This window comes from Triticum dicoccoides, chromosome 5B, assembly GCF_002162155.2.
Source record: "Triticum dicoccoides isolate Atlit2015 ecotype Zavitan chromosome 5B, WEW_v2.0, whole genome shotgun sequence".
NCBI lineage: Eukaryota > Viridiplantae > Streptophyta > Magnoliopsida > Poales > Poaceae > Triticum > Triticum dicoccoides.
The window spans coordinates 223,121,305-223,193,393 of NC_041389.1; the positions used below are offsets into that span (position 1 = coordinate 223,121,305).

The window sequence follows — 72,089 nt, forward strand, 5'->3', positions numbered from 1 at the left end:
TGGTATTCTCCCTCTTTATAATGGGACCAAGGCTCGTTTCTTTTCTTCAATCCTCAACGGAATCTACCCCTCGCCCCGAGTTCCAACACCCACAGCCCCAGATTCGAGCGCTTCGGACCTTCAACAATGTCCGGCTCCGACCTACAGGGCCGGTGGATGCCCTCCTCCGTCACGGAAGAGGACGTGCTAAAGCTGCGAGAAGCCAAGTACCTGACTTACGAGATTTCGCATAGGTTGCCCGCCAAAGGGAAAGTCATTCCCACCCCCGAGCCCGGTGAAAACGTCGTGTTTGTGTCCCACCTCCGTCGGGGTTTAGGCTTCCCGATGGATCCTTTTGTGAGAGGGCTCATGTTTTACTATGGGTTGGAATTCCACGACTTGGCTCCGGAGTCCATCCTCCATATCTCATCATTCATTGTCGTCTGCGAAGCCTTCCTCCGCACTACCCCTCACTTCGGCTTGTGGCTTAAGACCTTCGACATGGAGCCGAAGATGATCGAGGGGCGTCAAGCAGAGTGCGGCGGGGCGGTTGTAAGCAGAAGGGCTGACGCTCCATGGCCCGAGGGCTCTTTCCAGGAGGAGCTCGGCTTATGGCAACAGGAGTGGTTCTACATAACCGCTCCCAAGGGCAGCATGCAGAAGCCGCCGCCCACCTTCCGCTCGGGCCCTCCACAGCGGCTGATGTCATGGGTCAGCCAAGGGCTCAACTGGGGGCCATCAAAGGATGTACCCCTATTGCAGGGCCGGATTCGAGACCTCCAGGAGAGGGAGATCAATCTGTTCGTAGTGATGCAGGTTATGCTGATTCGGCGCCTCTTGCCCTGCAAGCGTCGCCCCCTCCGTCTGTGGGAGTTCAATCCCGAGGGGCCGCGAGCTCTCCAACACTTCATGGGTGCGACACCCGTGGAGATGTATAAATTGTTCTTCGGATCACAAGAGATGTGTCCGGAATTGACCGAGGATTCCAACCTAAGCTGCAATCGCACGGATGCTCAGGTAAGTGGCCCTGCGTCCGGACACACCGTTTGTTTGCGCCTTCTTGAATTTGCCTTTTAACCCATAGTCTCTTGAATAGGAGTGGATAGCGCAAGCGAAACTGATACGGTGTTCGGCCCCCCTCCCGGAGACCGTGCCGGATCCCGTGCTGGTCAGGATGCTGAAGGTTGCGCCTTCAGAGGAAGGCGATTGGGAAAACAGGGACACTACCGCCTCTACCAAGGAGGCTTTGGAGAAAGGGGGAACCGAGAATCCCTCCTTCCAAGGGGAGAAGAGGATCGCTTCCGAAAACCAGGAGGTCAAGGCCTCGAAGCGGGGGAAGAGATCTTCACTAGAGGGTCCTGCGTCCGGGGAGGCCCCGGCCGCACTATCTACCCTAAGGAATCAGCCCTCCAGCGAGCCGTAAGTAGACAAAGGGGGGTTCTATTATAAGAGACATCCCTATGTTTGCTTCTGAGGATAACCGAAGTTTTTACCTTGTAGTTCGGATCTCCGTCCTTCTCAGATGAGCTCGTCTTCAGGGGACCTTCGTCCGGAGATGGTGGAGAGCGAGACGCCTCCGTCCGCCGCACCATCAGGCAGGGCGGACGAACCTGAGGTGTCATCGCGGAGGGTATCCCCGAGTCCGGCAGCGCCGGAGAGTTTGGCACCGGCTGGTGTGCGGCCGGGGGAGCTGAAGGATCTGCTTGAGAGGGCGTCTGTCTCAGAAGGTCACCGTACATTGATGAGTATGGTGATTGGAAGAATTTCGTCCGCCGAAGGCGGGTTGCATGATGCCGTTAGAAGCTTGCTGGCGGGGTTTGAGGTACGTAAAAATGACATACCTTTTGACAGTTTTACACATAAAGTGCGCCTTGTATAGATAGTTGCCCCTGGGACTCGGTAGGTTGTCGAGAGCGACAGCATGCCGAGGATCAAAATCGCAGGTATTGATTTTCGCCTTTCCTATGCATGTGGTGGATAGTCCGGTGGCTAGCCGGACTGATGGAGTTGCCGAACTAAAGCGGCAACTCGACGTTGCGGATGCGGACATCGCGCTGGTCAATAAGCGACTTGACGAGTCACAAGGTAGGTTTTTCTCCGTGGTCACCTAGTAAGGGAGCCGAAGCCCACTCCTTACAACATGTGTGCTCAATGCAGATGGTGCCGCTGCTGTGGAGAGCCTTCGGGCAGAACTTGCTCGAGCCAAGGAGCAGGCCAGAAGGAGTGATGCGGCTGCCTCGAGGGCGGCCGAAGAGCTAGAGGCCGAAAGGGCTGCTCACTGCCGAAGCAGGGAGGAGATGGCCGAAATGGCCATGAAGTTGAAATATGTTACCGACCGCAGCGAGGTTCTTGAAAAAGAACGCCGAGCGGAGCAAGAAGGCCTGAGGAAGGTCACCGCCGAAGCCAAGGATGCCCGTTCTGCAATGAGGGCTATAAAGGAGGAGTTGCGCCAGGCCGGAGATATTGTGGCTGGCAAGCCCTTTCTGCTGCGCAGGAGGTTTACAGATCCGAAGTACGCTCAGCTTGGCCAGCTGTGGGGTCCGGAGGATCCTTATATGGACTTAGCGGCGAGTGCGGCAGATACTTTTGTGCACTTCCGAAGTCAAAAGGATCACGAGACGGAAGAGCTTTTTTGGTCTCAATTCCATAGTCCGGAGCGTTCACTTCTGCTGACTGATCGGTTGGCTGAGTGGGTTGAGCTGAATAGATTGTCCGGACTTGCCATGACGGATATCGTGGCTCATGTCTGGCCGGATAGGCCCAAGCCGAAGAGTTATTTTGGCTTATTGCAGCAATTCCTTGGGGCGGTGCCGCATATCAAGGCGATGAAGCGGTCGGCCTGCATAGAGGGTGCACGGATGGCCCTCGCCCATGTGAAGACATACTGGACGGAGATGGATGCCACCGCTGTTGCGACCCAGGGTTCGGACGGGAGCCGGTTACCCGCCGAGCACTATTTTGGGGAAGTCCTGCGTGGTGCTCGTGTAATAGAGTCGCAGTGCTCAAAAAATGTCATGTTCAAATGAACTTTATGGTTTGTAAAACAATGTTTATAATATAAGCGCTTTTTGTACTTGTGCGTTCAAGTATTGAAATATCTCCTGTGCGGCCGTTAATGTATACTTGTGTATAACCTGAAAGATGGCAGTCTTCGGCTTCAGCCCCCACGCACATAGTGCGGGGGTGTTTGCGAAATAGCGCATTTTCACACTTAATCCAACATCTTGGTCCTATGAAGGAGGTGTAGCGTAGCAAACTAGGCAACCGGACTATAATGCTTTATCACTTTCACTTAGCCATAGGAGTTCGAAGGTGGGGCTACGATATAGCCCCTAGGGGCACCGCGCTCTCCGGATTTGGGGCGAGTGTGTGCCTGATCGGGAAGCGGTCCTTCGTCAAAGCGGAGGAATTCTAAACATTCCGAAGGTCAATCAAGTGGTTGACCAGTCTCTCGCTACATCATGACAGTCAGTTTTCGGCTTTCTCTACTGAGGTGCTCACTCGGCCGAACCGGGGCACAATCGCAGTAGTTCTCCTGGTGTCGCGTTAGCCGATGATACGGAACATAAGGCAGCAAAACACAGGAGTCGGGCAAACCTAACATTTGACCAAAGACATGATTCGGAGCTGATGCATATAAGGCCTAACTCGAGACGCCGAACACTCCCTGAGGTGTTCGGTCTTTATGATGACGGGCAGATCAATGCCCTAAGCCCCTAGTGTCCAGGTACACACAAGGTCCTCTGACGCGGCCGATGCCAAAACGCCAGCCTCCTCTCTGGTTATGATGAGCAACCAGGGGATGTGTAGCAACAAGAGACAGTAAAAAAGGTTTACGCAGGGTCTTAATCTGAAAATAATCCTTGTAACGGGTCCCTACTGCATGTCTGCGCCTGTGTCTCCATTGTGTTGTATCCTGGACGGGTGTAGCACGTTGTTCATCTGTAAAAGAGAGGAACTTAGTTTGAAAAGAAATCGTGTGAAAAATGTATTTGAAACAGAGCATAAATGAATAAAGTTGAGCTTTTATTGGCTCCTTATTGCTCATACGCACAGCCCCTTGTGAAGGGGTGTGCGGCTAGGGAGCCCCTAGTTTATTTATGCCGGACTCGTCTAGCCATGTCTGGGGTCTTGAACGACCTTTTAATGAGATGATGCCGCGTGGACTGGGCATTTTAAGTGTCGGAGACGCGTAGTGTGGTATTGCGTTAAAGCGGACAAAAGCTTCACGTCCCAATAGTGCTTGATGGCTACTTTTGAATGGGGCGACATGAAAGATTAGCTTTTCGCGTCAGAAGTTGCCGGGTGACCCGAACACAACTTCTAGTAGTAAGGAGCCCGTGCACTTGGCATAAGGGCCTTGCGTCACTCCTTTGAAGGAAGTGCGGCTATGGCGAATTTTAGTAAGGTCTATCCCCAACTTGCGGATTGTGTCCGGATATAGCAGGTTTAAATCGCTGCCGCCATCCATTAGGACTTGTGTAAATTGTAGTCCGTCGATTATAGGATCCAATATTAGAGCAGTCCATGCAGCATTTCGAATACTTCTGGAATAGTCCAGGTGGTCGAAAGTAATTGGTTTTGACATCCAATCTGGAGGTTCCGCTGGGGTGGACCGTGTGACACCTACTTTGGCAGGTGCCACACTGTTGTTCCGTATTATCACATGAAGTGAGTTTACTGTTTTGACTTCTTGTGGGAAAGTCTTTTGTTTTCCGGCGCTCTGCTGGTGGGGTTCGTTGTCATCCTCGCTTTGCACGTCGAGCCCCTTGTGTTCGGCGTTGAGTCGGCCGGACTGTTTGAAGACCCAACAATCCTGGTGGGTGTGGTTTGCAGGCTTCCCGGAGGTACTGTGGATTTGACATATCCGATCCAAAATTTTGTTTAGGTTGGATAGCTCGTCACTGTTGTCCTTAAGAGGCAGTGTTTTATTGTTAGGCCGCGAGCTTTTGAATCCGGTGTTGACCGCCGTGTTCTTTGGGCTTTTTTCTTTATTTCGGTGCTGGTCCTTTCTGCGCCATGATTTTCCGTTTTCATCTCTGATCTCGGATGTACTCGGGTCGCTGGTGCTGCATCTTGCTAGCCAGCTGTCTTCCCCCGCGCAAAAGCGGGTCATGAGGCTTGTTAGCACGGCCATTGTTCTCGGCTTCTCTTGGCCGAGGTATCTGGCGAGCCATTCGTCTTGGACATTATGTTTAAAAGCTGCTAAGGCTTCGGCGTCCGGACAGTCGACTATTTGGTTCTTTTTTGTAAGGAACCTGTTCCAGAATTTGCACGCTGACGGGTTGTTGAGTTATGTGACTTAAATCGTCTGCATCCGGAGGGCGGACATAAGTCCCCTGAAAATTTGCTCTAAACGCGTCCTCGAGCTCTTCCCAACTTCCAATGGTATTTTCTGGGAGGCTTTTGCGCCAATGCCGAGCTGGCCCTTTGAGCTTGAGGGGTAGATATTTTATGGCGTCGAGATCATCTCCTCTAGCCATGTGATGTGCAGGATGTAATCCTCAATCCAGACTCCGGGGTCTGTTGTTCCGTCGTATGCCTCTATGTTTACGGGCTTGAACCCCGCTGGGAATTCATGATCCAGCACCTCATTGGTGAAACATAGTGGGTGTGCGGCGCCCCTGTATTTAGGTGTGCCGTTATCTTCGAACACTCGGCGTGTTGTGTTCCTTCCTGGGGCCCACTTCTTTGGCCCATAAATGGACCTGACCGGGCCATCCGTTTTGCGAGGATCTTTATGTGTGTCATGTGCCGGCTTATGTGCGGCGCCGCTTGCTGCTCTTGGCCTGTCATCTGGTCGCCTATCCAGCCAGGCGGCCTCTTTGCTTTTTGATTGTGGGGGCTCTACGGCCTCCTCGTCGAATTCTGGCAGCAGCTTGCGCTTCGGGTAGCTCTTTGTTTGGTGGCTATTTCCATATTTGTCTGCGGTCTTGAGTACTTTGCTCCACCTCATTCTGAGTATGTCTTCCGCTGTTTTGAGCTTCCGTGTCTCCTTCTTCAAACTTCTTGCAGTGGCGACAAGCCTTTTTCGAAGGTTCTTATGCTCCGGTGGTGTGTCCGTTGTGAGATCGTCTGGACTGTTGTTTTCGCTGAGGATGAGTTGATTATCCGATTCATCCTATTCGGATGGTTTCTTGGTTGCATGTTCGTCGCCCACTGGTTTGCCCTGCTCTATGGCTGGGTCATTATGGGTGCTGTTGTTATCGAGGCGGGACTTCGGGCGGCGCTTGCATCGCCGTTTTGGTTGTTTTTCGGGGGAATTATCCTTCGCCGCGTCCCGTTGTTCCTCGTTATCGTTCCCTTTTGGGGTGTCCACCATATATACATCATGAGTTGAGGTGGGCTTCCAGTGCTCGGTAGGCGCTGGTTCTTGATCGTCTCCGGCATCGTCGTCCATACCGTCGATGTCTTCGGAGTCGTAGTCTAGCATGTCGGTTAGATCGTCGACAGTGGCTATAAAGTGGGTGGTGGGTGGGCTTTGAATTTCTTCGTCGTTCGCATCCCAACCATCCTGACCGCAGTCCGGCCAGGGCTCTCCTGATAACGAGAGATACTTTAGCGAATTCAGGATGTCGCCAAAGGGTGAGTGCTGAAAGATGTCCGCAGCGGTGAACTCCATGATCGGCGCCCAATCGGATTCGATTGGCAGGGGCGCAGGAGGTTCGGAGTCCGGCAAGGAGTCCGGCACCTCGGAGTCACGAGCTTTGCAGGGGACAAGGTCAGTATTCGGCTCCATCACCGTAGAAGTTGCAGCCCCCGAGGCGGTGTCCAGCCACCTGTCCTCGATCTGCGCGGTCGGCTCCGAACTATGGGTCAGAGCGGATTCATGTGCGGCCTCCAGGGTACTGTCCGGCGGCAGAGCTAAATCATGCCCATCGTGACAGTGTGGCACGCTCGGCTGTGGCTCGAATCCATCGAAGATCATGTCTCCGCGGATGTCAGCCGTGAAGTTTAGGCTTCCAAATCTGACCTGATGGCCAGGGGCATAGCTTTCGATCTGCTCCAGATGGCCAAGTGGATTGGCCCGCAGTGCAAAGCCGCCGAACACGAAGATCTGTCCGGGGAGAAAAGTCTCACCCTGGACTGGGTTGTTGTTGATTGAAGAAGCCATCAAGCCTAACGGTGATGACACAGAGGAACTCTCAATGAAAGCACCAATGTCGGTGTCAAAACCGGCGGATCTCGGGTAGGGGGTCCCGAACTGTGCGTCTAGGCGGATGGTAACAGGAGACAAGGGACACGATGTTTTTACCCAGGTTCGGGCCCTCTCGATGGAGGTAAAACCCTACTCCTACTTGATTGATATTGATGATATGGGTAGTACAAGAGTAGATTTACCACGAGATCAAGGAGGCTAAACCCTAGAAGCTAGCCTATGGTATGATTGTTGTAATGGTTGTTCGTCCTACGGACTAAAACCCTCCGGTTTATATAGACACCGGAGAGGGCTAGGGTTACACAGAGTCGGTTACAATGGTAGGAGATCTACATATCCGTATCGCCAAGCTTGCCTTCCACGCCAAGGAAAGTCCCATCCGGACACGAGACGAAGTCTTCAATCTTGTATCTTCATAGTCTTGGAGTCCGACCGATGATGATAGTCCGGCTATCCGGACACCCCCTAGTCCAGGACTTCCTCAATCGTGACATCTCAAGATCACGAGAGACAGAGAGAGATTAAAGACATAGCTCCCAGTACAAACCCTCAGCCCCGAGGGTGGACTACTCCCTCCTCATCGTGGTGGCCACCGGGATGATGAAGATGGCCACCGGTGATGATCCCCCCCTCCGGCAGGGTGTCGGAACAAGGTCTGGATTGGATCTCGTGAATACAAAGGCCTTGCGGCAGCGGAACTTCCGATCTAGGGCTACCTTGAAGGGTTTTGGAATATTTGGGAATTTATAGGGTAAAGATGGGGTGCGGGACACCACCGAGGTGGGCACAACCCACCTGGGCGTGCTTGGGCCCCCAGGCGCGCCCTGGTGGGTTGTGCCCCCTCGGGGAACCCCCCAGGTGCTTCTTTGGCCCACTGGTGCTCTTTTGGTCCATAAAAAATCTCCAAAAAATTTACGCGGTGTTTGGACTCCGTTTGATATTGATTTCCTGCGATGTAAAAAACAAGCAAAAAACAGCAACTGGCACTAGGCACTGGGTCAATAGGTTAGTCCCAAAAATGATATAAAGTTTGCTATAAAATGATTGTAAAACATCCAAGAATGATAATATATTAGCATGAATAATTCATAAATTATAGATACGTTGCAGATGTATCAGCATCCCCAAGCTTAATTCCTACTCGTCCTCGAGTAGGTAAATGATAAAAGAAATAATTTATGAAGTGTGAATGATAGCAAAGTGCACAAGTTTGATCAATGACAATTTCAATCACTTTTCCTAGCATCATAACATCAATTCTTTCTTATAAAACTTCTCATGTTATAGTAGCAACCAATTCACATGTTACGGTTCAAACAATGAATTCTCTTGAAACTTGACAACCTATGTAAGAGCTCCACATACTGTAGCGACCCGACCTCAGACGGTCAAGTCTATGTGCTTAAGTGTCATCCCTGGATCGGTATGCTGACACACACAGTACTCGAGGATTTATAACAGAGGTAAATCACATGGTGTTTGAGAAACGGATGACTGAGACACAATTTTTCAGAAACATTAACTCTCTAATTTGGGTAGACAGTACCACCTACAACCCACTACATCTGCTTGTCTACCTCTTCAAGAGCTTCACACAACTTACTCAACTATGCCAGAGCCCATATTGCCTTGTGGCTGCACACCGAAGTTTCTAGCATGAATGATCTTATGATCCCTTTGAGCCTGGGTGGTGGACCGTAGGATAATCACACGGGTACTCCGGGATATCCTAGGACAACACTGGATTCTCCAGGTTCCCTGACAACCACTAGGTACTCCAGGGTGCCTCAAGCAATCCACCGAGATGTGTATTTAAGTAGCCACCTTAAGTTAACCATTAATTAACAATACTCACATCTATCATGGATACACTCACCCAAACCACGTCTACAAGCATAATATAGCAATATAAGCATCACGTAAAAGTAACTCCCAAAGGTTGGATAATAAGCAAGGAAATAGGTTCTACCTCATCATCTACTTCCCAAAACCCACATGTTATTCAGATCCTAACCATGCAATGTTTGAGGATTGATCTAATGCAATAAAACTGGGTAGTAAAAAGGTATGATCAAAGTGTTACTTGCCTATACTGTTGATGAAGATCCTTCACACTCAGAATTCCTGATAGTTCTACTCGTCACACTCCGTTCAATCTATCGTAAGCAAGCAATAGTAACCACACATAAGCAGTCACTCAAAAGATCGGAAAGAATGAAGAAAACAATTCAGAAAACTTCAAAACCAAGCAAATAACTCTTGCAACAGAAAACAATTTCTAACAGTACCAAAATTAAGTGAATTTGGCCTTATCATAAAGTTTAGGTCAAGAGCTTCGATTTGCAAAAAGAATCAACTAAATCGGAGTTACGGAACTCAAATTACGATTAAACGAAGTTCAAATACAAATCTGTTTGAATTCAAATTTTAAACTTTCAAAAATATGATTAAGTTGGTTATCTGGATAGAGGGGATCATAACAAAGAAGTAGGCGTTGGTTTTGTTGGATTTGTACAAACGGTGTAAAAGTTGTGAGAGTTATAAGAACAGGGACTAATCTGTGAAGAAAAAAACTTCAAATAGCTCCCTGGACACGTGGCAGATTTATACAGGCGGAAACCGTTCGTTACAGAGCATATCGAGCGGACATTCATAAATTAGAATAAAACAGTTGGAGAAAAAACAACAAACCTAGATCTAATCTGAGTCGTTGATCTTCGATCTAACGGACAAGGGGAGAGGCGGCGGTTACCGCGGCATGCAGGTCGCCGACGATGAGAAAGACGGTGGCGGAGGCTCGACTCTGGTTGGGGTGGCGGCTCCGGTCGTCGAGGAGAGAGGCGAAGGGCTCAGTGAGGAGCGGCTCGACGAGGCAAGGACGATGGCGGCGTCGGCGGGGGTCGAGGGCGACAGCAGCGGAGCGGGCGACGGCAGCAGATCTCGTCGGAGTTTGCAACTCCGACGAGGGTGTGTTGTGCTTCGGCGGCTGCGGCTTGAGGGGAAAACGGGGCCGAGGCCTCGGTATTTAAAGGAGGGGGTTGGCGAGGCTTGCGGGAGGGGCAAGGCGAGGCGGTGGAGGAGTCCGCGACGGCTACGGCGGCGTCCGACGACGTGTGGCAGTCGAACTCCGGCTCGGGGAGGGAGACGACCGCGAGGTGGGTGGGGCCGCGGCCTTCTACGGGCGCGCGTGGGGTGGAAGTGGGCTGCGGGGAGGCGCGACTGGCTGGGCCGGCTCGGGTGGCGGGGGAAACTCTTTTCTTAAAACACAACGAAAAAAATAAAATAAAGCGAAATAAAATAAAATAGAACCTAGGCATATAATATATCAAAATTTTCAGAAAAAGATTTTCACAACTTGAACATTTTTCTAACGTCAAATAAAATCCACAAAAATTCAAACAAAGCAAAGAGTGCTACTGTTGCACTGAAATCCAATAAAAATCATTTTAAAAATACCAAAATGATTTCAAATTTATTTGTCTCCATTTTTCTGTAGGGAATCATTTTACCCTAATTTCCAAACATTTTATTTTTGGAGAAAAATAATTTGAATAAAACCCAAATAAGTCCAAATTGAAAATAATTTTCAAAGGGACTTTAAATTGGATTTCTTTTAAACCCCCAACTCATATTTCATATGTTTTGAAGAAGTCATTTTATCTTCTCTCATGAAAATCATTGAGTTGCTTAAAGTTTCTAAATTTAAAAATATTTCCAAATGAAATTCAAATCTTTTCAAAACCCTTTTCATTTATTTAAATGGAAGAAGTCATGTCATCTTCTCTCTAAAGTTTTGTGATGAAAAGAATTTGAATTCATGGAGATCATAAATGCAAGGTGAAAGTTTGGGAAAGCCATTTCATTCCCTCTCATTTAACTTTCAAAAAGTTTCAAATTTCACTCAGTTTCACACAGCACATCACACAAGCAATCAAAACTATCTATTTAATATAACATTCCAAAATTTATAATTTTGGGATGTTACAAACCTACCACCCTTAAAATGAATCTCGTCCTCGAGATTCGGAGAGGCTAGAATGAATTAGGTTAGGTTTGGGGTCTTCTCAAAATCCATCGATCGTCACAGGGGGTCTGGGGTGCTACCACCCTTAGAAACATTGTTACGTTCCATAAAAACTCATATACTCCATCCTTATTGTTGGCAGTGTCGATCTTCTTAAATCTTCAGGATAATTCCTCCTCTGGGCTCTTCCGATAGTGGCATAACCTTTTTCCTTATGTCCTTTTATCTTGGTAAGGTTCCTCCGAGACTGGATCTTCTTTGCTGACAGGTCTGGCACCAATACTAAACAACTATCGATATCTCATGGCGGTCAACAATTTATGGTTTTCCTGCAGAAAACGGGTCTGGGTTGAACCTCACCGTATGTCCTACGATTGGCAACAGCTGCCTTTTACAAGGGAAAAACTGTCATACCATTCTAAGGTTTAAACAAGGTTTTGATCGTCGTCTCTCTACTATAGGTAAGTCACTCAGATTTACCATCCCACATAGCAAGATGAATAATAAGAGTAAGTCGGCATGGTGATCAATCCATCCCGCACCCAAATCATTACCTTGTATATGGTTTAGCGAATCTCGCATTCTTACACTCAGTCATCCTCACAAGCATTGCAGAATTTCTCTTGTCAACAAACAAAGTTCGGATAAATCCATTTATTCTGCAAGCCAAACAAAATATCTATCATTTCTACACAACTCTCAGGTTTTGCGTTACTCCTATAAGATCGTCTATTGACAAAGTCGTATCCTCTTCCAGGGTTTTTCCTTCAGCAAGAGTGTGCTTGCTTCTCGGCAGGTCCTGGGGCCTGTGGGTTATGGGCTCACCTCATCACTTGTAAACCTTGAACTCATCATTGGGGCAACTGATCATTATTCCAACATCCAACTTCCTAGCATTCTTAAATCCATCCAATGGTATTGTCTCCCTTCCTTCTATTTGTACCAAACTAAGACGAGATAACACAAACTCATCATGGAGTTATAGTTTCTCCATATTACCAACATTATACCTCCTTTATATCAAATAGTACTTCATCCCTTCATACTCTTGGGGTATTCCCACTTACTGAGATAAAACACATACTTATTTTGTACGAAGTCCACTTCATGGAATATCATTATCTTTTTCAGGGGTCAAGGGTCCTCACAGGGTACTACCACCCTTAAAATGCACAAACTCATCCATAGACCATATTTCTCATATCCTCGGAAATGGTCAAAATCTTTCTTCATAGAGTAACAACTCATACAATCCAATTTAGTACCAATGCTGCTAACTTTATTGATTCTCAAATTATTACAATCTCCTGCATTTCCATTACATGGCTCAACTCAACACCTCAATATAAAAGAATTGTTCCCACTACTACTACTATATCTCTTTTGTTGCAAACTCAACTATTTAGCACAAGCCTCCTTCTCCTTGGAACAACCTCTTGTAAAGTGCCCTGCTTCATTATAGAAGAAACATATTACTTCTGACAGGTCTCGAGGTTTCCTCATGATTACATAGCCTCCTTGGGTCCTTGACTTCCTTTTTGGGCAACTGCAGAAGTAGTGCCCTGACTCCTTGCACCTGAAACAGGTGATATGGCTCAGGTCCTTCCTGGAATCCAATCTACTTCTCTTCCTAGACTTTTCAGTTCCAATCAGGGCTTCTATTTCCTGTGGGTCATAATCTACTTCCTCTATCAGGAATTCTACTAGATCCCCATTCAGACAATTTTGGGAGATGTGTCCTTCTTCTCCACATGAATAGCATGACTTAGTGCATGGTTTAATTGGGTCTTCTTCGGGTGTGTCCTCCACCTCTTCCTTCATCACAGGTTCTTCTAAAATTTCCATGAGGAATCCTTTCATTGCTTATTTCTTCTGCTGGATGGTTCTTTGTACCATGGGGTAAATGTGACACTGAGCAGGGTAGTGGGTAGTTCCTTCACACAAGAGACAAGTAATCTGCCTAGTTGGGCATTCTTCAGCTGGGTGACTTCCTTCACAATTAGGGAATTCATCCTTGTGTTCTTTATGGTTGTGTCCTATTTCTCCATAGAGCTTGCAGGCACAAGATTTCTTCATATCATTTCCATAAGGCTCCAATCTCTGGGACACAAACCGAGACTTTGGCAAAGTCAACTTAAATTCTTCCCAAGTGGTTACTCTAGGCCATTCCTTGATGGTTTGGTACATCCTCCACCAAGTAGCACCTCTTTCAAAGCACTGAAGTGCATGCTGGGCCATATCCTTTTCGGCTATAGGGTTATTCTCCATATGATCTTCCATGTTCTGAATCCATCGGTCCGTGTCCAATTGAGTCATCGGTCCAGATAATATGAGCTCATCTCCATTCATCCTCTATTGGGTCTAGGGTTTTTTGGGGTGAGATAAGAGAGATAGAGAGGGATACACACAATACAAACAATAGTTTTGAAAAGGGCATTTTATTTTGTGGCTGTCGGAAAAACATCAAACAAATGACAGCTCACAAACGTCGCATCTAACGTAAGTATATAACAGGGGTTTGGTCTTCTAAAGGTCAATAAGTCTTCAAAGTCATCAAACTCTTTAGGTCTTGTGCATGTCTCCGATGGCTTCTTCCGATCATGCTTGTCTTTCTCAAGTTCTTTTGCCAGATCCTCTCTGTTGACGCAAAGGCTCTCATGACGTCCTTTAATATTCTGGAGTTGCGCTCCAAACTTCTGGGTTTCAACATCCTTGACATGAACCATGGTACTACTGTCCTTCAGTTCCTGACAAATCTCCGGTATGTCGGGCTTTTAGCTCCTCCAGCTTGGCTACTTTCAGCTTCTGGTTCCTAAGTTCTTCACGAATTGCCTCCTTATCAAATATACTTCCAAAAGGTCCCTCTAAAACTCTTCATGTAATACTCTAGATCCCGGCGATGCACCAGCTAAGGTTAAAACTGCATCTTTTGCTGACAGGTGCTCCATCAGCCTTCTACCATCCAATTCTTCTGAAGAATGCATGCTTAACTCCTCACGGTGACAATAACATGAGCAAGCGATAGCATCATGGATATCCGCGTTTCTGCCCTGGTCATTGACATGAACTATCATTCCTTAGTTGATATCTCTTGCCTTAGGGTTTTCTTGACAAAACTTTGATGTTTTAACGCTCCATGTTCCGGTCTTTCTTCGACACACTGTGATCTCGGGTATCGACAACTTCAATAGTCTGAAAAATTCCATAAGGGTAGCCTTCCTAGGTCATACTAATCTGGAAATTCTTCAGAGCCTTCATACTCCTAGTCTTCGAAGTCTTCAACCATTGTAGTTTCCATTATTATAATGCATAGTAAAATCCTCTTCATTCCGAAGTGATCTTAGTTGTCCGATATCTTGTACTTCTTGGAGTGGTCTCATCAGTCGAATCTTCGTGTGGTCAGAAGGGGAAAGGGATATGGTCTAACTAAAAGGAAATATTTGAATAAGCTCAGAAAAGAAGAGAGGTAAAAGATCTTTTTGAAAATAATTTTTTTAGAGAAAATCGTTCCTATGGGCTTGCTAGTCTCTAGGGTCACGTCCTACAGTCAACATGTGCTCTGATACCATCTTGTAGCGACCCGACCTCAGACGGTAAAGTCTCTGTGCTTAAGTGTCATCCCTGGATCGGTATGCTGACACACACAGTACTCGAGGATTTATTCAGAGGTAAATCACATGTATAAAGTAACGTAAAAGCTATTACCTCAATCCAAATAGCGGAAGTAACAACAAGGTTGTGGATTCCCATCAACACCAATGGCAAAGTTGAGTGTAGAAATCATAACCCTAACGTATCACTTACTCGTCGTAGGATTCCTGCAACATAAGACGTTGCAGCCATGTATAGACTGAATGTATTGGCAAATTCACATAGGATAAATGATGAATAATAGCTATCACTACAAGCATATTTGGCTGGTGGAAAGCTCTAAGTTTATTTTTGCATAAAGCCAATTTTCCCTACAACAAAGGAATATATTTTATTTAACTACAAAGTTTGTTGAAAATATTGAGAAGGTTCCTCCAACTCAATCCCAAATTAATAATCATCAACCCAACAAATTAATTAATTAGAGTGGTGAGATCAACATGATAATCCAAGAACCAGATACTCAAGATGTCCATAACTGGGGACACGGCTAACCATGATTATTTTGTACACTCTGCAGAGGTTTGCGCACTTTTCCCCACAAGACTCGATCTCCTCCGTTGGATTTCTCGCACTACATGGTGTTTGAGAAATGGATGACCGAGACACGGTTTTTTAGAAACATTAACTCTATACTCTAGGTAGACAGTACCACCTACAACCCACTACATCTGCTAGTCTACCTCTTCAAGAGCTTCACGCAACTTACTCAACTATGCCAAAGCCCATATTGGCTTGTGGCTACACACGGAAGTTTCTAGCATGAGTAATCTTATGATCCCTTTGAGCCTAGGTGGAGGAACGTAGGATAATCACACGGGTACTCTAGGATATCCTAGGACAACACTGAATTCTCCAGGTGCCCTGACAACCACTGGGTACTCCAGGGTGCCTCAAGCAATCCACCCAGATGTGTATTTAAGTAGCCACCTTAAGGTTACCATTAATTAACAATACTCACATCTGTCATGGATACACTCACCCAAACCACGTCTACGGGCATAGCATAGCAATATAAGCATCACGTAAAAGTAACTCCCAAAGGTTTGATAATAAACAAGGCAATAGATTCTACCTCATCATCTACTTCCCAAAACCCACATGTTATTCAGATCCTAACCATGCAATGTTTGAGGATTGATCTAATGCAATAAAACTGGGTAGTAAAAAGGTATGTTCAAAGTGTTACTTGCCTGTACTATTGATGAAGATCCTTCACACTCAGAATTCCTGATAGTTCTACTCGTCACACTCTGTTCAATCTATCGTAAGCAATCAATAGTAACCACACATAAGCAGTCACTCAAAAGATCGAAAAGAACGAAGAAAACAATTCAGAAAACTTCGAAACCAAGCAAATAACTCTTGCAACATAAAACAATTTCTAACAGTACCCAAATTAAGTGAATTTGGCCTTATCATAAAGTTTAGGTCAAGAGCTTCGATTTGCAAAAAGAATCAACTAAATCGGAGTTACGGAACTCAAATTACGATCAAACGAAGTTCAAATACAAATCTGTTTGAATTCAAATTTTAAACTATCAAAAATATGTTTAAGTTGGTTATCTAGATAGAGGGGATCATAACAAAGAAGTAGACATTGGTTTCGTTGGATTTGGACAAACGGTGTCAAAGTTGTGAGAGTTATAAGAACAGGGACTAATCTGTGAAGAAAAAACTGCAAATAGGTCCCTGGACACGTGGCAGATTTATACAGGCCGAAACCGTTCGTTACAGAGCTTATCGAGCGGACGTTCATACATTAGAAGAAAACGGTTGGAGAAAAAACAACAAACCTAGATCTAATCTGAGTTGTTGATCTTCGATCTAACGGACGAGGGGAGAGGCGGCGGTTACCGCGGCATGGAGGTCGCCGGCGACGAGAAAGACGGCGGCGGCAGCTCGGCTCCGGTCGGAGTAGTGGCTCCGGTCATCGAGGAGGGCGGCGAAGGGCTCGGTGAGGAGCGGCTCGACGAGGCAAGGACGATGGCGGCGGCGGCGGGGGTGAAGGGCGACGACAACGGATCTCGTCGGAGTTTGCAACTCCGGCGAGGTTGTGCGGTGCGTCGGAGGCTGCTGCTTGTGGGAAAACGGGGCCGAGGCCTCAATATTTAAAGGAGGGGGATGGTGAGGCTTGCGGGAGGGGCAAGGCGAGGCGGTGGAGGAGTCCGCGGCGGCTACGGCGGCGTCCGGCGACGTGCGGGAGTCCGGCTCGGGGAGGGAGACGACCGTGAGGTGGGCTGGGCCGCGTCCTGCTGCGGGCGCGCTCAGGGTGGAAGTGGGCTGCGGGGAGGCGTGGATGCCTGGGCCGGCTCGGGCGGCGGGGGAACTCTTTTTTTTAAACACAACGAAAAAATAAAATAAAGCAAAATAAAATAAAATAGAACCTAGGCATATAATATATCAAAATTTTCAGAAAATGATTTTCTACAACTTGAAGATTTTTCTAACGTCAAATAAAATCCACAAAAATTCAAATCAAGGAAAAAGTGCTACTGTTGCACTATAATCCAATAAAAATCATTTTAAAAATACCAAAACGATTTCAAGTTTATTTCTCTCCATTTTTCTACTGTAGGGAATCATTTTACCCTAATTTCCATATATTTTATTTTTGGAGAAAAATAATTTGAATAAAACCCAAATAAGTCCAAATTGAAAATAATTTTCAAAGGGATTTTAAATTGTATTCTTTTAAACCCCCAACTCATATTTCATATAATTTGAAGAAGTCATTTTATCTTCTCTCAATGAAAATCATTGAGTTGCTTAAAGTTTCTAAATTTAAAAATATTTCCAAATGAAATTCAAATCTTTTCAAAACCCTTTTCATTTATTTAAATGGAAGAAGTCATGTCATCTTCTCTCTAGAGTTTTGTGATGAAAAGAATTTGAATTCCTGGAGATCATAAATGCAAGGTGAAAGTTTGGGAAAGTCATTTCATTCCCTCTCATTTAACTTTCAAAAAGTTGCGAATTCACTCAGTTTCACACAACACATCACACAAGCAATCAAAACTATCTATTTAATATAACATTCCAAAATTTAGAATTTTGGGATGTTACACATACTCAACCATCATATAGTCTTCTATGATTGCTAACACTCACCGCGTTTCAACCGGACACATAGAAAGATAGGGGCTTATAATTTCGCCTCCCAACGTATTCACCTTTGGGTGATGTCAACAATAATAACTCATGCTACCAATATTCAACTGGATATATGTGCCTAGATCTTTCCTCACCACATGATGCTTGCCCAAGGAGAAAAATAAAAAGGAATAGAAGAAAAACTTTGACTCTTGCATAAAAGTAAATACATAAAGTAAAAGATAGGCCCTTCGCAGAGGGAAGCAGAGGTTGCCATGCGCTTATTTGTTTGTATGCTCAACCCCTTAGTGCAAAAGAACGTCATGTTATATTGCCCCTTATGATAGCAACCTTTATTATGTAGTCTGTCGGTTTTATTCTTTGTCATCACAAGTTCGTACACCGCTCAATTTTCTCTTACACTAAATGATATAACATTTTTAGAAGCAATTTTTATTGCCTTATTGCATCGATGGCAACTGACTTGAAGGATCTTGCTCAATCCATAGGTAGGCATGGTGGACTCTCAAAACAAGATTCGGGTTTAAGGGTTTTTGGATGCACAAGTAGTATCTCTACTTGGTGCGGATTTTTTGGCTAGCAAAGATAGGGGGCAAGCACCACATGTTGAAGGATCTATGACAATATAACTTCTATGTGAATATGAACAAACATAGATCATTACGTTGTCTTCCTTGTCCAACATCAACAATTTTGGCATATAATATTTTGCTGGGGGCTCACAATCATAAAAGATTTCCAAGATAGTGTATTTGCATGTGAAAGTTCTCTTCCTTATACTAATTATTCATGAATTGCTTGTATGACCAATATTGTGATTGTCAAGCCTCAAAAGCTTTCACTTTCTAAACCCAATGTGAAGCCACTACTAGGAATGATATGATTTCAACTTCATGACATTCAATTTATTCAACAATTCATGCATAGGAAGTAAGTGAAGCACTAGAGAAAATGACATAGAAAAGAGCTTTGTTGACGGGATGTGAATGCCGCTTACCTAGCCTCCCTGGCAACTATTTGAGGACTCTATTTTATTTAAAAACTTTCAGGTCTAAGTATTTTATTAAAACAGCAAGCAAAATGAAAATAAAATGACATTATAAGAATAGCACAACTCATGTGAAGAAGCAAAACCTTAAGCTCAACCGATACTAAACCATAATTGTTGATGAAGAAAGGTGGGATGCCTACCGGGGAATCCCCAAGCTTAGATGTTGAGACTTCTTGAAATATTATCTTGGGTTGCCTTGGCCATCCCCAAGCTTGAGCTTTTGTATCTCCTTAATTCTTCCATATCACGGTTTCCCTAAATCTCAAAAACTTCATCCACACAAAACTCAACAAGAACTCGTGAGATAAGTTAGTATAAACCAATGCAAAAACCTTATCATTCTCTACTGTAGCAAATCACTAAATTTTCTATTAAACATTGCATACTAAATGCCTCCGCATATTTAATACTCCTATCCTCAAATATAATCATTAAACAAGCAACCATATGCAAACATAACAGCAATCTGCCAAAACAGTACAGTCTGTAAAGAATGCAAGATTCATTACTTCCCTAACTCCAAAAATTATGAGAAAAATACCACTTAGAAATTTTATAAGATCTTATTTTGCAAAAAGTTTCAACAATTTATCATATTCTGACTTTTCTAGGGAAATTTTGCAACATCGATAAACTTTCTGTTTTGAAACAACAACAAGTATACTTGCAAAATAAGCATGGCAAAGGCTATACTTGACATCTTTATTTAAATAAAAATGCAAAACATTATTCTAAATAACAGCAAATAAATCCTAACAAATTAAATTGCCACTCCAAGTAAAATACATATCATGTGACGATTAAAAACATAGCTCTGAGTGAGGTTACCCATAATGTTGGAGACGAAAGAGGGGATGCCTTCCGGGGCATCCCCAAGCTTAGTTGCTTGGATCTTCCTTGAATATTACCTTGGGGTGCCTTGGGCATCCCCAAGCTTAGGGTCTTGTCACTCCTTATTCTCCTCATATCGACATCTCATCCAAAACTTGAAAACTTCAATCACACAAAACTTAACGGAACTTTGTGAGATAGGTTAGTATGATAAAGAGCAAACCATTTCTCTTTGGTACTATCACATATAAGATTAATAATTATTTCCACACAATTCCTACTGTATCATATCATTTGTACAATTTATATTGAGCAATATAAGCCATAGAAACTAGGAAACAAGCAAACTATGCATTGAAAATAGAATCTGTCAAAAACAGAACAGTCTGTAGTAATCTGTACTCAAACCATACCTCTGCTACTCTATAAATTATGAAAAAAATATGAACACGTGAGAAATTTGTATTAATATTCTGCAAAACGAATCAACTCAAAAGCACTCTTCTATTAAAAAAAGAGAGTTATTTTCGTGAGCGCAAAAGTTTCTGTTTTTCAGCAAGATCAAATCAACTATCACCCAACATGATCCCAAAGGTTTTACTTGGCACTTTATTGAAACAAAAACAATAAAACATGATTACTAAAGTAGCATAATCATGTGAACACACAAAAATAGTATATGAAAGTGTTGGGTTTTCTCCCAACAAGCGCTTTTCTTTAATGCCTTTTAGCTAGGCATGACGATTTCAATGATGCTCGCATAAAAGATAAGAATTAAAACACAAAGAGAGCATCATGAAGCATATGACTAGAACATTTAATTCTAACCCACTTACTACGCATAGGGATTTTGTAAGCAAACAACTTATGGGAACAAGAATCAACTAGCATAGGAAGGCAAAACAAGCACAACTTCAAGATTTTGAACACATAGAGAGGAAACTTGATATTATTGCAATTCCACAAGCATAAGTTCCTCCCCCATAATAATTTTCAGTAGCATCATGAATGAATTCAACAATATAGCCATCACATAAAGCATTCGTTTCATTATACAAAAGCATAGAAATTTTGTTACTCTCCACATAAGCAAATTCATTCTCATGAATAGTAGTGGGAGCAAACTCAACAAAATAACTATCATGTGGTTGAAAATTAAAATCATGATGACAAGTTTCATGGTTATCATTATTGAATATAGCATACATGTCATCACCATAATCATCAAAGATAGGAGGCATGCTTTCATCATAACAAACTTGCACATCAAAACTTGGGGGACTAAAAATATCATCTTCATCAAACATACACTACAAAAAAGACACATCCGTGACATTTGGGGCCGAACGAATTTTTTTTCTGTCATACATATGACACTTTTATGACGATAATTGTGACAAAACCCAGTATCATCATAGATGTGGTGGGCTCCTACTTCTATGACAAAAAATCATGACAAAAAATGGGCTTTTCGTCCTGGGCGGGCCGAAGACGCAGCTGCATGACATTCTTTGGGCCGTCCATGACGGAAAAAACCATGGTAGAAGCGAGGGCAAGGAAAATTTCAGGGAGTTCCCGATTACGGTGGGAGGTCAGGGGCCGAGCGATGCGCGTTTCTCTCGTACACGTACGTGCGTGTGTGCGAGGCGTTGGCTCTAACTGAACCCGAGCGAGGCGTTGGGCTCTAACTGAACCCGAGCGATTGCACTGCAGGCTACGCGTTACTGAACCCGAGCGATCGATCGATGGTTGTTAACTGAACACGATCGAGCGATTCCTTCGCTACTCCTGCTAACTGAAGCCGGTCGATTGGATGAACAGTGAGCGTTGCGGGGGGGTGGATGAACAGTGAGCGGTGGGGGTGGATGCAGGACCCCGTGGCGTTGCCTCTGGATGAACAGGACCCCGTGGTGTGGAGGGCTGGATGAACAGTAGACGATGGAGGGGTGCCCGTGGAGGGGTGGTTGAACAGTAGCCGGTGGAGTAGCGCGCGGTGGAGGCTGGATGAATAGGAGCTCATGGAGGCTGGAGGAGGTCGACGGTAGCCCGTGGAGGCTGGAGGAGGTCGACGGTGGAGATGAACAGTATCCCGTGGAGTCCTGTTTTGCGGTACGCCACACCCCTCCCGATGAACAGGACCCCCGTTTCGACCGTAGTGCTCTAACACAAGTCTGTTTCGTCTGTTTTGCGGTACGCCACACCCCTCCCGGTCAACAGGACCCCCGTTTCGACCGTACGAGGTCCGTTTCGTCCGTTTTGCGGTACGCCACACTCCTCCCGATCAACAGGACCCCCGTTTCAACCGTAGGAGGTCCGTTTCCTCTGTTTTGTGGTACGCCAAACCCCTCCCAATCAACAGGACCCCCCTTTCGAACGTGGCCGGTCGAACACAAGGCTGTTTCCTCCGTTCTGCGGTATGCCAGGCCTCGTTTCCGTCGCCTGTTCCGTCCAAGCCCTCCCGATGAACACGACGACACATTTCATTCTGACCCAGCCGATTGGCTCCCCATAAACATGAAGACGATGCTGTTTCTCCGTTCCGACCCAGCCATGTACACGAGCCCTGGCCGTACATATGCGCGAGTAGGCATTCGAGACCCTGCCCGTATGTACACATACGTGGCCGTATTTTCTTTCTTGCACCCTGGCCGCTGTACGTACGTGTACATGCTACGTGCGCGCCTCTACTACGACATGTGTGTGCCTCTACATCGACCAGTATATATGTACGTACACGTTCGCCACCAGAATGACAACGCTACGTACGCTTCGACCAGGTGGGTCCCGACTGTCAGGCAATGCCTTGCATGCAAAGACGTAGCTGGTGGGTCCCAGCAGTCAGGGGGGCGAATTGTTTTGTGTTTTTTTTGCCCGGACGCACTTCCTTGCGTGCGAAGGTGTAGCTGCTGGGTCCCAGCAGTCAGGGGGGCGAATCATTTTTTTGCAGACGCACTTCCTTGCGCGCGAAGGTGTAGCTTGTGGGTCCCAGCAGTCGGGGGGCGAATCATTTTTTTCGGACGCACTTCCTTGCGTGCGAAGATGTAGCTGGTGGGTCCCAGCAGACAGGTGGGAGAATCTTTTTTTTCGGCGCACTTCCTTGCGTGCGAAGATGTAGCTCGTGGGTCCCAGCAGTCACGGGGTGAATCATTTTTTCGTGAAATACGGTGGCCCATCCGGTGGGTCCCGCTGTCAAGTGGAGGAATAATTATTTTGCGCATAATAAGGAGGCACTTCCTTGCGGCTGCCGTGGACCCAGCTGTCAGCCTCTCCACGTATAGTCCACGTCCGATGGAAGTCGTTCCTTGACCACGCCGCGCCGAGAGCACCACGACGATGGACGACGGCGAGGCCTAGGAATGGGATGACGCGGAGCCGGGGAAGACGCGACAGTGGATGCACACACGAAGAGGAGTACGAGGGTTCACTGGTTCGGCTGCGCTGCCATCGCCGCAGAATAACAGGGGGTGTGGGTGAGTGGAGGGATGGCCTGGCCAGCGGTGGGAGTAGTAGGGGGCGGTGAGGCCTCCGCGGTAGCACAGCCGGCCATGGGAGGCAGGAGCAGGCGGCACGACCGGCACTGCTTTGGGCGGCTGGAGCAAGAAGACTAGAGGTTGAAGAAGGACGACGGCCGTTGGATGGACATCGTACGGTCACTGCAGCTAGAATCGTTTATATTGACTAAGTTGACAAAGCCCTTGGTACGTCAACTTAGTAGGCACACATGTCAGCTTCCAAAATGGTGCGCCCCAGATGTCAGGGGGAGGAATCATTTTTTGGGCGGGTGAAGCTAGAATATCTGAGATTGAAGAAGAAGCACGGCATCCGTTGGATGGACATCCAACGGCCACTACTGCTAGAACCGTGTGTCTATAAGTTGACAAAGCCTTGCATACGCGTCAACTCTATTTTTTAGGGGACGCGTCAACTTAGTAAGGCCAGAAGTGTGTGGCAGAGAACTTATAGCCCATTTGAGATTTGTAAGAATGTGTAGCCCATTTTTGAATTCTAATGGAATTTACTACAGCCCATTTACAGTTTCTTAAAAGTACAGCCCATTTCAACCAACCGTTCAAATCAGAATTCAATAAAATTTCCCACATTTTGATGGGATCCGAAATATTTTTATCCCGAAATTTCTAGTCAGATTAAATACAATTTCGATATAAATTTATATTACGTAAAAATCCAACAAAACATTGCGCTCGCAACAATTAATGTGTACCCAGGATATTTTTTCTTGAGATCTTCTGAAGTGGTTTCAGTTCTGGATTTGTTTTGCTGCGGCGTTTATTTGTGCTGGTCACCAACTTTGACAACCAGTGTATATGATATGCTGCTTTGTTCCCTATATTTGCACTGGTGGCGAACTTTGATGCCCAGTGGATGTAATATGTGTACTAGTCATGATAGCCTAGCGTTAGTTGCTTGCTTATTTATTTCCTTGTTGTCTTGTTTAGTTGTTTGCTTGTAGTCATTGCAGTTCTTTTTCCGCGGTTTGCTAGTGGCTGCAATAACCTATTTTTTAAAACTAGGCCACAATAACCATGGGCTAATATTTACTATAGTGACACTGGGCCTCCTACTGGCCGTAGAAACAGTGGGCCTTCTACGAGCCGTAGAAACAATGGGCCTTCTACGGGTCGTAGAAACAATGGGCCTTCTGCGGGTCGTATCATCAATGGGCCTTATACGGGTCGTATGATCGATTGGCCAAACATGGGCCAAACAGACCGCATTATGGCCGTAAACGGGCTAGAGTTGGAATCGTCCGTTCATGGGCCGACCATAACGGGCCATCGTTAGTAGGTCATATTTGATGACGCTATGAAAACGGCCCAACGTATTAACGGACCACAAACGGGCCGACTGTAACCACGGGCTGAATTGGGCCCACAAGCAGAAAATGACAGTAACGGGCCGTAAGTAAACGAATGCTGGAAATGAGCCCAAGAATAAGTGGGCTCTGAGAAGGTCGAAAGATAATATGGGCTAGAAACGGCCCAACGGAATAACCGGTCGTTAATAGGTATAAAGTGATACACTGTTCATTACGGGCCAGTTTCACCACGGGCCGTTAATGGGTGTAAAGTGATACACTGTTCATTACGGGCCAGTTTCACCATGGGCCGTTAATAGGCCAAGAGTTACATAGGGCCTCATATGGGCCGAAAGACGTCATGGGCCATACATGGGCCAGAAGTGAAAACAGGCTGGAATCATATTGGATGGCCCAGGTGACGCTACTGGACCTAATTCGGATAGGGCGTAACGGGCCTTGGGTTAACGGGCTGTAAATAGGCTATATGCGAACATGCCGTTAACAGGCTTTCCATGGGCCGGCCCGCCACCTTTTGACCAAGTCAAACGGGCCAGACTTTTCACAGGAATGGGCCTTTGTTGGGCCGCACCACGTGTCGACATATCATAGGCGCCTTCCGTCCAATGAGTGGATGACATCTTCCCCATTGGTCGGGGCTGTTAACGGGTTATCGGATCAAAACCTGACCTGATAGCTTAACGGCGTTCCGTTACGGTGGATGCCACGTGTCGGTCACCCTTGATGAAAGCACTTCTGTGACGCGCGATTTATCGTCATGGAAGTGGACACTTCCGTGATGATAATTTTGGTAATGTCATGGAACACTTCTACGACAGCACAGGTATGACTATCTTGATTCTGTCATAAAATCGTCATGGATGTACATGCATGACAAAAACGCGACCTACTGTGACAAACATGTATCATCACAGAAGTGTATTTCTTTTGTAGTAATCATCCCCAAGCTTGTAGCTTTGCATATCATTAACATCATGGATATTCAAAGAATTCATACTAACAACATTGCCATCATGCTCATAATTCATGCCAAACATTTTATAACATTCTTCTTCTAACAATCGAGCACAAGTTTCCGATCCATCATTTTCAAGAAAGATATTACAAAGATGATCAATAATATGATGCAACCTCAATTCCATTTTTTATGTAGTTTTCTTTTATAAACCAAACTAGTGATAAAACAAGAAACAAAAAGATTCGATTACAAGATCTAAAGATATACCTTCAAGCACTCACCTCCCCGGCAACGGCTCTAGAAAAGAGCTTGATGTCTACTATGGAACTTTATTCTTGTAGACACGTGTTGGGCCTCCAAGCGCAGAGTTGTGTAGGACAGTAGCAATTTTCCCTCAAGTGGATGACCTCAGGTTTATCAATACGTGGGAGGCGTAGGATGAAGATAGTCTTTCTCAAGCAACCCTGCAATCAAATACAAGAAATCTCTTGTGTCCCCAACACACCCAATACAATGGAAAATTGTATAGGTGGATAGTTCGGTGAAGAGATGATGATAAAAGTGTAGTATGGATAGTAGATATGAGTTTTTGTAGTGCAAACAATAAAAAACAGCAAGGTAGTAAATAGCAAAAAGGAGCACAGACGGTATTGCAATGATGGAAAATGAGGCCTAGGGTGCATACTTTCACTAGTGCAATCTCTCAACAATGCTAACATAGTTGGATCATATGACTATCCCTCAAAATGCAACAAAGAATCACTCCTGAGTTCCTATTAGCGGAGAACAAAAATTGTTTGTAGGGTACGAAACCACCTCAAAGCTATTCTTTCCTATCGATCTATCCTAGAGTTCATACTAAAATAATAGAAGTTATTCTTTCCGATCGATCTAATCAAGAGTTCATACTAAAATAACACCATATGACACATATCAACCAACTCTAATGTCACCTACATACCCCAATGTCACCTAGATACCCCAATGTCACCGCGAGAACCCGTGAGTTAACTATACAATATGTATAAAACAATTTCAGATTCATAATGCTCAGTCCAACACAAAGAACTACAAGGGGACCCCAAAGTTTCTATCAGAGAAAAGATAATAAAAATGTGCATCAACTCCTATGCATAGGTTACCCCAATGTCACCGCGGGAATCCGCAAGTTGAGTGCCATAACATATATCAAGTGAATCAATATGATACTCCATTGTCACCTCAAGTATTCATACGGCAAGACATACATCATGTGTTTTCAGATCTGAACATTCAATCCGACAAGACAAAACTTCAAAGGGTAAAGACTCAATTCATCACAACAAGAGTAGAGAGGGGAGAAACATCATATGATCCATCTATATTAACAAAGCCCGCGATACATCAAGATCGTGACATCTCAAGATCACGAGAGAGAGAGAGAGAGAGATTAAACACATAGCTACTGGTACAAACCCTCAGCCCCGAGGGTGGACTACTCCCTCCTCATCGTGGTGGCCACCGGGATGATGAAGATGGCCACCGGTGATGATTCCCCCCTCCGGCAGGGTGCCGGAATGGGATCTCGATTGGATCTCGTGGATACATAGGCCTTGCAGCGGTGAAACTTCTGATCTTGGGCTACCCCGAAGGGTTTTGGAATATTTGGAAATTTATAGGGTAAAGATGGGGTGCGGGAGGCCACCAAGGTGGGCACAACCCACCTGGGCGCGCCTGGGGGTTGTGCCCCCCTCGGGGCACCCCCCAGGTGCTTCTTTGGCCCATTGGTGCTCTTCTGGTCCATAAAAAATCTCCAAAAAGTTTCGCGGTGTTTGCACTCCGTTTGATATTGATTTCCTGTGATGTAAAAAACAAGCAAAAACAGCAACTGGCACTGGGCACTGGGTCAATAGGTTAGTCCCAAAAAATGATATAAAGTTGCTATAAAATGATTGTAAAACATCCAAGAATGATAATATATTAGCATTAATACTTCATAAATTATAGATATGTTGGAGACGTATCACAATTCCAAAGTAAAGATAATGCAATGAGCTTAATTCTTTGGATAAAGGATTCCACCAAACCATTTTCAGTCTAGACATTAGTACAAAGTGCTAAACTTCTATCTTAGGGCCATATTAAAGGCACGAAGGAGAATTCTACAATGTTGCACGTTATATTTGCTTGAAAGCGATGGACAGGATAATCAACAAATAGTTTTCGTGTGGATAAAGACACTTGAGACCATCATGTAGATGTGTCTTTAAAACCATGGAATACCCGAATAGTCTAGTCAATGGTTGGGAAGAGCCATTTACCTCTACTTGATGCATTCAAGGAGTTTGAGTGGTTCTGCATAGACTTTAAGGTCTGTGAGCCTTAAAATTAGCTTCCTGTGTCACATGCAATACACATGAAATCCAAATATTGTTAGAATCTACATCATAATAGTCATAAAGCAATGGAATTGCTGATAGTATTTGTTTCAACCCAATGTCAGGATGATCAAGGCGAAAATGCCAAGTTTGCCATGAACAAGATTTTTTGAAAAACTATCTTGCACGCAACATGTGCTACGGGTTTTGTAGTATGTGTATTACAATATTCATGATATGCAGAGAATGTGCTTGCCATATCCATTGCATATGGTAAAGAGAAGACATTCCTCTTTGTTCTCATCATAGGTTTCGCAATGGAAACTATTTTTATGGATATCTCTATAGTTTAGTAGGGTACGAGTTGACCCGGACACGATAAAGCATCAATGATTCTACTCAAGTATCCATAGGGATAGTAAATATGACTTGAGTTGAGCCAACAATTACATCATCGCGTCTAGCAATTTCAAAATATCTCCTTTACTCTCAACATTTTACTTCACTGAGTATAGAGTTTGTGGTGCATATGTCCACAAGGCACATATCATCTTTCATCAGATTGGCCCTCGTAGAAATCTATTTAAATATTCTCGGTATGAAAATCTCTAATGTATATATAGAATACATACGATTGTATTTGTACCAACGTGTTCATACAATATATTGCGATGTACAATACATGATGACACCAATACTTATGTTCTTATTAGAGCATCAGAGATGGACATAAATTATATTGACCACTGATGACCCTCAAGTATAGGGGATCAATCGTAGTCCTTCCGATAAGTAGGAGCATCAAACCCAACAAGGAGCGGAAGGAAATGACAAGCGGTTTTCAGCAAGGTATTGTCTGCAGGCACTGAAATTATCGGTAACGGATAGTTTGATAGCAAGGTAATTTGTAACAAGTAACAAGTAGTAACGGTAACAAAGGTGCAGCAAGGTAACCCAATCCTTTTTGTAGCAAAGGACAGACCGTAACGATTTCTTATAATAAGCAAAGCGTTCTTCAGGACACACGGGAATTTCATCTAGTCACTTTCATCATATTTGTTTGATTCACGTTTGTTACTTTGATAATTTGATATGTGGGTGGACCGGCGCTTGGGGTGCTATTCTTACTTGAACAATCCTCCCACTTATGATTACCCCTTCTCGCAAGCATCCACAACTATGAAAGAAGAATTAAGATAAATCTAACTATAGCATGAAACATATGGATCCAAACCAGCCCCTTACGGAATAATGCATAAACTAGGGTTTAAGCTTCTATCACTCTAGCAACACATCATCTAATAACTACTCCACAATGCCTTCCCTTAGGCCCAAGGATGGTGAAGTGTCATGTAATCGACATTCACATAACACCACTAAGGGAAACAACAACATACATATCATGAAAATATCGAACGAATATCAAATTCACATGATTACTTATGACAAGACTTCTCCCATGTCCTCAAGAACAAATGTAACTACTCACAAATCATATTCATGCTCAAGATCAGAGGGGTATTGAATAGCATCAATGATCTGAACATACGATCTTCCACCAAATAAACCAACAAGCATCAACTACGATATGTAATCGACACTACTAGCAACCCACATGTACCAATCTGAGGTTTTGAGACAAAGATTTAATACAAGAGATGAATTAGGGTTTGAGATGAGATGATGTTGGTGAAGATGTTGATGAAGATTGGTCCTCCCACAATGAGAGGATCGTTGGTGATGACGATGGCTTCGATTTTCCCCTCCCGAAGGGAAGTTTCCCCGACAGAATCTCTCCGCTGGAGAGCAAAAATGCTCCTGCCCAGGTTCCGCCTCGAGACGGCGGCGCTTCGCCCCAAAATCTTCCTTCTGGTTTTTTTCTATGGCAAATGGCACCATATAGGAGAAGGTGGGCCCCCGAGGCCTGCCAGGGGCGCCAGAAGCTCAGGGGGCACGCCCAGGGGGTAGGACACGCCCCCAGGCTTGTGGCTGCCTGGTGGGTCCCCTCTAGTATTTCTTTCATCAATAATTTAAATATATTAAAATGAATTTCCATCATTTTTTAGCTCATTTGGAGTTGTTCAGAAAAAGTGCCTCCGATGTAGCCCTTTCCGGTCCAGAATTCTAGCTACCCGCAATCTCCCACTTCATGTGAACTTGCAAAATTAGAGAGAAATGGCATAAGAATTGTATTATAAAGTGAAATAATAGTCCATAATGCAATAAATATCAACATAAAAACATGATACAAAATGGACGTATCAACCATTCAGGAGATTGAGAGACTAGACGAAGTCTTCAAACATGTTAGTTGAGTCATATTCAACCATCATGCTCTCCATACCCAAAGGGTCCGTGACTGCTGGATAGTCATGTTGTCGCTAGGTCATTGAAAAACACCATGCACACAATTGACTTCCTTGTTGCTATCAGGTTAGAGGTTGAAGTGAGATTCAAACCTTTGCCCTTGAGATTCTTTGTGTCCAAGGAATTGCCGATACAGAATAACCAAGTGTTGAGATCTGGATTGATATAATGCCTTATGATGTAAGGCAACATTTTTTTCTGTTAGCGGTGTGATTCCAACCGTAGGTGAATTCGATGGGTCTTGGATTGCACACATTATCCCACGAGACACAAGAGTGATCATGATGTCCATGGCCCAGACAGGACTGTTGTGGCCATTGAGGACAATTGCTCATATTCTCTAGCCATCGATTACCAGCGAAAATTAATTTACGGGCGATAAATTAAAGACCATCATGGTTATGCATAATAATTGCAAATTTTTGATACTCAAGTGAGTAACTTGAAAAAATTTCAACCTTGATTGTGTGAACATAACACGTTGAAGATCACATAGATCTCACAGTAATAGACTGCATAATCTGACAATGTCGGTAGATGTGCATGTTTCTATTACCTTATGTGTGTTACCAATTTAAATATAAGGAAATTCACATTGCAGGTCATCGCTTGTCAAGACTGACAAAACATAGACCCCGCACTAAGAGGGGGTAGTCTGCAAATGAGCAGTAGATCCAACACATTACCTTGTGAATCTAAATATAATGAGGGAAATATAACTCAAAAATTTACAAGCTTGATATGCGAGAGAAAATAATCTCAACCACAAAAAACATGTTCAAGAGAATTTGACATGTGGTGAACACACTGAACATGTCAAGTATCAACATACACATATTTCTGGAATTTTAAAACTCATCAGAAAATTGGTTAAATGCATATCAATTATTGCTCGTATTAAGCCAAAAGGCTCAATTAAGATGAATTGATTTTTATTTGCAAGAAACTGAAAATTTCAATTGCAAATAGTAGATGTAATTAATATCAACATGTCGAATAACATGGAAATATATTGCATCACATTTATTCTGGAATACAGAGTATTCTACAGGAAAATAGTGCTGAAAAAACGGCTGGTGCCCAGTACGCATGCAGATGGGCCAACAAAGGCATCCATCGCTAATCTAAGGCCTCTTTCGGTTTAGAGGAATCTTGTAGGAATTTTATAGGATAGGATTTCTATAAAAAAAATTCTGTAGAGCCTTTTGGTTTATAGGAATGGAATCATATTCTTATGGAGGAATTCTTCCTATCCTCCACATTTCATAGGAAAATAAACATTAGCCTAGACTCAATGAAAAAAATCCTATGATGTGAATCAAAGGGCATCTCCTTTCCTATTCCTACTCATAGGATTTAAGATACATGTCATCTCATTTCCTATGACTTTCCTATTGCTACGAATTTCCTACCCTATGAACCAAATGAGGCCTAAGCTGGTCAAGGCGAGCGGAAAAGGAGAGCGGTCAGGAAAGAAATCCCCAGCAGGCCAGCAGCTCATCCCCAACATCTCGACATGATCGAGACGAAGACCACCACGGCAGCATCACGAGCGAGAGGGTGGACTTCCCACCGCCTCCTTCCTCGTCGGAGGAGCCGCCGGGTAAGTGGGTACCATATGCGACCGCGTTAGAGGCACCGTTCGTGAGCCTGAGCGCTACGGGGCTCCGTGTGCCGGAGCGGCCGCTCGACGGCAAGCTCGCAAGCAGGACGCCCAGGGCTAAGAGGCGGCAGCGAACCCCATGCACGACGAAGTAGGGGGAGTAGCCGGCACCGGGGACGGCAGGAGCAGCGCGAGGGCGTCGACGTCGACAACCGCGTGGTTGGAGGCGCCGCTCACACCGGAGCCCAAGGCAAAGACGGAGGCCTCGGTTGGTGCAGACACGAAGGCGAGCGCGTCGCCATTGCAAACGTGTACAAGAGGCACGCCCAGGATGCGCACCGCTGTCGACGACCTCAGGAACGGCGCGTCGGCTTCCGCTTCAACAACCGCTAGGGTCAGAGGCTGCAGCGGCGCTGCCTCATCCACGACCAACCCAGCCATGCAGCAAACAACAAAACGGCTGTGGTGGAGTCCGCCAACACCATGATGGTGGTGGCGAGGGACGAAGTGGCAACGATGGTCGTTGTCGCGAAGAAGTCGAAGAAACAGGGACATGACCTCCAGGCATGATTTATTCTCACCTTTTGCCTGTTCGTCCTGTTCTTCTTGTCGGAATCGCTCTCGCAAGAGAGCAGTGCTGATAACGTGTTTGAGATCGAAAATAAAAATGATCGAACTCTCCTATTTGCATTAGATGAAGTGTTATATATAGCACCAGAACAGGCGTTTACAAGGGGTGTCGGGGCGTTGGTTCGGACAGAACCGATGCAATGATTGCAGAAAGCAATCGTCAACCGTCATTACAAGCAGGGATTAATCCCTTAATTACTATATTAATTAATCTTAACAACACTCACATGAAAGATCCAAGGTCTCACATCCACTAAATCAATATACACATACAAGATTCAAGATCCAAATCCAACAAGAGGAAATAACAAAGGGTAGTTTTTCCTAATCCTAAGAGGAAGTGAGGTCTTGATTATAGTCTTCTCTAATCCCTAGAGGAGGTCTTGATATCCACTTGGGGATCTTCTCCTAAGAGGTCTTGATCTCCAAGGGAAGAGGTAGATGATCAAAGCTCTCTCTAGATCATAGCATATGCTCTAGCCCTAAAGCGAGGTAGGAGACATACATTTATAGTCTAAGTGAGGAAGAGATGGGCCTCGACCCTAGTCATGCGTGCATGCAATGTCCGGATGATTCGGGCAATGTCTGGATGATCCGGGTGGTCACTTGGATGATCCGGCTGGGCCGCTGTGGCTGTTGCCTAGCCGGACGTCCGGGCTTTGTCCGAATGATCCGGGTAGAATTCCGGATGATCCGGCTTCATGGAGAGGCTGACGATACTGGATCATCCGTGAGGAGGGCCGGATCGTCCAGGCATTGTACAGATCATTCGGGTAGGTGCTTGATGCGGACATCACACCATAGTTACTCACAGCCCCTGTTGCTACATATATTGGACCAATTACTAGAGCTCGCGCACGCCAATTAAATCATCAGGTGCTTTCGCTCTTAGTAATGATTCTAATGTTCATGAGTATATGACGTTGCCTAAATTGGATGAATTTGTTTTGCTTATGAATGAAGGGCATAGCATGGATAAGAAAGGTCTACATTGGAGTAGGATCAAGCGTGGAGTTGAAGGCACGCGCGAAGGGAACAAGAACAGAGTTTCTAATGGAGATTTCAACACTTTGGAGCCACCATGATGACTTACAAGCACATGGACGCAATATACAAGATGAACTATCATAAATTTCGTACATAGCTTATTATAGGTTCTACACTACCTTATTATTTTTGGCCCAGCCCCATGTAATTTCGAAATAATTTTTCATAGTCTGTTTTCAGAGTCCGTATTATAGGGGAAACTATTCAGGAGGTGTTTGAGTCCCACCTTGTCAAGGGGGGACGAAATCCCCTCGCTTCCCCCTATAAATACAGCCCTTAAGGCGTCATTTAGACTTGGGTTTTGTTTAGATTAAAGTTCGCCATAGTGCAACGCGCGTACTTCCTTTATGTCAAACGACCAGGCCAAGATGTTTCAGTACCCAACTTTGATCAATGAAGCTTTTCTCTTATATTCGCAATATCCAGACTACAATCTCGGCTTCTTACTTGTTCTTCGTTTACGTGCAGGAAATAGACCCTTGTGGTCAGGTTGATCGTGCTCTGACGTGGTCAATAACCTCTGGAGTTGGTTTAGCGATTGCCAAGGCGCGACGTCTTCGCACGTTTGTAGTCGGATCGTCAAAGTCGACTTCCACCGAAAACGATAGCTACTTCTCATCAAAACATCGGGGCACCTTTGCCTCTATTAGTGCTGACTTGTGTCGTTTGCTCTCCATCTTCATGTTCTTCTTCATCCATTGCTTGGCCTTGCTCCTTAGCTTCTCCATGGTTGGTCCCTTGGTATCTGGGTATGCAAAGTGTCTCCGCTTGAGGTAGTAGTCATGTCTCATGTGATTCGAAAAGGAGTTGAGCAAGGAGGGAGTTCACCACGGTTACGATAGCCCTTGCACGAGCCCTTGTCATCGGTCCACTTGATGCCTTGGGTGATGATGACATGTCCATGTGGATGACCAAAGGATGCTCCGCATCATTTTGTTTACCGTGTAATGAGCTTCAAAGGTTCTGGCCGTCTATCCGTTTTATGCCATCAAATGCATGATAAAAGGAAAGATTGGAGGAGCCTTATGACGTATGTCTCATGTACGTGGACATCAACAAACAAAATTATCAGTATCATCAACTTAAATAGTTATTGTTTGAAAATTCAAGGTATATTTGTAGCTCAAGCATTTTACCAATATATTTGCGGCCATATTCACTCAACAGAAATCTTTGCATTTGACTAACACAAAGATACTCCGATAATGAGCAAATATTGCAGAGGTTACTCCCCACCTGACCTAGTTTGCAGAATAGGACATATTGCATAGGTTACTCCCCACGAAATCGAAGTAGCATGTGTGTATGGCAATCAGCTTGCTTTGGGGTACCGTACAAAATTTAGCATATGTCGAAAATGTAATGATTTTGGTTCGGTTTAGATGAAGATCATTCGGTTTACATAAAATTCATCTGGCTTATTCAAATCCAATTTACAGTGTATGCAGACAGCGAGGGATGGCCGGCTTCCACATCATGTCCGCAGACACGTTCGTGATCGGATGCTGTGTCTGTTTAAGGGGTTTGCATTGCAGATGCCAGCACGTAGCATGTGCGCATGGCCATCGGTTGGTTTGGTTGAACTAAAACCGCACAAAATTTAGCAAAAGAAACGAGCGCTGGAGCGGGAATGCGGGCACACAAATACCACCGCCACCCACGCCTCGCCAACAGCGGCGGCATCTCCAGGACCGGTTGCCTCCAGTCGGGCACCGGAGATGCAGGCGGCGGTAGCGGCGTCGGCGTGGGTGCCGACCACCTCGCCGTCTACCTCCTCCTTCAAGGTAAGGCCTCTTGTTTCTCCGTCTCTTCTTGCTTATCCGCTTCATGTTGTTTAACGAGGAGCTGTTCGTTTCAAGGTTGGGGTCTCGTCGCGCTTGCGTGGGAGGAGAACGCCCTCTGCCGCGGCAACTTCGGTCGCCGTGTCCACTCGCCAGCCGCTGGAAGGTGAGACTTCCGTCCTTGCCGCAGACCAACTATAGTGACAGTTCGATACGCTAGTCCTTAATAGAGGTAGATTTCAAAGTTTCATCTATCACGTTTTGTTGCTGCAGTTGTTCGACCCATTGCCGACCCGAATCCGGTGGTCGATTCACCATTAACCGCTGAAAATGTGGAGCTTGTTCTGGATCAAGTCCGGCCGTATCTCATGGCAGACGGCGGCAACGTTGCCTTGCATGAGATCGACGGGAATGTGGTGAGGCTCAAGCTGCAAGGAGCATGCGGGGCGTGCCCAAGCTCGGTGATGACCATGAGGATGGGCATTCAGCGGCGTTTGATGGATGAAATACCAGAGATTGCTGCAGTTGAAGCTATCACGGACAAGGAGGCTGGGCTTAAGCTGAACGAAGAGAATGTTGAAAAGGTACTGTTACTTGTTATGGTGCCAATGGAGAATAATCAAAATTCTAATTGTGCAGACAACGTACAATTCGATGCAATGCAAAACTTACACCGGGTATTTGTCAAGCATTAACCTATCTCATACTACATGAAATGCAAATAAAGATTCACTAGAGGGTCTTGCAGCGTCAGCTTGCGAAAAACGTTTCTTATACTAGGAAATATGCCCGTGCGTTGCAACGGGAGAAAAACAATCGCATACATCCATCCCAATAAGCAAGGCTCAAGACCCATGGTCATTCTACATCCTCTATTTTATCATAACGTCTTGCATGGCAAAATTGATACATCGTGACTTGAGGATACTAACTCATTGAAGAATGGGTAGGCGGGAGCCGGAGGATTCATACAAAGTTCACCTTCAAATACCTACTTGCTTATTTCCTGCCATGCAAAACATTTTATCTAGACATTCGATTAAACTTGGCAAATACTATAGACAATGGTACACCTTGTGAACATAAGAAAAAGGAAGACTCGCAAAGAAGAAACCGGCAATCAGGAAACTGAAACTTCTGTAGTTGAAGGTTGCATCTGAAACGAAACTGCAATATGTATCAGTATCACACATTTAGGAATCACCAACAAGCAATAAATAAGCCAAAATCATGAGACTACTCCGCAAGAGATGAATGTATAATTATGCCAATGTTCAGAACAATTCTAGAAAAACCATAGACAGTTTATTTAAACCGTAAAGATCATCCTTATGAATTTAGTATTATTGCAAATGTTCAAAACAAATTGAGGCTTAACTAATAAAAGTAGATTAGATGGGTTAAAAAATACCAAACATTATCTGGAATTATCATCACTATCACAAAGTGGAGGTTTGCCTCAGGATCACTGACTCACATAGCATGAGTTATTTAAAGGATTCCTCCATACAGCAACATACTATTTCTTCACAAGCTCCCAACATGGTCGGTTACGAGGTCCTCCATCTCTACAAATAATTTTATCTGTAAACAATCATTTCGAGAGAGATCGACAAAAAAATGCTGTATTTCATTATGAGAGGCTACTTGACCTGATATAAGTAATGTTATATAAAACTATTATTAACAAAGAAGAGATTATTCTGGCTAAATCGAACAACTATGGATTCATCATGTGTGAAAAATAAGTGAATTAACACCTCGAGAAGATTATATTACTCTAAAGGAACAAAGTATGTAAGTAAGTATGCCCCAAAACATGCTACTCCACAGAAATAGAGATTCAACAATGGTAGACATTTTAGCTGTGGAAACTGGTGTAGTCCATGAAACTTTAGCTGTTATTTATCTTTTGCATGTTCAAGCAGTGATGCTTGTAAAACCCATATGTTTTAAGTTCTGATTTTATTTCAACACTACAAACTACTCGTTCGCTTTCCTGTTTTATGCAATTTAAACTTACCTTTCCTGTTTCTAAAAAGATTTGAGTAATTTATAATATAATCAAGGCAAACCTGACATATCTTTGTCATCAACCAGCAGTGTATGAGGTACATTGCTAAACCACACCTCTAGTTCACATAACTACATTACAGAAATTCTTGTACATGGATGCTGCATTTACAGAACATAAGCCAAATCAGTTAGTTCAATTCAGATTTCTGAATTTACTGCTTAAAAAATCGATGTAATACCTACTTGAGTTGGCCTTCCTCTCGGAGGGGATGGCGGTTTGATGCATCTTGATAATAAAGGAAAGTCAGAGTGGTTAGATATACTATGCAGATAATCAAAGATCAGACCTGTATTCAAGAAAACGCATCCAAATATTTAAATATTTTGATCAACATCAAAGAAAACTGAAAAGTGTCTAGCATTCTTGAAAACAGAGAGAAGAAAACTGTCTAGTAAGAGGCCACACTGTTGTACTGATTCCTTGAATCCGGTGCTGCAGGAGGCCATGTAGATCATCCCATCCACTTCCTATGGAAGTAGACAGTTTGCTCATCTAAAAAAATTAAGACCAATGTACATAGATAGACCTAGCTGAATTTTCCTGATCAAACCTTAGGTCTGAAGCTGATTTTGTTATTCAGTAATGAACTTAATGGCTGGAGAATAGAGAGTCGCTTCTGTTCCTCCAGTCGGAAGCCCGATTAAATTGAAACTGTCGGCAATACACATGTGACTCCCGTTGCATCAAGCATCAACCATCCTGACATGTTTTCCTTAATTGATCAGAAAAGTGATGCTTTGATTGATGTATAACTGATCAGAAAAGAGATGCTTTGGTTAATGTACAGCTAGAACTTGATATCAAAGGATATTATAATATGGGTTGGTGGCCTTTTTCAGATCAATACGCGCCGTCGCCCGGCTCGGGAGCTCATGGACTCGGCGGAGCTCCATCCGCACTGCCGCGGCGCGAGTGCGGGGCCTCATCCGTTGCGCACACGCCACCGGCGCCACAGGTGGAGAGCAAGGGCGAGCCAACTGGGGCTCCGTTCAGGCTGTGAGCCGGCGTGAAGGGGCGGCGGCGAGGCCGAGAAGGGGCGGCGGCGGGGTGAGCGGCGGCAGGGCCGAGAGGTTGGAGCGGAGTGGGCGTGCTGCTGCGGCCCGGCCCCCCTGCGGCGGAGGTGCCGCTCGACCATCGGGGGGGTGCTGCTGCGCCCGTCGGGGCCGTGGCCGCCGGCGTGAAGGGGCGGCGGCGAGGCCGAGAAGGGGCGGCGGCGGGGCCGAGAGGTTGGAGCGGCGGCAGGGCATGGTCGAGAGGTTGGTTAGGCGAGAGAGAGAGGTGTGCGGGAGAGAGGCGTGGTCGAGCGGGCGTGCGAGAGAGACATGCGAGAGAGGGGCGAGCTGTGGGGTACCGGGTTTGGTTAGCGAGTAGATAGGGTAATGGCATGGTGGGTAATTAAAGCGTAAAACACGTTTAGTATGTTGGAGTGATGTAGACCATTAGATTACAGGGGTCGATGGATAGGATGATTTGGTTCTCCGCCCTCTCTCTCTTTTATAGTGGTAGTAGATAGTAGATAAAACTAGGTTGTTATCTTCAAATAGAATGCTAGTGTTCCAGTTCTTCTTTTTATGCAACAGCATATAGTGTGTTGTCTTTAATTTCACATACCATTCTGGGGTGTGGGGACTATATACCGGAGCAACAACCTTCCTGCCATGGACGGTATCGCCGTCCATCTTCTTTTGATAAGAGGATCTGCGATTTGTCCGTTTAATTTTGTGGCACATTGATGACTGTTCCATGTGGTTGGTTTGTCGTTCATTCTTGCTTAGAATGACATTCCAATACAGAATGCAGAACATGTACTCCCTCCGTTTCCTTTTACTCTGCGTATTAGGTTTCTCTTAAGTAAAAACGTTGTAAACTTTGACTAAATTTATATTAAAAATTATCAACATCTACAATTCCAAATAAATATAATAGTGCAAGTAATTGTTAGACATTATACAATGTCTCCTTGTTGCACATTGTCCTACACCTTGAGACGATTTATCTAACATTTATTTGCCCTTTCCATAATATGGGCGAAAACCAGTAGCTGGAGCAACTAAAGGTACATATTTGAAAATTACTTCCTTTCACCCAATGGCAGGTACTCGATGAGATCAGGCCATACCTCACCGGCGCAGGAGGCGGTAATCTCAGGTTTGTCGCGATCAACAAATTCTTCGTGAAAGTCCAACTCAAGGGCCCTGCAGCAGGTGTGGCGGCCGTCCGAGTTGCTGTAGCACAGAAGCTCAGAGAGAAGATCCCATCCATCGCAGCTGTCCGGCTATTGCCGTAAGCTTCAACTGCAAAACACTGCTGTGAATATCTGGTTATCCAGGAAAATGCTATGAATGTGCTAACTGATCAGATCACCACTGTAGCTGGTAGCTGGTAGCCCCATGGAGAGTTTCTCATCTCTAGTCAGATGATATGCGACTATTGATGTGAAATGTTGTAACAAGGTTCTTTTTGGTCTCTTCCTCTTGGGAAGGAAATGGAAAGGTCAATCTTGGTCGAAATTAAGTCGTTGCCAATTTTGAAAGAAGCCAAGGCAGAAAGCAGGAAGCCTTGTGGTCTCATCTGAAGAAGGGACGCTTCAGATGCACCTGAGCTTCTTGTTCCTGGAAATATTATCCATCTCCAACATATTAATAACGTAAACATGAACGATCAATCTGATATATAATGGACACCATCCAGTCGTTCAAGCAATGAACAAAGGAACACTGAAGCATTTTATTGTTCTAGAACACGGCAAGACTGGGGCATTACAATTCGTCATGCAAAATCGCAAAGAAACAGCATCCGAGCTACTTGTCGTCTCATATTTTGATTGTTACAGAGGCGGAATCCATTGCATCAAACGAGACAAGGAGGAGGTGACCATACCCCGAGCCAAGATCTCGGGATTTCACACGCATCGCATCCAGAAGCAAACGACGACGGGCGCCGATCTAGATGGCGGAAGGGAGGATCTGGGAGACGACGAGGTAGGAGAGGAACCCGGCGAAGGCGAGCAGGAAGGCGTAGTCCACCGCCACGAACAGCGCGGTGGATCCGTGGCCCCTCTTACGGCCCTTCTCCTCCTCCGCGGCCGCCGTGGCGCCGGATCCGATGCCGCTGCGCTTGTTCGCCACTGCCTCCATCCCGAGCGCAGATGACCTCTTCCGCACCTCGCTCCGGCGACGGCGATGTGATGAGATGGGAGACGACGGGGAAGGCTGTGTCTTGGATATAACGACAAGAGAACGGCGGAACGCAAGAAGACGCAGCGCAGAAGACTAAAGAAGGAGAGGCGTGGGTTGGACGCAGACAAAGCAGCGCCTGTGGCCTAATGGATAAGGCGTCTGACTTCTAATCAGACGATTGTGGGTTCGAGTCCCACCAGGCGTGCATGTTTTGATATATCGATAGTTCCTTTGTTTTACTTTTGGTATATCAAACACTCTTCAATGAATTCGCAAAAAGCTCCTAAAATAATGAATTTGCAAAAAAATACGCAATTAGGTTGCTCTCTTTATCCTCCCCCGAAGATGGGTTGAAAGTGTTGAGTAAATAGACAATTTTTTTATTAAATTAATCCAGTAAATAGTCATGATCATGGCATTGGTAGAATTAAAAACATACTGATTACGCTCTAGATAAGCATGCACCACACATATAGTAGAAAGATATATGCAAATAGCTGGTACCGCTAAGACGGAACTAAACATGAGAGGTATAAGCGAGTTATACCCTCCAATCGGCCAGGCAGAAGCCGCGGCGGCGTCCTCGGTGTCCTTCTTCTCGGCTTCGAGTTTCTCGACGGTGGCACGATCGGCTTTGTTGGCGGATAGTTCCTTTGTTTTACTTTTGGTATATCAAACACTCTTCAATGAATTCGCAAAAAGCTCCTAAAATAATGAATTTGCAAAAAAATACGCAATTAGGTTGCTCTCTTTATCCTCCCCCGAAGATGGGTTGAAAGTGTTGAGTAAATAGACAATTTTTTTATTAAATTAATCCAGTAAATAGTCATGATCATGGCATTGGTAGAATTAAAAACATACTGATTACGCTCTAGATAAGCATGCACCACACATATAGTAGAAAGATATATGCAAATAGCTGGTACCGCTAAGACGGAACTAAACATGAGAGGTATAAGCGAGTTATACCCTCCAATCGGCCAGGCAGAAGCCGCGGCGGCGTCCTCGGTGTCCTTCTTCTCGGCTTCGAGTTTCTCGACGGTGGCACGATCGGCTTTGTTGGCGGATAGTTCCTTTGTTTTACTTTTGGTATATCAAACACTCTTCAATGAATTCGCAAAAAGCTCCTAAAATAATGAATTTGCAAAAAAATACGCAATTAGGTTGCTCTCTTTATCCTCCCCCGAAGATGGGTTGAAAGTGTTGAGTAAATAGACAATTTTTTTATTAAATTAATCCAGTAAATAGTCATGATCATGGCATTGGTAGAATTAAAAACATACTGATTACGCTCTAGATAAGCATGCACCACACATATAGTAGAAAGATATATGCAAATAGCTGGTACCGCTAAGACGGAACTAAACATGAGAGGTATAAGCGAGTTATACCCTCCAATCGGCCAGGCAGAAGCCGCGGCGGCGTCCTCGGTGTCCTTCTTCTCGGCTTCGAGTTTCTCGACGGTGGCACGATCGGCTTTGTTGGCGGTGGGCATGGTGACGATGAAGACGATGCAAACGTAGACGATGCAGCGGACGTGGACGAACGACAATGAGCAGTCGCGTAGGAGACGCTCTCCAAAAAACTAATCGCCCCTCTACCGTACAGGATCTAGAGAGGCGGGGTTTCAAAGACCTACTCCCCCGTCAACTGTGTACGTGGTGGACGGTATGGGATCACCGGCGGTAGCATCAGCAACAGGAATGACGGGCGTGGATGTAGAGATGCGATTTGATTCTCGTTGCGGCTAGGGTTGGCCAGCGCCTCCAATATATAGGCGTGGCCGCGTGGAGAAGCGTGGGCTGGACCCACATCCGAGTCGGTGATAGCCCACGATCCGACGTCTCAAATCGTTGCCTGGCTGTCAAAGACTCTTCATTCCTGGCCAGCAAAAAAAGCACATAAGTGTGAGCTCGGCTCGGCTCATTCCCGCAACCCGCGGTGCGTTGTGATGAGGCGTGGCGTTGCGAGGCGGGCGACGAAGGGTTAGTACGCGGGAACCACTTCTCTTCTCAAGCTCCTATAGCATGTGGAAGAGAATCTCTTATAAGGAGGTCCAACTTCTCTCCAACTAGTAATGTAGGACTATACTTCCCACCACACCCATTACCATAAAACCCACATGGGCCATTGTAGAAATTGTTAGATGGCCCCAAGGCCCACCCTATGTTTCAATAGTAAGGATCGGTATGATCGACTAGAGGGGGCAAGGATCGGTATGAACCAAATACTAGCACTCTTAGTAGCAAGTATGAACATAATTGCATCAACTTTTTCATTAACATTTACCTTCTTAACACTTGGCATGCGCTCGGTGTTCCATTGGGAATGATTGGCTCATGTTATCAAGAAGCTCAGTAGCCTATCCAATGGTTATCCCCGTGAACGCACCACATACAGCAAAGTCTAGATGATTTCTAAAAACAAAGTTTAGTCATGCATAGAAAATCTTATACTACCATCCAAAGACTTAATTCATGCATGGGACAATTCTTTACCATAAGTTCCATTCTTTTCCATGATTGTGCAACATGTCCTTAATCAAGTTGTTTAAAATTCATAATTTGATTCCTCAAAGAATTAATTTTTGCAGGAGGACAATATTTACCAATAAAGCATCTTTACACTTAGACCAAGAATCAATACTACTTTTCAGTACAGAAACTAACCATTTTTTGGCTCTATCTCTCAAAATAACGGAAACAACTTCAGTTTTATAATATCATTGTCCGCATCTTTAGTTTTTTTTGCATATCACATAGTTCAACAAAGGTATTAAGATGGGCTGCGGCATTTTCATTACAATTTTCAGAAAATTGATCTTTCGTCACAAGGTTTAATAAAGCGGCTTTAATCTCATAAGACTCCACAGTGGTGGCGGGGGGAGCAATAGGATTATTAATAAACTCACTATTATTAGTACTAGATAAATCACATAGCTTGGTATTTTCAGGAGTAGACATGATGTCAACAAAGGCAGAAATAGCAACACAAGATTTTTTTTTGGTGTTCTGGAAAATTTTGGCAAGTAAAGAAAAAGGCAAGAGTAACTAGGTAACAAATAAAATAAGCAAATAAAGAAGTTTGTGCGAAGGCCCCTGATTTGGTAGACATTGACTCTGGCAACGGCGCCAGAAATTCTTCTGCTACTCCTGTAGGGGTTGTTGGATTTTTCCAAAGAGGAAAGGTGATGTAGCACATAATTAAAAGTATTTCCCTCAGTTAAGAACTAAGGTTTAATCGAACCAATGGGAGTCAACAAGCTAACAATATAAGCAACACCTACAAACAAACAAAATAAATACTTGCACCCAACTTGGCAAGGGGTTTTAAGCCCCTCGTCTTACTAGTTACAAGGTTAAAAACAAATAGATGGATAAATAAATAATGGTATAGTGCAACGGTAAAACAATAAAGGCAAATAAAAGGGCAATTTTATAGAACAAGTATTGATAGAGAATGGACCCGAGGGCCATAGATTCATTGGTGGCGTTTCTCTCAAAAGCATGTAATGGAGTGGTATACAAATTACTGTTGGGCAATTGATAGAAAAGCAAGAATTATAACTATGATTATTCATGGCATAATCTTGTATAGGCATTACGTCCGCGATAATTAGACCATTATCCAACTACATCTACTACCATTACTCCACCCCGAAACCGTTATCTAGCATGCATCTCAAGGTATTTAGTTTACTAGAAATTGAGCAATGCAGTAAGCAAGATGACATGCTTTAGACAGAAAGAAATCTAGCAATAAGATAATTCCTAGTCGGTTATCCTTAGTAGCAACAATACAAATATGTGTCTTGTCCCCATTCTGTCACTGGGATGTAGAACACATCATGGTTGAACCCACTAGTATGCACCACTTTCTCTGAAGAACTACCCATCTATTTTGGCCAAAGAAGACAAATAGATCAGAAAGAATACATAGTTACTTAATTATACAACAAAGAAACTTCATAAGATTCAATAATATCCAATGAAGGATCTGATCATAAATCCGCAATTCATCATATGCCAACAAACACACCATAAGAATTACATTTGATTGATGTAGAGGAGAACATGGTATTGAAGATCCAAAAGAGAGAGGGAAAATCCAGCTGGCTACTACTATGGACCCATAGGCCCTAAAGAAACTACTCACACATCATCATGTATGGAGCAAGGTTAATGAAGAGGCCTCCTCCAATGGCTTCCCCCTCCAGCAGAACTCTAGGATAGGGCTCCAAATGGGATCTCTTCAAAACAAAGGCTTGCGATAGAGATAAAATTCTTCTGGAGGTACAATGAATGGTTTCGGTATTTATAGGAATTTATGGCGGTGGAATCAGGTCAAGATGGTAACTAGGGGACCCACAAGCCTAGGTGGTGTGAGCATCCCCTAGCCACGCCACCTGCCGTTATGGCTGGTTGGTGGGTCCTCTCGACGCTTCCCGAAGCTTCCAGTGTTTCTTGTTGCCCAAAAAAATCATGTTAAATTGGCAACGTATTTTGACCTTTGTAGATATTGATTTCCTGCAAAACCAAAAACAAGCAGAAAAACAGGAACTGACACTTGGCACTAAATTAATAGGTTAGTCCAGAAAACTAATATAAAATGATAATCAAAGTATATATAAATGATAATATAGCATCATGAAACAATCAAAAAATATAGATATGTTTGAGACGTATCAGTCTCCATCACCATCTTCGTCCCTTGATCAGAGGCTTTGCCATCCATAGACCCATATAATTATTTGGTAGGCAATGATGCATGTGCTATGAATTGTTTTTCCATTATCTATTCTATATTAATACTTATGCTTGAGTTGTTGTTGGGTACTACTTTTATTTATATGTGTTTGCGAATGTTCACATAGATTGTTCATATATATTCGGAATGGTAGATCTTAATCCCTCATGGATCTGGACCCATGTCATGCGCCTCGCTTTGACGGTGTGTGTATGGGGATGTGAAGGGGCCTAGCTGGTCAGCTTTGCTTGCGCATAGCCGGGTTGCCGCGTTGCATGCCTGGGCGCTATGCAACATTTCCCCCTGTCCTTGGCTTTACGGATCGCTGTCGTCATGGTCCTAGTCCGGCTGGCACTTTCTAACTATCAATCAGAGGTCACGATGTCGGTATTAAAACCAGCTGATCTCGGGTAGGGGGTCCCGAGCTGTCAGTCTAAGAACAATGGTAATAGGAGACAAGAGAGATGATGTTTACCCAGGTTCAGGCCCTCTCGAAGAAGTAAAACCCTATATCATGCTTTGATTGTATTGATGTGATGGAGTACAAACACTACAAAAAAGAGACACATCCGTTACATTTTGGGTCGAACGAATTTTTTCTATGTCATGCTTATGACACTTCTATGACGATAATTGTGACAAAACCCGGTATCATCATAGATGTGGTGGGCTCCTACTTCTATGACAAAAAATCATGAAAGAAAATGGGCTTTTCGTCCTGGGCGGGCCGGAGACGCAACTGCATGACATTCTTTGGGCCGTCCATGATGGAAAAAACCGTGGTAGAAGCGAGGGCGAAGAAAATTTCGGGGAGTTCCCGGTTATGGTGGGTGGTCGGGGGCCGAGTGATGCGCGTTTATCTCGTACACGTACGCGCGTATGTGTGAGGCGTTGGGCTCTAACTGAACCCGAGCGAGGCGTCGCCTAACTGAACCCGAGCGATTGCACTGCAGGCTACGTGTTACTGAACCCGAGCGATCGAGCTATTCCTTCGCTACTACTGCTAACTGAAGCCGATCGATGCTGCCTCTAGATGAACAGTGAGAGTTGCAGGGGGGTTTGGATGAGCAGTGAGTGTTGCGGGGGGTTTGGATGAACAGTGAGCGGTGGGGTGGATGAACAGGACCCATAGTGTTGCCTCGAAATGAACATGACCCCGATCAATCGAGCCGGTTGGGGCTGGATTAACAGGACCCCGTGGAGGGCTGGATGAACAGGACGACCCCGTGGAGGGCTGGATGAACAGTAGACGGTGGAGGGGTGGATGAACGGTAGCCCATGGAGGGGTAGTTGAACAGGAGCCCGTGGAGTAGCGCGCGGTGGAGGCTGGATGAATAGGAGCCCGTGGATGAACAGTTGCAGGTGGAGGCTGGAGGAGGTCAACGGTGGATGAACAGTAGCCCGTGGAGGCTGGAGGAGGTCGACGGTGGAGATGAACAGTATCCCGTGAAGTCCCGTTTTGCGGTACGCCACACCCCTCCTGATGAACAGGACCCCCATTTCGACCGTAGCGCTCCAACACAGGTCAGTTTCGTCCGTTTTGCGGTACGCCAAACCCCTTTCGATCAACAGGACCCCATTTCGACCGTAGGAGGTCCAACACAAGTCCGTTTCCTTCGTTTTGCAGTACACCAGACCCCTCCCGATGAACAGGATCCCGTTTCGAATGTGGCCGGTTGAACACAAGGCCGTTTCCTCCGTTCTGCGGTACGCGAGGCCTCGTTTCCATCGGCTGTTCCGTCCAAGCCGGTTGGCTCCCATGCGTTCCGTTGCCTCCCGATGAACACGACGCATTTCGTTGCCTCCCGATGAACACGCCGCATTCCGTTGCCTCCCCGTGAACACGACGACGACGCAGTTTCTCCGTTTCGACCCAGCCATGTACACGAGCCCTGGCCGTATGTATGCGCGAGTAGGCGTTCGAGACCCCGCCTGTATGTACTTACGTGGCCGTATTTTCTTTCTTGCACCCTGCCCGTTGTACGTACGTGTACATGCTACGTGCGCGTCTCTACTACAACACGTGCGTGCCTCTACATCGACCAGTATGTACGTACACGTTCGCGACCAGAATGACAACGCTACGTACGCTTCGACCAGGTGGGTCCCGACTGTCAGGCACTTCCTTGCGTGCGAAGATGTAGCTGGTGGGTCCCAGCAGTCAGGGGGGCGAATTGTTTTTTCCCAGACGCACTTCCTTGCATGCGAAGATGTAGCTGGTGGGTCCCAGCAGTGAGGGGGGAAACATTTTTTTCACGAAATACAGTGGACCGTCCGGTGGGTCCCAGCTGTCAGGTGGAGGAATCATTATTTTTCGCGTAATAAGGAGGCACTTCCTTGCTGCGGCCGTGGACCCAGCTGTCAGCCTCTCCACGTACAGTCCACGTCCGATGGAAGTCGTTCCTTGACCATGTTGACCACGCCGCGCCGAGAGCACCACGGCGGTGGACGACGGCGAGGCCTAGGAAGGGGACGACATGGAGCCGGGGAAGAAGCAGCAGCGGAAGCCCGCGCAGAGAGGAGTACGAGGGTTCACTGGTTCGGCTGCCGTCGCCGCAGAATAATAGGGGGTGTGGGTGAGTAGAGGGATGGCCTGGCCAGCGGTGGGAGTAGTAGGGGGCGGTGAGGCCTCCGCGGCATCACAGCTGGCGACGGGAGGCAGGAGCACGCGACACGACCGGCGCTGGTTTGGGCGGCTGGAGCAAGAAGACCAGAGGTTGAAGAAGCACTACGGCCGTTGGATGGACATCGTACGGTCACTGGAGCTAGAATCGTTCATATTGACTAAGTTGACAAAGCCCTCCGTCCCCGTCAACTTAGTTGGCCCACAAGTCATCCTCCCACTATGGTGGGTCCCAGCTAGCAGGGGGTATTAATTTTTTTGTGCGTAATAAGGAGGCACTTCCTTGCGTGCGAAGATATAGCTGGTGGGTCCGACCTGTCAGCGGGGGGAACGTTTTTTTTCACGAAATACAGAGGCCCTTCCGATGGGTCCCAGCTGTTAGGTGGAGGAATCATTATTTTACGCGTAATAAGGAGGCATTTCCTTGTGTGCGGCCATGGACCCAGCTGTCAGCCTCTCCACGTACAGTCTATGTCCGATGGATGTCATTCGTTGACCATGTTGACCAGGCTGCGCCGAGAGCACCATGGCGGTGGACGACGGCGAGGCCTAGGAAGGGAACGACATGGAGCCGGGGAAGACTCAGCAATGGTTGCCCACGCGGTGGGGAGTACGAGGGTTTACTGGTCCGGCTGCCGTCGCGGAAAAATAACAGGAGGTGTGGGTGAGTAGAGGAATGGTCTGGCCAGCAATGAAGTAGGGTGGGGCGGTGCAGCCTGTGCGGCAGCACAGCCGGCCACGGGAGGCGGGAGCAGGTAGTCCCAACGGTGCCGGTTTGGGCGGCTGGAACAAGAAGATCAGATATTGAAGAAGCTGCACGGCCATTGGATTAACATCCAACGGTCACTGCTGCTAGAATCGTTTGTGGACTAAGTTGACAAAGCCAAAGTACACGTCAACCTAGTAGACCCACAAGTCAGCCTCCAAATCTGTCCCAAACAACATACAACCCGAAATTTCTAGCTAGATTCAAATTAATTTTAAATCTAAATATACCTTAATTTAAATTCAATGAAATTTTACCCGCACAAAAACAGTGAAATTTAAAATATCAAAATCCGAAAGAAAATAGTATTTTGGAACTAATTGCCTGTTTGCTGTATTTTTTCATTTTACAGCCCATTTAGTATTACTTATAGCCCATTTCTTATTACTTATAGCCCATTTTCTGCGCAAAATGCATCCCTCCTCGTCTTGAAAGATTTCCGGCCCAGCAGGGCGTAGAAAAGCAAGCAGCCCTATGTTGGTTATTCTGCAAAAAACAAAATAGCTGGCTAGCCATTTTCAGAAAGGAAAAAAACAAACTGGGCTGGTCATGTGCTAAACATAAGAAATAAAAGCCTAGGCTAGATGGGCCACGGGTCCCGCACAACCCAGTTGATACCCTTCTCCGTCCCGAAAAAACAAAATTACTACGCGCGCTGCTGGGTCCCTACTGTCATCCTCACCATGTACAGTCATCTCCTTATTCCTCTCGGTTAATGACCATGTTGACAACACCGGAGGGCGGCGCCGCGGCGAGCGAACCAAGGCGGAGGACGATTGTGAGGCCTCGGACGGGGACGAACAGGAGCCGGGGAAGATGCGCAGAGTTTTAAGGTGCGATGTGGCCACGATGCGTGCGCGGCAGCACAGCCAGCCGTGGGAGGCTGGAGCGGGCGGTCCCGCCGATGCTGGTTTAGCTTTGGCGGATCGAGGAAGAAGAGACTGAAGAAACACGACAGACGTTGAATGTCAATCCAACGGTCAAGGTTGGCACAATCATTTGTTGACTAAGCCGACACCAAGTAGCATACTTTTTTATATATAGGAAGAAAAGAAAAACTGGCTCGTTGGCCTGATAACATTCCCGAAACTACGACCGTTCAATCTTGTGTCGCAACTAAAACTGCGAGGAAAATGCGTTCGTCTGTCGTCCTCCTCCCAGGGAACGTTCGCCACATAAGTGATTAGCACCCTTGGTTTTCAACCGAGAGGTCTTGGGTTCGAATCCCAGGAACTCTCAATTTTGTCCTCCTTCCTTCCTCGCAAAAAAGGGAAAGAAAATCAAAGACTTGGGAAGGCATACAGAACAAGCTAGTGTACCAGTAAAGAGACGTTGCCGAGTTTTAGAAAAAAGAGAGACATGCTCCTGTAGCTGGTTCGAATCCAAACCTAGACTATGACTATATATGGTGCTATGCTACTCTTCAAGTAATGAAACTGACATAACCAACATTCGCTTCTTCTCTTCTCTACTTACTCTGCCTAGCATCAGAAGCTCTGGCCGCAGCAACCATGTCTGCTGGCTGCTCGTCCACTTGCTCTTCAGCAGGAAACAACCAGATATGCGCCAAGTCGCCACCCGTACCATCGCCTGTGGGTATCATCACACCCCCGCCGGCACGCACACCGCAGCCGATTGCTCATCGCGACCCACTGCTATTGGTATGGTGCCACTGCTGCAAATCACGCAGAGTCATCCGTCACATCTCAACCACAATCCGTAACCCTGGCCGAGTCTTCTACAAATGCCCGAATCATGGGGTAATAATATGTTTAAGTGTTGTTCTGCTGCTTTCAGTTGCTGAATTTTGTAATAGTTTGGTTGATGATCTTCCAATTTGATTTGTGCAAAAAAGGGAAGATTCGTGTGATTTGTATTTCTGGGAAGTTGCTGATGTGGGGGAATGCAACTACGCTGATTATTTGGTTAGCCGAGGAATCCCAATACCAGCAGGTTGGGGTGTTGGACAAGTAACTGAAGGAACGACAGAAGAGGAAGATGCAGAGCAGAAGGTTAAAGATGCAGTTCCTCTGATCATGGCCAAGCAACAACTGCAGAACGACCTTGACAGCAATGAGGAGATGAAAGAGCTTGTGAAGATAATGGGCAAAATCGATGTGCTCTGTAGGATGATTGTCTCTTTATTTGCAGTGTATGTAGCACTCGTGATGTATTCAGTGGCTACGACATGAGCACTTTGCTGAAACTAGTAATGAATGAAACCTGTGTAGCAGGCTGGGCGTAGTGTTGTGAACATCTAATGATTTCTATTAACAGAAATCAGGGGGTATCCCCTTTTGCTCATATAAATAAATAAATAGCAGACGCCCTGTCGGGTCAGCTTTGTTCTCATTCAAAGACGTCGAGCAAATTGCAGTTCAACAGCAAACTATGTCATCAAATTCAAGTTTCACAGCGAAATATGAGTACAACTAAACAACAATGTCATCATGTTTTAGTTGTCATACAATCACCAAACACAAATCAACATACATAACAAGTGATGTTCTCACAGCAAAATACTAAACAACATGTTCATCAGGTTTCAGTTGTCATAGCAAACACAATTTCACATAGTAGATAAAAAAACGTCTTCTGACAGGCAAATACGACAAAAGCAATGTAATCATCATCCGCAGCAGCAGCGTAAACATCTTCGCCATGTGTATCAGTCTGAATCGTAATTCCCCACGGTGTCATCTTCTTCTTGATACTCAATGTCCTCGAACGTTGGCTTCTTCTTGATCAACTCTTGTATGTCCACAGCACGACATGCAATCTTTTCGCCGGCGTCATTGACGTGATGGTTCTCAAAGATATTAGGAACATCTGTGTTATCTTGTACATCAGGAGCAGTGTAAGCATCATCTTGTTGTGCAACTTCATTAAACGAATTCCTCTGCTCAAACCTTTGAAATACTCTCCAGTCATCGCTACATGCAAATGTGTCTTCCAAGAAAAATATCTATGTTGCTTGATTTTCCAAAATAAAAGGCTCGTTGGTATGGTACGCCGCCTTGACATTGATGGATTTGAAATAATCATCAGCTCTGGGTTTTGCGATCCTGGAAAACAGGTTATACCAACGACAGCACAACAGAACCACACACTGATGATCCTCGAAACTGGAGATAGACTGCAACTGAACAATGTCTGTTATGTTAGCATACATTTCAGTTGTCTCTTTGTCATACGTATCCGTGCTCATGATGGCACTGTTTTGTGTCTTCCTGCCTTCGTCTCGTGCAAGGGTGTTGTAGCGCACATCTCCAACAACGCAAGATTCATAATGTCTTACCCGAGTATCAGGACCCATTGCTAGTGAGTAAAGGGCATCATCAACTGCCTGCCCATCCTCCCGCATCTTCTTACCTATGGTTAGAAAATAGACAAGCTGATCATCTTATGTACTTAATATATTAAAAAAACAGACAGTGCAATTCAAAATCTTACATGGCTCTTGAACCATTTCGCAAATCCTCCATAACTAGTTTGTCAATGTTTCTTGGATTTTGCAGCAGTAACTCCTTTTTGTAGATGCTGCACAACATAGTGATCGCATCAAACATCTAAATATATAAGAATGTGCTGCAAGTTTAGTAGATTACGATGTATAAGCTGCAGTACCGCACTTACTTGATATAAGGTAGTATCTCAGGACAGTTATTCAACACATACCAAACCATTTTGTCCAAATCTTTAGGTTTGTCCTCTTGTCGACTCTTCCCTGTAACTCGAACAGAATAATCGAAAACATTGAGCCCGAGATTGTCTTCACCAACCTCTTTGCTAAGCTGATCAGCTGTTTCAATGTATTTTGAGCAGAATGTCAATGCTTCTGTAGCAATGGAACCCTCGGGTCTAGCTGTTTCTAACATAGCCCTTGAAAGTGCCTAGCCGCCTTTCAATAGGGTGCATCCAGCCATACTGTACTGGACCTCTAAGTAGTGCCTCATCAGGTAGATGAACAACCAAATGCACCATCACATCAAAGAAGGCTGGAGGATATATCTTCTCAAGGTCGCATAGGATAGTTGGTATCTTGTCTCTAAGACGCTCCAAAGCATCTATCCTGATATTTCTACTGAAAAGTTCCCTGAAGAATTGTCCCAGCTCTGCAACTGCTCTGTATAAGTCAGGGCAGCCCAATCCTCTAAGGATAACAGGTAAAACCCTTTGAAGTAGGACGTGGCAGTCATGAGTTTTCAACCCTTGTACCTTGTTTCCATCTGCACTGACTCTCCTTTCAGGGTTGGAAGCAAATCCATGTGGGAATATCACATGTGACAGGACCTCACAGAATTCTTTTCTTTTTACCTTGTCCAAGACCTATACAGCTGGTGCCATATCCCGTGGTTTACCTTCATCTTGCACCTGCAATTCCTGTCTAATACCCAGGTGTGTCAAATCAATCTTAGATTTTAAGGCATCTTTCGTCTTGCCTTCAATATTAAGAAGTGCGCCGATAATGCTGTCACATATATTTTTCTCGATGTTCATCACATCAAGATTATGCCGTAGATCCAAATCTTTCCAATACTCCAAGTCCCACAAAGTGGACCTGCGGGTAAACAATAATCTCTCTTCTGCCCTGCCACGCTTCCTTTTCCCGCTACCATTACCAGGATGGTTTCCTGGTGTAATACGCCTGACCTTCTCTAATTCCACTTGCAACTCATCAGCGGTGAGCCTCTTTGGCGCATCATGGTTTTCATGCTTTTCATTGAACACATGTCTTCGGTATTTTCTAGGATGCGGCTTGTCCTTGGCAAGGAAATGCCGGTGTCCAATGTAACAGATCTTACTAAGTATTGCGTATGACAGCGGATTCCTGTCACAGCGAACACATGCATTGTAACCATGTTTCGTTCGCCCTACATAGTGCCCAAAGCCGGATAATCATGGATGCACCAAATTATAACAACACCTAGAAAGAAATCAACTGGTGGGCTGCTATATAGGTCTCGAGTGATAACACCCCTCCATAGCTGTTGAAGTTCCTCCACAAGAGGCTCCATGAACAAATCAAAATCCTTTCCAGGACTTTTTGGACCTGGGATGAGAAAGGCCATCGTGTAGTTTGATTCTTTGGTGCAGACATTTGGAGGCATGTTGTAAGGGATAGCAAGCACTGGCCACATGCTATATGTGGCGCTCTGGTGGCCAAATGGGTTAAATCCATCTGAAGCTAAGCCAAGTCTAATGTTTCTCCGGTCAGCAACAAACTTTTTGTGTTTATGATTGAAGCTTTTCCACTCACTACCATTAGATGGATGGCTCATTACATTCTGATCTCTGTACTCCTAGTTCCTAGAATGCCACAGTACATCCTCTCTTGTTTGAGCATCATGAAACAACCTCTGCAATCTTGGTATAATTGGAAAATGTCTCAGAACATTATGAGGAATCCTCTTCACAGCATCGCCATCTTTCCATCTTGATGATTTGCATTTCGGGCATTCACTTAAGTTGGCATAATCCTTCCGGAACAGAACACAATTATTTTTACAAACATGGATCATATCATATCCAATTCCAACTGCACGAAGGAACTTCTTCATTTTACTATAGGTGTGTGGCAGCTCAGACACATCTGGGAAAGATTTGCGGAAAGCAGCCAACATCGCATCGAATGATTTGTTGGTCATCCGCTCAGATGTCTTCACCTAAAGAAAGGTGACCATAGCTGAGAATACTGACAGCTTATTTCCTGGGGTGACAGCCATGTTGCATTGTTCCAACATGCGGGCCCACCGTTTTTCTTCTGCAGGTGAAAATTCACGGAATGCACAAGAATTTCGTAGCATTGTTTCAATGTTGGTCAAACTCACTGGCTCCGCCACCACCACCTCCTCCTCCTCTTCCACCTGAGCATCAGGCAGATCAAGATGATGATCTGCTACTTCCACGTAGTCAATAACATTGACGTTCACAGTTTCACCATGATGAACCCACCTAGTATATGTGACCGACATCCCATACAAGTGTAGATGATTTTGCATAGTTGACTGGGGTCTTGTAACTGAATTCATACAACTGCTACACGGGCAGAGCAAATCTGATTTCGGACCACCGTACTCAGCTCTGATAAAGTTCATGAAGTTTTCAACCCCCTCGACATATGCAGCGGAGAATCTTCGAGCAGAAGTTATCCAAGTCCTGTCCATCTGTTAGACATACAAATTAGTTCTTCTACTAGATATTACAGGAAAAACATATATGCTTTTTTATGAAGTCCAGAAAAAAATACCTAGGTCGATGTCTAAAGCTATGGCAAGATATTTGGACGAGCAGATCTAAGTAACAAAATATATGTAAAGCTAATTCAGCAAACAGATTTGAGTGCTAAATTATTGCAGGTTGTTTCAGCAGTCAATGAGGCCGAGCACACAGCCATCAAACTATCGAAGGCCATCGCAGCAACAAAGATCGAGTATAAAACGGTGTAGAGCTATTTCACCTAACAGATTGGCTACTAGACCATGGCAATCTACGTCACAATAAATATATGGCAGGATATTTTAGCAACTAATCGGCCTTGGCATGCCATCTCAGCTAAGCAGATTGAGTGCAGAACAGGGCAAGGAAGCTTCTTAAGCAGAGCATATTGACTGTAAACTACTTCGGTAAACAGTGAGATTAACAACGTCTATCAGCTAACATTCAGCGCTACACCGACATGAACGGGGCCTCAGTCTAGAATGCGCGTACCGTGGGAGAAGCTTTCAATCTACTCCAGATGGCCAAGTGAATTGGCCCGCAGTGCAAAGCCGCCGAATACGAAGATCTGTCTGGGGAGAAAAGTCTCACCCTGGACCGCGTCGTTGTTGATGATCGAAGGAGCCATCGGGCCTATAGGTGACGACACAGAGGAACTCTCAATGAAAGCACCAATGTCAGTGTCAAAACCGGCGGATCTCGGGTAGGGGGTCCCGAACTATGCGTCTAGGCGGATGGTAACAGGAGACAAGGGACACGATGTTTTTACCCAGGTTCGGGCCCTCTCAATGGAGGTAAAACCCTACTCCTGCTTGATTGATATTGATGATATGGGTAGTACAAGAGTGGATCTACCACGAGATCAAGGAGGCTAAACCCTAGGAGCTAGCCTATGGTATGATTGTTGTTCGTCCTATGGACTAAAACCCTCCGGTTTATATAGACACCGGAGAGGGCTAGGGTTACACAGAGTCAGTTACAATGGTAGGAGATCTACATATCCGTATTGCCAAGCTTGCCTTCCACGCCAAGGAAAGTCCCATCCGGACACGGGACGAAGTCTTCAATCTTGTATCTTCATAGTCTTGGAGTCCGGCCAATGATGATAGTTCGGCTATCCAGACACCCCCTAGTCCAGGACTCCCTCAGTAGCCCCTGAACCAGGCTTCAATGACAACGAGTCTGGCGCGCATATTGTCTTCGGCATTGCAAGGCGGGTTCCTCCTCCGAACAATTCGTAGAAGATTGTGAACACCAGGATAGTGTCGGGCTCTGCAAAATAAATTCCACATACCACCGTAGAGAGAATAATATTTCACAAGTTCAATCTGCTGACGTATTTTGTGTAGTGGCGTCACATCACAACCAAGCCTTTACTCGAATCGTTTTTGTTATTCCACCTCAGCGCGTTTAGCGAAGTGGTTTCCTTGGCACGTCTTGTCGAAGCAGAGATCGTGTCCCCTTATTCTGGGATTCTCATCAATATGGACGTGGGTAACCCAACCGCACCATTGATTGTGGTGCTTGGGAGATAAGCGAGTTTTACCAGGCTAGTGGGGACGCATAGTTTCATCCGCCCATATATAAGGGGATAAGGATCCACCTTTTTACCCATGCCTTCTTCCTCCTTTGCTTATCCATCTCCACGCACTCGAGCTCCAGTGCCCAAGTCCGCACATCTCACCTCAACCTTCTCCAACCATGTCCGGAGCGGGAGGCAAGTGGATGGCCTCCTCCGTCACGGAGGGGCACATCAAGAAGCTGCGCGGCGCCGGATATTTGTCCAGCGACATCGTGCACCGGCTCCCCGACGAGGGGCAGCTCATCCCCACCCCTGGGCCCCATGAGAGGGTGGTATTTCTTCCCCATTTCCTCCGCGGACTGGGCTTCCCACTCCACCCCTTTGTCCGGGGACTCATGTTCTACTACGGACTGGATTTCCACGATCTGGCCCCGAATTTCATCCTCAACATCTCGGCATTTATCGTCGTGTGCGAGGCCTTCCTCTGCATCCAGCCCCACTTCGGCTTGTGGCTAAAGACCTTCAATGTCAAGCCGAAGGTTGTGAAGGGCAGCCAAGCGGAGTGCGGAGGCGCCATGGTGGGCAAGATGCCCAACATCACTTGGCTCGAGGGCGTCTTTGTGGAAACCATCAAAGGGTGGCAATCGGGGTGGTTCTACATCACCGAGCCGCGTGACCCTGAATGGGCAGTGGCCCCCGAATTCAGATCTGGCATCCCTATGCGGCTCACTTCCTGGAAAGAGAAGGGCCTGCAGTGGGGCGACTTGGAAGAGCTGACCGGACTCCAATCCTGTCTCCAAACCCTGGTGAACAAGAAGCTCAAGCTTGTCAACGCAATCCAGGTCATGCTCATCCGCCGGATTCTCCCCTGCCAACAGCGGGACTTCAATTTGTGGGAGTTCGATCCGGCACAACACCAAACCCTGAGTGGCCTCTTCGACACTACGTACGAAGACACCTGGATGGTGCTATTCAAGGGCGCCGAGGCCCCCGCATCCGCTACTGAAGATCGCGGATTCAGCTCGCAGCGTCCGGCTGGCGAGGTAAGCCATGTTATCCTTTATGGGACACTTGCTTTTCATAGTTTGACTCTATGCGGGATCTAAACTCCCAATACCTTTAACAGGCCTGGCAGAAGACGTTCGGACAGGTTAACTGTCCGGCTCCCCTTCCAGAAGACCCAGCGGATGCCCGTCTAACAGGGCTGCTGGTTCCGACACTTTACGTGGTGCCGGAGAAGAAGGCCAAGAAGAAGGCCACGGGAACCCGGAGGAGTTCCCGACACCGGGTGTTATCGGATTCATCGTCCGATGACTCCGAGGCGGACTCCTCCCACGAGGACGAGGAGAAGAAAGAGGCCTCTCCCCCAGCGGGGGGAGAGAAGAAGAGGAAGGCCTCCCCTACGGGGGAGGCCGAAGGGTCCAAGAAGGGAAGGCCCTTCCCCCGGACTGCTCTGCCAACACCGGCGACGGCGACGAGGAGTGGCCCTCAAGGGCCAAGCCCATGGCGAGATCGTAAGTATCCGGACTCCTGAATAACTCATGATTTCCTTTTTGTCGCATAGCATCTTTTAACGCCGCATACAATCCTGTAGTCCGCCCAAGGACGATCTTCCCGCTTCGTCGAGCGGGTCCTTGGGCACGTCGGATGTGAATAGCACTTCACTTTCGGCCGCCTCCTCCCCCCGCGATGCTGATGACAGCAAGGTGGGATCCCGGAAAGGGACCCACCAGGAAGAGGAGGCCCCTGAGGTGCCGCAGGGCAACCTCTCGGACTTCGGACCGGACTCCGCACTGGAACCTTCAGTGGTTCTGGAGTCCGGCGTGCGGCCCCTTTGCAAGAAGGGCAAGATTGTGACGCCGGCGGCCTCTGTCCAACCGGAGGCACCAGATAACTTGCTGGAGGCGCTCAACGGCGCTTCCATCAAAAAAGAACACCGCACTGTCATGAGTGCGGTGATTCAGAAGGTTCAGCTCGCCAAAAGCGGGCCGACCGAAGCCTGCAGCAGCCTTCTAACAGGCTTTGAGGTAAGAATTTTAAGATATGTAATATAATACCGCATAGACAGTAGCCCCTGATGCTTGGTTCGGTGTTCGGAAAGAAAAGCCGGACTGAGGATCTAAAAAGATATACGCAGGAGTCTTAAAAAATATGTCCATATGGGAATGCAGGCTGCGCTGCTGACCTCTGCCGCATTGACTGCGGAGGTCAATACCTTGAAGCAGAGCCTCGAGCGGTCCAAGAGCGAGCTTGGCCGTGCCAAGAAGCAGCTCGAGGACAAGGAAGGTGAGTAACACCGTATTAAAGTTGTACCTTACAGAAAAGGATTTGGTTGCAAGAGAAATGACAAGGATAACGTGGGTACTCCAGGGGCTACGAACGAGGTGGCGACCCTGAAGGAGGCGGTGTCCGCTGCCGAATGTAATGCGGCCGCGGAACGCGCCGAGCGAGAGAAGCAGGAGGCACGGGTGGCGGAGGTACAGCAAGAGCTCCAGGCTCTCGTGGAAAAACACGAGAATTTGGAGCGTGACTCGAAGACTCGAGAGTCCGAGCTTGTGTCGGCTCTTGAAAGCGCCAAAGCCGCTAAGGCCGAAGCCCACAAGGCCCTCCAGGAAATCGAGGAATTGAAGAAGATAGCGGCGGGTAAGGCATTCTTCATGCAAAGCAAGCATGTAAAAGTGAATTACCTGTTACTTACCCGAATTCAGAGCTCTCCAGGAGCGTTTGCAGATCTGCCCCGCAGTGTGTCCGACGCTGCCGCTTTCTACAGAGCCGAGGAGGGGAGCTCGACGGAGAAGGTGTTTGGGTCTCAGTATGCTGAGGCCGGACATCCGGTGCCCCTTAGTGACCAGCTGAAGCAGCTGGTCGAGCTCCACAAGGTGGCCGAACAGGCCATGAAGGGCCTTATAGTTCGGCTATGGCCTAAAGAGGCCATGCCTGGGAGCTACTTCGGCCTGGTGCAGCGGCCGGTGGATGCGTGTCCCTGGGTTGAAGTCATCAAGCACTCCGCCTGCATTGAAGGTGCCCGTCGGGCCCTTGCCCGTGCCAAAGTGCACTGGGGCAAGATGGATGCTGAGAAGCTTGTGACGGACGCGCCACCGCCGGGCAAGGAGTATCACACACCAGAGATGTATTATAAGGGTGTCGTGAAGGGTGCCCGCATTATTGCGGGTGAGTGCTCCAAAGATGTAATATTTGAGTAGACTCGCATTTTGTTATCCTGTGCGCTGAAAACTTTGTTCATATGCGCTAAGCAACGCTTGTTAATTTAAAATATTACCTTCTGTGCGGCCATTATCAAATCTGGGAGATGGCAAGTCGTCGGCTTCAGCCCCCATGCCACGAGTGCTGAGGTGTTCGGGATAAACTTGAGCGCTCTTGTTCCCATTTTTGGGTCCATCTAGGGAGGCGCTCGACACAACGAACAAGGCAACCGGACTTATAGTGCTTGAACACTCTCACTTAGCCATAGAACTCTATAATTTTAAATTTCGGCGAAGCCCCTAGTGTTCGGAAGGCCGAATTCGGGGTGCTATCCATGCCTGGGCCGGGCAAAGCCGGTTCCTCGCTCTAAGCGGCATAAGTCTTTAGGGACTCGAAAAAAACCTCTCGAACAGCGACCGGCTCTCGCCTCATCATGATGGTCAGTTTTAGCTTTCTCCACTGAGGTGCTCGCCCAGCTCAACTGGGGCACAATCGCAGTGGTTCTCCCAGTGCTACCTTAACCGATATAACGGATTGTAAGGTACCAAAACATGGGAGCCGGGCAAACCCAACTATTGACCCAAGACATGATTCGGAGCCGATGCATATAATGCTATAAGTTCAGGGTGCCGCACTTGTGAAAGTGTTCGGACTTATCACACCATGATGTGGGGAACTTAAGCCCCTGATGTATTTAGCCGTACCAAAGTGTACGGATGCAACATGTCATAAATGAACATATGTATAAGAAAGAAATGCAATTATAGGCAAAAAAGCGATGCATTGTTTGTTCAAATAATACTGCCGTGAATGCAGAACGATACAAATAGTGCGGTAAGCAAGGGGTGGAACTATTAGCATGTCCCCTCCAGGGGTAGGCTGTGGAATGGTGTATAAAACAGGTATAATGCTCATACTGGAGACCACCTGGATACTTGGCGTGGCCTTTCTTCCTCCCTGGCTGTTGCATCGTGAGTTCGGCAGGTCTACTGCCGGATAGGGCCTCTGGTAAACGGAGTCCTGAGGAAAAAAGAAAAAATGAAAGAAAAGGGATGACACATTTGGGAGCCCCTGGTGTGGTTGAGCCGCACTCTGGGCCTGCCATGGTCGTGCCCCTCCCCTATGCCCATGGTATTTCCAGAGCGTAGTGATTTACGCGGGGTACTGGTTTTGCAATTTTGCAAGGGCTGGGGTTGGGGCCGCATTGCTACGCGTGCTCTGAACGTGCCAGGTGGTCTTGTTGTAGGTTACTCCGGGCACGCTTAGCAGTGTCCGAACGCTTAACGGCCGGACTCGAGAATTGCCTTAAGAGGCTGCTCTGCACTTCTGCCGCGAGAGCCGCTGTATGTTCCTCTGTTCGGAGGGAGCGTTCAGTGTTTCCGTTGACCGTGATGACTCCTCGAGGGCCTGGCATCTTGAGCTTGAGGTATGCATAGTGCGGCACCGCATTGAACTTTGCAAACGCGGTTCGTTCGAGCAGTGCATGATAACCGCTGCGGAACGGAACTATGTCAAAGATTAACTCCTCGCTTCGGAAGTTATCCGGGGATCCGAAGACCACTTCCAGTGTAATTGAGCCTGTACAATTGGCCTCTACACCTGGTATGACGCCTTTGAAGGTCGTCTTTGTGGGTTTAATCCTTGAGGGGTCTATGTCCATTTTGCACACTGTATCCTGATAAAGCAGGTTTAGGCTGCTGCCGCCGTCCATTAGGACTCTAGTGAGGTGAAACCCATCGACGATTGGGTCTAGAACCAATGCGGCGAACCCGCCATGGCGGATGCTGGTGGGGTGGTCCCTTCGATCGATCGGGCAGGAGGACCATGGGTTGAACTTTGGGGCGACTGGCTCCATCGCGTATACGTCCCTGAGTGCATGCTTCCGCTCCCTTTTGGGTATGTGGGTTGCGTATATCATGTTCACCGTCCGCAGTTGTGGGGGGAAACCCTTTTGTCCTCTATTGTTCGGCGGCCGGGTCTCTTCCTCGTCATCGCTATGCAGCCCCTTGTCATTGTTTTCGGTGATTAACTTGCCCGCCTGCTTGAATACCCAACAATCCCTGTTGGTGCGATTAGCTGGCTTTTCGGGGGTGTCGTGTATCTGACACGAGCGGTCGAGTATTTGGTCCAAATTGGACGGACCCGGAGTAGTTCTTTTGAATGCCTTTTTCCGCTGACCGGGTTTGGAGCCCCTGAATCCGGTGTTGACTGTTGTATCCTTAGTGTTATCGCCGTTAATGCGGCATTTTTGCTTGTTGCGACGTGACCTGCCATTGCGGTCCTTGGTATCCGGACTGCCAGGATTTTTGTTGAGGTTGTTACTGCGGGCTAGCCAGCTGTCCTCTCCCGCGCAGAAGCGGGTCATGAGTGATGTGAGGGCTGCCATGGATTTCGGATTTTCCTGTCTTAGGTGCCGGGCAAGCCACTCGTCACGGATGTTATGTTTGAAGGCTGCGAGTGCCTCTGCATCCGAACAGTCGACGATTTGATTTTTCTTGGTTAAGAACCGTGTCCAAAATTGTCTGGCTGCTGAATTATGTGGCTTAGGTCATCAGCGTCTGGTGGTTGTACATATGTGCCCTGGAAGTTATCGAGGAATGCGGCTTCCAGGTCCTCCCAACACCCAATTGATTCTGCTGGCAGGCTATTAAGCGAATGCCGAGCTGGGCCTTTAAGCTTGAGTGGGAGGTATTTGATGTCGTGAAGATCGTCGCCGCAGGCCATGTGGATATGAAGGAGATAGTCTTCGATCCAAACCGCGGGGTCTGTTGTGCCATCATAGGATTCAATGTTCACGGGTTTAAACCCTTCGGGGATTTGATGATCCATTACTTCGTCTGTGAAGCATAGTGGGTGTGCGGCGCCTCTATATTGGGCTATATCACGACGTAGCTCAAGCGAGCTTTGTCTACTGTGTTCAGCCCGGCCGGAGTTGCTATATCCGGCGTGATGATCATCGTTGCGCATCGTGGGGCGCCCACGCAATCCGCAGATCAATCTTGATTGTCTTGCCTTATCCTCCAATATGTCTCGCAAGTCCGGCGCATTCCCCCGTGGCTTTGTACTTTTTGAGCGATGCCGGGGTACGGCTTTAGTGGAGGGTTTAGAGGCCTCTCTGTCTCGGCCACGAGGTGGCCGGTCGGCCGTATTGTGCGCTGGTGATGTAGGTTTATGTGCTTCCTCCTCTAATCGGGGCAGCAGCTTGCGTTTGGGGTAGCTTTTGGAGGGGCGTTCAAGTTCATGCTCTTCGGCCGCAAGGACTTCGGTCCATCTGTCGGCTAGCAGATCTTGATCAGCTCTAAGCTGTTGCTGCTTTTTCTTGAGGCTGCTTGCCGTGGCCATGAGCCTGCGTTTAAAACGCTCTTGTTCGACGGGATCCTCAGGCACGACAAATTCGTAGTCGTCGAGGCTTGCCTCGTCTCCGGAGGGAGGCATGTAATTATCGTCCTCTACCTCTTCGTATGCCGCTCTCTCGTGAGGGCTGGCTTCTCGGTCCTCCTCTGCTGAATCTTGCTGGAGGGGGTTGTCTTCGGCACTGTCCGGGGTGTTATTGTCTATGGCGGGATTTAGAGCGGCGCCGCTGACACCGGCGCTTAGGTTGTTGCTTGGAGGTTCTTCCTCCGCTGTTCCCTCGCCATTCCCATCCTTTGGGATGTCCACCTTGTATATATCGTATGAAGAGGTGGCTTTCCAGTGCCCCGTAGGCACTGGTTCTTGGTCGTCTCCGGCATCGTCGTCCATACCGTCGATGTCTTCGGAGTCGAAGTCTAGCATGTCGGTTAGATCGTCGACAGTGGCTACAAAGTGGGTGGTGGGTGGGCTTTGAATTTCTTCGTCGTCCGCATCCCAACCGTCCTGGCCGCAGTCCGGCCAGGGCTCTCCCGACAAAGAGATACACTTTAGCAAATTCAGGATGCCGCCAAAAGGCGAGTGCTGAAAGATGTCTGTAGCGGTGAACTCCATGATCGGCGCCCAATCAGATTCGATTGGTAGGGGCGTGGGAGGTTCGGAGTCCGGCGAGGAGTCCGGTGTTGGGTAACGTAGTAATTTCAAAAAAATTCCTACGCACACGCAAGATCATGGTGATGGCATAGCAACGAGAGGGGAGAGTGTATGTCCATGTACCCTTGTAGACCATAAGCGGAAGCGTTATGACAACGCGGTTGATGTAGTCGTACGTCTTCACGATCCAACCGATCCAAGCTCCGAACGTACGGGGCCTCCGAGTTCAGCACACGTTCAGCTCGATGACGATCTCCGGCCTCCGATCCAGCCGAGCTCTAGAGATGAGTTCCGTCAGCACGACGGCGTGGTGACGATGTTGATGTTCTACCGGCGCAGGGCTTCGCCTAAGCTTCACGACGATATGACCGAGGTGGAATATGGTGGAGGGGGGCACCGCACACGGCTAAGGAACGATCCGTAGATCAACTTGTGTGTCTTAGGGGTGCCCCCCGCCCCCATATATAAAGGAGCAAGGGGGGAGGCCGGCCGGCCCTTGGGGCGCGCCAAGGAGGGGGGAGTCCTCCTCCTAGTGGGAGTAGGACTCCCCTTTCCTAGTCCAACTAGGAAGGAGGAAGGGGGAAGGAAAGAGAGGGGGAGGGAGAGGGAAAGAGGGGCCGCGCCCCCCTCCCCTAGTCCAATTCGGACTCCCCAAGGGAGGGGGCGCGCCACCTCCTGGGCTGCTGCCCTCTCTCTCCCCTCAGGCCCACTAAGGCCCAATACTTCCCCGGGGGGTTCCGGTAACCCCTCCGGCACTTCGGTTTTCTCCGAAATCACCCGGAACTCTTCCGGTGTCCGAATATAGTCGTCCAATATATCAATCTTTATGTCTCGATCATTTAGAGACTCCTCGTCATGTCCGTGATCACATCCGGGACTCCGAACAAACTTCGGTACATCAAAACTTATAAACTCATAATAAAACTATCATCGTAACATTAAGCGTGCGGACCCTACGGGTTCGAGAACTATGTAGACATGACCTAGAACCATTCTTGGTCAATAACCAATAGCGGGACCTGGATGCCCATATTGGTTCCTACATATTCTACGAAGACCTTTATCGGTCAAACCGCATAACAACATACGTTGTTCCCTTTGTCATCGGTATGTTACTTGCCCGAGATTTGATCGTCGGTATCCAATACCTAGTTCAATCTCGTTACCGGCAAGTCTCTTTACTCGTTCTGTAATACATCATCTTATAACTAACTCATTAGTTACAATGCTTGCAAGGCTTATGTGATGAGTATTACCGAGAGGGCCCAGAGATACCTCTCCGACAATCGGAGTGACAAAACCTAATCTCGAATTATGCCAACCCAACCTGTACCTTCGGAGACACCTGTAGAGCACCTTTATAATCACCCAGTTACGTTGTGACGTTTGGTAGCACACAAAGTGTTCCTCCGGTAAACGGGAGTTGCATAATCTCATAGTTGCAGGAACTTTGTATAAGTCACGAGGAAAGCAATAGTAGTATACTAAACGATCAAGTGCTAGGCTAACGGAATGGGTCATGTCAATCACATTATTCTCCTAATGATGTGATCCCGTTAATCAAATGACAACACATGTCTATGGTTAGGAAACATAACCATCTTTGATTAATGATCTAGTCAAGTAGAGGCATACTAGTGACTTTATAATTGTCTATGTATTCACACATGTATCATGTTTCCGGTTAATACAATTCTAGCATGAATAATAAACATTTATCATGATACGAAGAAATAAATAATAACTTTATTATTGCCTCTAGGGCATATTTCCTTCAGTCTCCCACTTGCACTAGAGTCAATAATCTAGATTACATAGTAATGATTCTAACACCCATGGAGTCTTGGTGCTGATCATGTTTTGCTCGTGAGAGAGGCTTAGTCAACGGGTCTGCAAAATTCAGATCCGTGTGTATCTTGCAAATCTCTATGTCTCCCACTTGGACTTGGTCCCGAATGGAATTGAAGCGTCTCTTGATGTGCTTGGTCCTCTTGTGAAATCTGGATTCCTTTGCCAAGGCAATTGCAGCAGTATTGTCACAGAAGATCTTCATTGGTCCCGATGCACTAGGTATGACACCTAGATCGGAAATGAACTCCTTCATCCAGACTCCTTCATTTGCTGCTTCCGAAGCAGCTATGTATTCCGCTTCACATGTAGATCCCACCATGACGCTTTGTTTAGAACTGCACCAACTTACAGCTCCACCATTTAATAAAAACACGTATCCGGTTTGCGATTTAGAATCGTCCGGATCAGTGTCAAAGCTTGCATCGACGTAACCATTTACGACTAGCTCTTTGTCACCTCCATATACGAGAAACATATCCTTAGTCCTTTTCAGGTATTTCAGGATGTTCTTGACCGCTGTCCAGTGATCCACTCCTGGATTACTTTGGTACCTTCCTGCCAAGCTTATTGCTAAGCATACGTCAGGTCTGGTACATAGCATTGCATACATGATAGAGCCTATGGCCGAAGCATAGGGAACATTTTTCATTTTCTCTCTATCTTCTGCTGTGGTCGGGCATTGAGTTTGACTCAACTTCACACCTTGTAGCACAGGCAAGAAACCTTTCTTTGCCTGATCCATTTTGAACTTTTTCAAAATTTTGTCAAGGTATGTGCTTTGTGAAAGTCCTATTAAGCGTCTTGATCTATCTCTATAGATCTTGATGCCCAATATGTAAGCAGCTTCACCGAGGTCTTTCATTGAAAAACTTTTATTCAAGTATCCCTTTATGCTATCCAGAAATTCTATATCATTTCCAATTAATAATATGTCATCTACATATAAAATCAGAAATGCTACAGAGCTCCCACTCACTTTCTTGTAAATACAGGCTTCTCCAAAAGTCTGTATAAAACCATATGCTTTGATCACACTATCAAAGCGTTTATTCCAACTCCGAGATGCTTGCACTAGTCCATAAATGGAACGCTGGAGCTTGCACACTTTGTTAGCACCTTTTGGATCAACAAAACCTTCTGGTTGTATCATATACAACTCTTCTTCTAGAAATCCATTCAAGAACGCAGTCTTGACATCCATTTGCCAAATTTCATAATCATGAAACGCGGCAATAGCTAACATGATTCGGACAGACTTAAGCATCGCTACGAGTGAGAAAGTCTCATCGTAGTCAACCCCTTGAACTTGTCGAAAACCTTTTGCAACAAGTCGAGCTTTATGGACAGTTATATTACCATCAGCGTCAGTCTTCTTCTTAAAAATCCATTTATTCTCAATGGCTTGCCGATCATCGGGCAAGTCAACCAAAGTCCACACTTTGTTTTCATACATGGATCCCATCTCAGATTTCATGGCCTCTAGCCATTTTGCGGAATCTGGGCTCATCATCGCTTCCTCATAGTTCGTAGGTTCATCATGGTCAAGTAACATGACTTCCAGAATAGGATTACCGTACCACTCTGGTGCGGATCTTACTTTGGTAGACCTACGAGGTTCAGTAGAAACTTGATCTGAAGTTTCATGATCATTATCATTAGCTTCCTCACTAATTGGTGTAGTTGACACAGGAACCGGTTCTTGTGATGAACTACTTTCCAATAAGGTAGTAGATACAGTTATCTCATCTAGTTCTACTTTCCTCCCACTCACTTCTTTCGAGAGAAACTCCTTCTCTAGAAAGGATCCATTCTTAGCAACGAATGTCTTGCCTTCGGATCTGTGATAGAAGGTGTACCCAACAGTCTCTTTTGGGTATCCTATGAAGACACATTTCTCCGATTTGGGTTCGAGCTTATCTGGTTGAAGTTTCTTCACATAAGCATCGCAGCCCCAAACTTTAAGAAACGACAACTTTGGTTTCTTGCCAAACCACAGTTCATAAGGCGTCGTCTCAACGGATTTTGATGGTGCCCTATTTAACGTGAATGCGGTCGTCTCTAAAGCATAACCCCAAAACGATAGCGGTAAATCGGTAAGAGACATCATAGATCGCACCATATCAAGTAAAGTACGATTACGACGTTCGGACACACCATTTCGTTGTGGTGTTCCAGGTGGCGTGAGTTGCGAAACTATTCCACATTGTTTCAAGTGTAGGCCAAACTCGTAACTCAAATATTCACCTCCACGATCAGATCGTAGAAACTTTATTTTCTTGTTACGATGATTTTCCACTTCACTCTGAAATTCTTTGAACTTTTCAAATGTTTCAGGTTTGTGTTTCATCAAGTAGATATACCCATATCTGCTCAAATCATCTGTGAAGGTGAGAAAATAACGATACCCGCCGCGAGCCTCAATATTCATTGGACCACAAACATCAGTATGTATGATTTCCAACAAATCAGTTGCTCGCTCCATAGTTCCGGAGAACGGCGTTTTAGTCATCTTGCCCATGAGGCACGGTTCGCAAGTACCAAGTGATTCATAATCAAGTGATTCCAAAAGCCCATCAGTATGGAGTTTCGTCATGCGCTTTATACCGATATGACCTAAACGGCAGTGCCACAAATAAGTTGCACTATCGTTATCAACTCTGCATCTTTTGGTTTCCACACTATGAATATGTGTATCACTACTATCGAGATTCAATAAAAATAGACCACTCTTCAAGGGTGCATGACCATAAAAGATATTACTCATGTAAATAGAACAACCATTATTCTCTGATTTAAATGAATAACCGGTTCGCATCAAACAAGATCCAGATATAATGTTCATGCTCAACGCTGGCACCAAATAACAATTATTTAGGTCTAAAACTAATCCCGATGGTAGATGTAGAGGTAGCGTGCCGACCGCGATCACATCGACTTTGGAACCGTTTCCCACGCGCATCGTCACCTCGTCCTTGGCCAGTGCTCGCTTATTCCGTAGTCCCTGTTTCGAGTTGCAAATATTAGCAACAGAACCTGTATCAAATACCCAGGTGCTACTACGAGCTCTAGTTAGGTACACATCAATAACATGTATATCACATATACCTTTGTTTACTTTGCCATCCTTCTTATCTGCCAAATACTTGGGGCAGTTCCGCTTCCAGTGTCCAGTCTGCTTGCAATAGAAGCACTCAGTTTCAGGCTTTGGTCCAGACTTGGGTTTCTTCTCTTGAGCAGCAACTTTCTTGTTGTTCCTTTTGAAGTTCCCCTTCTTCTTCCCTTTGCCCTTTTTCTTGAAACTGGTGGTCTTGTTGACCATCAACACTTGATGCTCCTTTTTGATTTCTACCTCCGCGGCTTTTAGCATTGCGAAGAGCTCGGGAATAGTCTTGTTCATCCCTTGCATATTATAGTTCATCACAAAGCTCTTGTAGCTTGGTGGCAGTGATTGAAGAATTCTGTCAATGACACTATCATCAGGAAGATTAGCTCCCAGTTGAATCAAGTGATTATTATACCCAGACATTTTGAGTATGTGTTCACTGACAGAACTATTCTCCTCCATCTTGCAGCTATAGAACTTATTGGAGACTTCATATCTCTCAATCCGGGCATTTGCTTGAAATATTAACTTCAACTCCTGGAACATCTCATATGCTCCATGACGTTCAAAACGCCGTTGAAGACCCGGTTCTAAGCCGTAAAGCATGGCACATTGAACTATCGAGTAGTCATTAGCTTTGCTCTGCCAGACGTTCTTAACGTCGTCAGTTGCATCAGCAGCAGGCCTGGCACCCAGCGGTGCTTCCAGGACGTAACTTTTCTGTGCAGCAATGAGGATAATCCTCAGGTTACGGACCCAGTCCATGTAAATGCTACCATCATCTTTCAACTTTGCTTTCTCAAGGAACGCATTAAAATTCAACGGAACAACAGCACGAGCCATCTATCTACAAACAAACATAGACAAGCAAGATACTATCAGGTACTAAGTTCATGATAAATTTAAGTTCAATTAATCATATTACTTAAGAACTCCCACTTAGACAGACATCACTCTAGTCATCTAAGTGATTACGTGATCCAAATCAACTAAACCATAACCGATCATCACGTGAGATGGAGTAGTTTTCAATGGTGAACATCACTATGTTGATCATATCTACTATATGATTCACGCTCGACCTTTCGGTCTCCGTGTTCCGAGGCCATATCTGCATATGCTAGGCTCGTCAAGTTTAACCTGAGTATTCCGCGTGTGCAAAACTGGCTTGCACCCGTTGTAGATGGACGTAGAGCTTATCACACCCGATCATCACGTGGTGTCTGGGCACGACGAACTTTGGCAACGGTGCATACTCAGGGAGAACACTTCTTGATAATTTTAGTGAGAGATCATCTTAAAATGCTACCGTCAATCAAAGCAAGATAAGATGCATAAAGGATAAACATCACATGCAATCAATATAAGTGATATGATATGGCCATCATCATCTTGTGCTTGTGATCTCCATCTTCGAAGCATCGTCGTGATCACCATCGTCACCGGCGCGACACCTTGATCTCCATCGTAGCATCATTGTCATCTACACCATCTATTGCTTCTACGACTATCGCTACCGCTTAGTGATAAAGTAAAGCAATTACAGGGCGTTTGCATTTCATACAATAAAGCGACAACCATATGGCTCCTGCCAGTTGCTGATAACTTCGGTTACAAAACATGATCATCTCATACAATAAAATATAGCATCACGTCTTGGCCATATCACATCACAGCATGCCCTGCAAAAACAAGTTAGACGTCCTCTACTTTGTTGTTGCAAGTTTTATGTGGCTGCTACAGGCTGAGCAAGAACCGTTCTTACCTACGCCTCAAAACCACAACGATAGTTTGTCAAGTTGGTGTTGTTTTAACCTTCGCAAGGACCGGGCGTAGCCACACTCGATTCAGCTAAAGTGAGAGAGACAGACACCCGCCAGTCACCTTTAAGCACGAGTGCTCGCAACGGTGAAACCAGTCTCGCGTAAGCGTACGCGTAATGTCGGTCCGGGCCGCTTCATCTCACAATACCGCCGAACCAAAGTATGACATGCTGGTAAGCAGTATGACTTGTATCGCCCACAACTCACTTGTGTTCTACTCGTGCATATAACATCAACGCATAAAACCTAGGCTCGGATGCCACTGTTGGGTAACGTAGTAATTTCAAAAAAATTCCTACGCACACGCAAGATCATGGTGATGGCATAGCAACGAGAGGGGAGAGTGTATGTCCACGTACCCTTGTAGACCGTAAGCGGAAGCATTATGACAACGCAGTTGATGTAGTCGTACGTCTTCATGATCCGACCAATCCAAGCTCCGAACGTACGGTGCCTCCGAGTTCAGCACACGTTCAGCTCGATGACGATCTCCGGCCTCCGATCCAGCCGAGCTCCGGAGATGAGTTCCGTTAGCACGACGGCATGGTGATGATGTTGATGTTCTACCGGCGCAGGGCTTCGCCTAAGCTTCGCGACGATATGACCGAGGTGGAATATGGTGGAGGGGGGCACCGCACACGGCTAAGGAATGATCCGTAGATCAACTTGTGTGTCTTAGGGGTGCCCCCCCGCCCCCGTATATAAAGGAGCAAGGGGGGAGGCCGGCCGGCCCTTGGGGCGCGCCAAGGAGGGGGGAGTCCTCCTCCTAGTGGGAGTAGGACTCCCCTTTCCTAGTCCAACTAGGAAGGAGGAAGGGGGAAGGAAAGAGAGGGGGAGGGAGAGGGAAAGAGGGGCCGCGCCCCCCTCCCCTAGTCCAATTCGGACTCCCCAAGGGAGGGGGCGCGCCACCTCCTGGGATGCTGCCCTCTCTCTCCCCTCAGGCCCACTAAGGCCCAATACTTCCTCGGGGGGTTCCGGTAACCCCTCCGGCACTCCGGTTTTCTCCGAAATCACCCGGAACTCTTTCGGTGTCCGAATATAGTCGTCCAATATATCAATATTTGTGTCTCGATCATTTAGAGACTCCTCGTCATGTCCGTGATCACATCCGGGACTCCGAACAAACTTCGGTACATCAAAACTTATAAACTCATAATAAAACTGTCATCGTAACGTTAAGCCTGCGGACCCTACGGGTTCGAGAACTATGTAGACATGACCTAGAACCATTCTCGGTCAATAACCAATAGCGGAACCTGGATGCCCATATTGGTTCCTACATATTCTACGAAGATCTTTATCGGTCAAACCGCATAACAACATACGTTGTTCCCTTTGTCATCGGTATGTTACTTGCCCGAGATTTGATCGTCGGTATCCAATACCTAGTTCAATCTCGTTACCGGCAAGTCTCTTTACTCGTTCTGTAATACATCATCTTATAACTAACTCATTAGTTACAATGCTTGCAAGGCTTATGTGATGAGTATTACCGAGAGGGCCCAGAGATACCTCTCCGACAATCGGAGTGACAAAACCTAATCTCGAATTATGCCAACCCAACATGTACCTTCGGAGACACCTG

The 72,089-nt window shown here is 46.1% G+C and overlaps 1 protein-coding gene, 1 long non-coding RNA gene and 1 other non-coding gene across 7 annotated transcripts; 2 read left to right on the forward strand and 1 right to left on the reverse strand.

Annotated features, from left to right (window-relative positions):
- The first annotated feature begins 35,326 nt into the window (after positions 1-35,326).
- Positions 35,327-40,002, forward strand: LOC119308135 (nifU-like protein 1, chloroplastic). The gene is made up of 4 exons (XM_037584258.1): positions 35,327-35,392; positions 35,468-35,555; positions 35,663-35,973; positions 39,562-40,002. Exons 1-4 carry the CDS (start codon positions 35,327-35,329, stop codon positions 39,751-39,753), a joined length of 657 nt encoding a protein of 218 aa, XP_037440155.1. The 3' UTR covers positions 39,754-40,002.
- On the reverse strand, positions 36,145-39,734 carry LOC119308136. 5 transcript variants are annotated; one of them, XR_005149862.1, is made up of 5 exons: positions 38,252-39,528; positions 37,649-38,165; positions 37,465-37,564; positions 36,867-36,957; positions 36,145-36,556 (listed from the first exon to the last, which is right to left on the reverse strand). It is a non-coding gene; the product is annotated as an uncharacterized LOC119308136 (long non-coding RNA). The 5 variants fall into 5 exon arrangements; XR_005149860.1 differs by having other exon boundaries at positions 37,649-37,933; positions 38,017-39,521; XR_005149863.1 differs by having other exon boundaries at positions 37,645-39,534.
- A 775-nt stretch (positions 40,003-40,777) lies between the features above and the next one.
- On the forward strand, positions 40,778-40,850 carry TRNAR-UCU. Its single transcript has one exon. It is a non-coding gene; the product is annotated as a tRNA-Arg (tRNA).
- Positions 40,851-72,089: the final 31,239 nt, after the last annotated feature.

Coding starts and splice junctions, on each gene's coding strand:
- LOC119308135 (XM_037584258.1), top strand. CDS start 35,327: ATGCAGGCGGCGGTAGCGGCGTCGGCGTGGGTGCCGACCACCTCGCCG. Junction 35,393..35,467: donor CGTCTACCTCCTCCTTCAAG/GTAAGGCCTCTT, acceptor GTTCGTTTCAAG/GTTGGGGTCTCGTCGCGCTT. Junction 35,974..39,561: donor ACGAAGAGAATGTTGAAAAG/GTACTGTTACTT, acceptor ACCCAATGGCAG/GTACTCGATGAGATCAGGCC.